At 39.6% G+C, this 72,089-nt stretch overlaps 2 protein-coding genes and 3 long non-coding RNA genes across 5 annotated transcripts; 2 read left to right on the top strand and 3 right to left on the bottom strand.

The window, feature by feature from the left end:
- Window positions 1–42,095: 42,095 nt before the first annotated feature.
- LOC141652173 (uncharacterized) lies at window positions 42,096–44,045 on the bottom strand. Its single transcript, XR_012547005.1, has 3 exons — window positions 43,498–44,045; window positions 42,794–42,851; window positions 42,096–42,223 (listed from the first exon to the last, which is right to left on the bottom strand). It is a non-coding gene; the product is annotated as an uncharacterized LOC141652173 (long non-coding RNA).
- A 4,068-nt stretch (window positions 44,046–48,113) lies between these two features.
- Window positions 48,114–49,725, bottom strand: LOC141652172 (uncharacterized). Its single transcript, XR_012547004.1, has 3 exons — window positions 49,516–49,725; window positions 48,811–48,868; window positions 48,114–48,241 (listed from the first exon to the last, which is right to left on the bottom strand). It is a non-coding gene; the product is annotated as an uncharacterized LOC141652172 (long non-coding RNA).
- Window positions 49,726–53,612: 3,887 nt separating this feature from the next.
- Window positions 53,613–54,609, top strand: LOC141651296 (uncharacterized). Its single transcript, XM_074459015.1, has 2 exons — window positions 53,613–54,267; window positions 54,354–54,609. Exons 1-2 carry the CDS (start codon window positions 53,708–53,710, stop codon window positions 54,607–54,609), a joined length of 816 nt encoding a protein of 271 aa, XP_074315116.1. The 5' UTR covers window positions 53,613–53,707.
- A 440-nt stretch (window positions 54,610–55,049) lies between these two features.
- Window positions 55,050–55,564, top strand: LOC141652171 (uncharacterized). Its single transcript, XR_012547003.1, has 3 exons — window positions 55,050–55,137; window positions 55,235–55,372; window positions 55,468–55,564. It is a non-coding gene; the product is annotated as an uncharacterized LOC141652171 (long non-coding RNA).
- Window positions 55,565–59,370: 3,806 nt separating this feature from the next.
- LOC141651295 (protein FAR1-RELATED SEQUENCE 5-like) lies at window positions 59,371–61,040 on the bottom strand. The gene is made up of 4 exons (XM_074459014.1): window positions 60,905–61,040; window positions 60,515–60,811; window positions 60,056–60,408; window positions 59,371–59,991 (listed from the first exon to the last, which is right to left on the bottom strand). The coding sequence occupies exons 1-4, from the start codon at window positions 61,038–61,040 to the stop codon at window positions 59,371–59,373; spliced, it is 1,407 nt and encodes a 468-aa protein (XP_074315115.1).
- Between the last annotated feature and the right edge of the window lie 11,049 nt (window positions 61,041–72,089).

Here is a 72,089-nt window from a genome sequence, read left to right as displayed (position 1 = left end):
AAATAAAAAAAAGGCCGCACGGTTTTCAACACAAAAAAAATGCCGTGACAAAAAAATTTTTGGCCGAGACCAAAAACAGCCACACGGTTCATCAATTTTATGCAAAAATTTATCGATTCAATTTCGTTTGATGAAAATCACATAGAAAAATTTACGTGGCCTCGCTCTGATACCACTTGAAGGGAAATATCCGTATAAAACCCTTTAATTGTAGGACTATAACGTAAAATTTGATATGCAAATTATTGTCATAAACGAAATAACAATAGAAACGATAAGGAATAAAGAAACAACCTCGGGTCCTTGAGAATTTGGCCTAAGATCAGAAATCAACAGAGATTTCCTCCTAATCGATACACCCAAGACCGTCTGAGATTATGCCCTTGTGCTAGAAGTGTATTCTCTAATTGCCTTGCAATATTGAGAGAATTTGTGTGAGTTTTTCTTAGATGTGAGATCTGAATTTTGAGAGAAAATGTTTCTCAAAACCCTAATTTTGTTTTGCAAATGAATTAGGTTACAAAAGGAGAGAAGGCTCCCCTTTTGTGGTTCGGCCAACCGTGAGGTCTCATGGGGAAGTGGGCTTCCACTTCCTCTTAATTTTAACTCGTGGTCCTAAAACTCGAAAAATGCTAAATGTATATGACGCTGTTTTATTATAAATCGTCATCGGTTATCGGTTATTAAAACATCAACTAATAACTCGGATTAGTTGAAATATTAATACATGTCCGACAAAGACAATATTGTATAATTAATTCAATATACATCAATTAAATATAATCGTTTATATTTAATTTACGAATTAATCATTTAATTCGCTTTTAGCCCATTTTATTTAATCCGTATTAAATAAAATATCTCAACATCGCATTTTGACTAATTACTAGTCAAATAACTCGGACTAACTGCTTAGTCAATTTTTGGCATCAACATGACTGTATTTTCATACCGTCACATCTCTCAAACGTATCCTATAGGTGTGACTTTTAGGGACCAGTTGATCACCGCCATCTGTATGACAATAACGTCAAACTTATCTAGCAAGCCAACCGTTATTGATAAACGTGGATCAACTGATTATAATACAAAAGTATACCCTTTGATCCTTTTAGAGATTTATAAGTCCTTGCACTAATTGTAAAGGACACCAGCCCCAACATTCCGCTCCTACTCCGCACATGTAACAGGTATCGTCTGAGGTAATACCTATATCTTTAAGCTTAGCATTAGTATTTAGAGCTTTATGGTGATAAAGGCAAGCTACCAAGCTATGCTTGGGTATCGTCAATTTATTCCAAACCATCCTTGACCATTGCACCTCCTGAAATTTCTCTCTGAGGAACTCATAACCTGTAGATATGGAATAATCCCCTTCTCCCTGTTCTGTCCAGTCTTTAAGGAGATCCCTAACCTGGCAAAGTCCCGTTATCTTGCAGGTAAAAGAACATTTTTCTTTTTCTTTCTTTCTTCTTTTTTTCGTTTTTTTTTTCGTTTTTTTTTTCGTTTTTTTTTGTTCTAATACCCGCTTTTGGTAGGTCTGGCTTATGGAGCGCCTTCGATTGATCGAGCCCCCGGTTCATGTTCCTTCTTATCATGCTCGTTCGATTGCAATGAGGACCAGGCTTTACATGGTGGACTTTACTCGAGTCTGCAATTATTGGGAGAACAAATTGAAGAGTGATGATGGCCCTTTGATTAGGTGGATTGTACCATGGTGGCACCTCAAATCTGTCACTGGAGTGTCTTCCTTGGATCCTACTCGATCTGTGCGCATTCCTGGCTTGGAATTCATGGTATGCATCTTCCCGGAAAGGCTGATGAGACAGGTTGGACTAAAGCAGACAATCCCGAAGCTTGACACCGTCCCGCAGACTGCCGTGGCGCTTACTACTGAGAGCCGAAGGGAGTGGGCCATTAAATGGGCTCAAAGAAATGTATGGTTCTTGAACTCTTCTGTTAGTGCCTTATGGGTGTCGGATTCCTATCTGCGATGGAGGAAAGCTACTACTCCGGAAGAGCGCGAGAGATTGAGGAAGCGCGAGCCTGTTGACTACAAGGTGCGCGAGGTGGAAAAGGAGAAAGAGAAGCATCTGACTGAGGGAGAGGAGGAAGCCGGGTTTCGAGTTGTTCATCCTTCGAAGAAACTAAAGACCTCTCTTGTCATGGACAAAGTGATTGACAAGAATGGGAAGGCTAGGCCTCGAGAAAGACCGTTGGTGATTAGGTCCGAAGTGGCGCAAGAGCGTCCGGCTCGAAGTCGTGACAAGAAATATGGCAAGAATGACAAGGGCAAAGGGAAGATGGAGGAATAGCCCAAGTCTTTATTATTATTTATTATTATTATTATTGTAATAAAAAGGTGGGGTTTTTAGAATCCTAGCCTATTTTATTTTTTTATGATTTTATTATGTGACGAAAAATGGATGAAATAAAAAAGGTTAATTGGTTATGAAGCCGTTGTGATTTTCTATTTATTATTCTTGTCGAATTCCAAATGCAATGCAAATGTCCTTCTATTTACATTTTGAAAATAATAGGTTGTATCCCGTGAAGGATTGCCTACGTATTCATTAAGAAAATGAAATCAAACCCTTGCGCGTAGTTCGAGTAAATGTAAAAGAATCATTGTTCTAAGCAAGAGCTTGTAATGAACTTTAGAAAATAATCATGAGCTTTTTGCTTACTCTAAAGGTGCAAATTTAGTTTATTCGATGGTATGAGGATGACAAATTTGTCAAAATGCAAGAGCAGAGTGACATTAGCTTATTTCAGCTTGGCCAGAGGTCGTTTATTTAGTGCCACAAGAGCGACACGTGAGGTTACGCGAGGCACGTTTTTTCTCTTATTCTAGGCATAATACCGCTTTAGTTGGTCAAGGTTTGTCGGGTTGGAAAATTCATTCCCATCTAGGTATGTAGTCCTAACCGCACCCCCTGGAAGTATGGACTTGACTAGAAATGGTCCGGCCCAATTAGGTTTGAATTTTCCCCGTGGATCGACAGGTAAAAGAGCTCTAACCGATTTGAGTACTAAGTCTCCTTCCTTGATGTTTCTTGGCTTAACCTTTTTGTTGAAAGCTCGTTTGATACGTGCTTGATATGTTTGGACATTGTGCAAGGCGCGTAGCCTATGTTCATCCAGGAGGATGAGTTCTTCATATCTATCCCTCTTCCAATCGGCTTCCGGGATTTGACTTTCGAGTAAGATACGCAAGGATGGTATTTCTAACTCGACTGGCTGTACAACCTCCATGCCGTAGGTCAAATAGAAAGGGGTGGCCCCAGTGGGCATCCTAACAGATGTGCGATATCCCCACAAAGCAAAGGGTATCTTGCTTGGCCAATCTCGATAGTTGTCAATCATTTTCTTGAGAATTGTAACAACGTTCTTGTTTGCTGCCTCTACCGCGCCATTAGTCTGTGGTCTATATGGCGAAGAGTGGTGATGCCTAATTTTGTACTTGGCTAGCAATTGCTCAGTCTCAGCTTGGAAATGTGATCTATTATCACTAATGATCTCATGTGGGCAACCGTATCGACAGATGATGTTGTTTTGTATAAACTTTGCAACGTTTTTAGCCGCGAGACTAGTGTAGGAAGCCGCTTCTACCCATTTGGTGAAATAGTCGATTGCCACTAGGATGAAACAATGACCTCCTATTCCGGCTGGGGTTATCTTCCTAATTATATCAATTCCCCAGGCAGAAAATGGCCAAGGAGATGTCATCGTATAGAGCAATGAAGGAGGGACATGTTGTACATTCCCGAAGATTTGGCAGTTGTGGCAATGTCTTACATATTTGATGCAATCGGATTCCATTGTGGTCCAATAGTACCCAAAACGTGTGATTTTCTTTGCCATCATGGGCCCACTCATGTGAGGAACACATTCTCCATCATGAACTTCTTCCATCACTTTCCGCACCTGTGAATGATCAAGGCAACGTAGGATTACACCAAGAGGTGTTCTTTTGTATAACTCTCCTTGCATGAGAACGTATTGGGAAGCTAGTAGGCGTATAGCGCGTTGTCCCTTTTTGTCCATATCTGGTGGATAGGTACCGTTGAGCTTGAAATTTAGGATTGCTTGGAACCATGGTTCCTGTGCGATTTCCTCTTCATCGGTGATTTGGTGGACGTAAGATGGCTCTGACCGTCGTTCGATGCATAAAGGCATTTACACCATGTCATCTGGCATATTAATCAAAGATGCGAGTTTTGCAAGAGCATCCGCAAATTGATTTTCTTCCCGAGGTAGGTGTAGATAGGTCACGTGATCAAAGAATTAGGCCACTTGGTCTATTCTGGCTTGATAAGGTGCTAAGCTTTCGCTTCGGATTTTCCAAGATCCCGTAACTTGATTGATGATCAGGGATGAATCCCCATGTACTCAGAGGTTTTTAATGCCTAAGCTCACTGCCGCTTGTAGTCCAATGAGACAAGCTTCGTATTCTGCAGCATTGTTTGTCACCTCGAAGTCGAGTTTGACAGAAATTGGTGTATGCTCGCCTTCATGAGAAATGAGCAACACTCCTATTCCAAATCCTCTTAAGTTTGATGCTCCATCAAAATAAAGGTCTCAGGAGTCTACATCGGTTTGGAGTATATCCTCGTCTTGAAATGACCAAGTATCTATTGTTTGTGCATCATTGATGGGATTTTCTGCGAAGAATTCGGCAACGGCGCGCCCTTTTATAACTTTCAGAGGCACGTATTTGAGGTCGAACTCTGAGAGCATCAAAGTCCATCTTGCTAGTCGTCCGTTGAGGACGGGTTTCTCGAAGAGGTATTTGACTGGATCCATTTTGGAGTATATTTTGACGGAGTAGCTAAGCATGTAATTTCGTAGCTTCTTCATTGCCCACACAAGAGCGAGGCATGTCTTTTCGAGTTGTGAGTATTTGCACTCGTACTCCAAGAACTTCTTACTAAGGTAGTAGATAGCCCTTTCCTCCTTTCCTACGGTTTGAGCTAGCATGGCACCCATGGCTGTTTCGGTTACTGTGAGATATAAACCAAGAGGTTGATCTCATTGAGGTGGCATGAGCACTGGTGGTTTAGCTAAAATCTCCTTGATTCGATCAAATGCCTTCTGACAGTCATCATCCCACATGGTGTGATCCGTTTTCTTGAGCTTCTTGAAGATAGGTTCACAAATCATGGTAAGTTTCGATATGAATTGACTTATATATTGCACTTTCCCCAGGAATCCTCTGACTTCTTTTTCTGTTTGAGGTTGTGGCATTTCGATCAGAGCCTTGATTTTGGAAGGGTCTAATTCTATACCTCGTTGGCTAACGACGTATCCCAAGAGTTTGCCGGATGTTACTCCGAATGCGCACTTCCGAGGATTGAGACTCATGTTGTATTTTCGTAGCCTTGAGAAAAATTTGCGAAGGTTCGCAATGTGCCCTTCTCTATCCTTGGACTTGACAATCATGTCGTCTACATATACCTCAACTTCTTTATGCATCATGTCATGTAGGAGTGTGGTTGCAGTGCGTTGGTATGTAGCTCCGTCGTTGATTAACCCGAACGGCATGACCGTATAACAATAGGTTCCCCATTGAGTGAAAAAGGCGGTCTTATGCATGTCTTCTATGGCCATCTTGATTTGTTTATAACCCGCATACCCATCCATGAAGGATAGTAACGCGTGGTCTGCGGTATTGTCCACCAATATGTCGATATGTGGTAGAGGGAAGTCATCTTTAGGACTTGCCTTGTTTAAGTCCCTAAAATCAACACAAACACGGATTCTCCCATCCTTTTTGGGTACAGGTACTATGTTAGCTACCCAGTCAGAGTACTCGGAAACTTTGATGAACCCGGCTTTGAATTGCTTATCGACTTGTTCCTTAATCTTGAGAGCCCATTCTGTTCTCATTCGACGAAGCTTCTGTTTCACAGGCTTGAAACCTGGCTTAATTGGGATTCTATGTTCGGCGATATCCCTGTCGATCCCGGGCATGTCTTTGTAGGACCAAGCGAAAACGTCTTTGAACTCGTTTAGGAGGTCTATGAAATCGGCCCTTTCGGTAGAGCTCAAGGTAGTCCCTATCCTAAGTTCTTGGGGTTCTAGTTCGGTTCCTACATTGATGGGTTCGGTGTTCTCTATTACTGGTCCCCCTTCCCCTTCTTGCAGTATTTCTTTGGCTACGTAGGGAGGTATCTCAATTGAGTCTGGGTCTTGGTCATCCTCAGTATCATCGTAAACAGAATTGCACTCAAGATAACACAAAGAGTAAGCAGAACCTGATTTATTCATATTAAAGTTTGAGAAAGTTGAAACAAAGAAGCCTTCTGATCCGTGGTCAATGGCGGTAAAGGGACAGTTGTTGGGACATTTCCCGAACTACTGTTACTATTTGAGACTAAGCTAGGAGAAACAAAGGGAATGAGGATGACGACAGGAGGAGACTCCTTAGCGACTTCTCTAGACTCCGACTCTGACTCCGACTCTGACTCTGACTTGAATTCATCGTCTTATGGTTCTCCTTTGAACATCTCTCCTTCTCCAGTGGTGAGCTTGAAGAGTCTTCCTTTATTGTTGGTCCACTTGATTGATTTTCTCCATCCTTTCTGCTGATTCGCGTTTGTTTATGTGATTAACGCAGTAGGGTTGAAGTGATCGTCTTGAAGTATCATGGTAATGATCTCATCCTGCGCGGCTCTAACAAATCGATCTTCTCCAAACAATAGACTAACAGCCTGTTCGTCTAAGCAAGGTGCTTGACGAGCTTTGACGGTAGGAACCGTTTCTGGAGGAATGAAGTAGCAATCGTGAAAGATCTCGATTCCGGCTAGCTTCCTTTCGAGATAGTGCCAAGGTTCGGGAAATTCGTGAAAGAGTTCTAGACTTCCTTCCTTAACAAAGTATCCATTTAAGGTAGGGAGATAGGGTCGCATTTGGACTCCTACGTACTTACGGTTTTGAACTTGAGCAAGCATCTCGAGAACTTCCTCTTTAGTGGGTTTGTACCCTAGTCCAAGTGGTATCCTTTTTGAGTTGCCTTCCTTGTAGGGTACGAAGGTGTTTCTTCGGATAGGGTTTAAAAGCATTCCAGGGAAGTATCCCTGGGATTTGAGTATGTGGTTGACCACCAAGTTGGAGTAGGGATCGTACTATAGGGGTGCCAATTCACTTTCTATGACACTTATGCTTTGGAAGCCCCCAAGCTCATATACTGGATCTGCAAGGACTTGATTATTCGACTTCTTTTCGATTATTGCCTTGATGGGTGACGAAGTGATGAAGGGTGGATGTTACCGCTTTGGAAGCGTGAATCCAAGGTCTTCATAGAAGTATGTTGAAGGAAGCTTCAATGTCCACTATTTGGAAGTTAACCTTTCGCTCAATTGGCCCTGTGGCTATGGTTAGGCTAACGAGTCCTACGACCTTTCGTCGTGTTCTATCATATGCACGAACACCTTGATTGGTAGGGGTCCAATCTAACTCTTTCATGCCTAATTTGTATGCCGTTTTGAGGGGTATGACGTTGACCGCGGAGCCATCATCAACCAAGGTCATTGGCACATTCTTCTTTAGACAAATGACGGTGATGTAAAGAGCCAAGTTGTGACTAGCGCCAAAGGGTGGCAAATCTTCGTCTGAGAAAGTAATAGGATTACTTAGCTTCGGTGATTCTTGGAAGACAAAGTTGACTACATCTTCGGGTGTGGAGTTATGTGCTACATTTAGTTTGACCAAAGCTTGTAATAAAGCTTGGCGATGTGGGAATGAGCTTGCTACTAGTTGCCTGACTGAAAGATCAGCCTTTGTCTTCTATAATTGCTTGAGCAAATGATTAGTGGAGTCATGTTCGTTATCATTTGGTGTGACAACGTTGGTTGGACCGTTTTGAGTAGTGCTTTGATATGGACGCCCCGAACGAGTTAGGTGGTCCACATCTTGGTCTTCACCATTTTGGACTATTTCCTTAACTAGGGAGTGTTCAATGAGATACTCGTCCTCATCGTCATCGGCCCATACTCCATTGATTGTAGCTAGTCCCCTCATTCTCATGATCTCGTCTTCTAGTCGTGTGATTTGGTCGACTAGCCTATCAACCACGACGACTATTTCTTGCATAGTGGCATTTTGAGAAAAGATTAATGGCGTATGTTCTTTGGGTGTCGCATTGGGGTCATGTAAAGTTGTCACCAAATTTTCTAATTCCCAAACTTACCTATCCACACTCCTTGCCCATGTGATGAAGTCGGCGATGGTAGGAGAAATGGTAGAGTAGAACCCTTCATTCTCGATCGCGTAGATCTCATCTTCAATTGGAGAAATGAGGTGTGAACAATCTAAGGTAGATTCTTCACTTGTGATCACTAGAATCCCAAGAGGGTTCTGAGTGTTGTTGGGTTTACCTCACGGCGGTATTGGTAGTCGACCATCCTCAATCATGTCTTGAAGCACATTTTTCAATTTGTAGCATTTTTCTATGTCATGCCTGATGCCCGTCGTTTCGGCAGCAGTATACTAGGTAGGTCTAAACCAAACACGTGAGACGGGAAAATAAGAAGTCCTCTCAGTCCATTCTCAACAGGTAGCATCTTTCGATCTCGCTACAGGTCCCTAATATCACTAATACTAACTTTCGTCCTGAAAAGTGACTAAAAGGGCTAAATTAACTCATCTTTCGATCTCATTAATCTAGTCGTCTCAATTAGGTAGGCTATTTCCCTTCCCTATCTTTCGATCTTTATTGGGTCGGTCAATTCCTAAGCATTCAACTAGTCGCGTTCACTCGATTCGTCAAACATAGCAATTAAATTAATTAAAACGAAGGTAAAACTCACGTGGCCAGTCGATCGACCAGGGAACCCAGTCGATCGACCATGGCGCGATTTCTGGTCTACTATTCTAATGCCGCCTACTTCTACAGATTCCCTACATCCTAGCACAGGGTATTTAGCTACTCATACTAGAAATAATGACAGCAATAAACTTAACGATTAAAACATTCGAATTCATACTTAAATTAATTAAATGAACATTTAACATAAAACAATAATTTGGTTTCGGGAGATCTAACCTAGCAATTCTATACTACGAATGAATGCAATAAACTGAATAATGGGACAAAGAATACCGTATAGAGGAATTGTAAAGAAAAGATCAAAACCGAATGCAAAACAGAAACTTTATTAATGAAAGAATAATAATCTTAAGAACCCTAATTATTAATGATAAACTAAAACTTAATGAAAACTGGATGATTGTATCAGAATGAGCAGGTTACGTTATATAGAAAAACCACGTAACACTTATTCCTAAACCTAATATACAATGGGCTTTGGAATTCTCGTTCTATTTCTTTAATTTGCGCATTAGCTCGTATTATGGTCAATCGACCATGTAAGGCAGTCGATCGACTGGTCTGTGCTGAACAGTGGCCTCTGATCTTCGTGCTCTGGTCGATCGACCATAAAGGTCAGTCGATCGACTGAAGTAGCTGGTACTTGGCTTCTAAATTCTTCATAAAGTTGTCTTTCAGGCCTCGATATGCGCACCAAGTTCATTTCTTGAGTAAATACTTCACGTTAAATGCAATGCAAAGTACTCGAGGACGGATTCGGCTCGATTTTCGCTCGATTCTTCACATTTCTGCAATAATGTACAAAAACACGAAAGTAGACGGAAATAGGGAGAATAGTAGCATAAACTACATAAATGAGCTCTGAAATGCGTGTAAAATGAGGTGTAAAACATCATATAAATGACACGCATCAAACTTCCCCAAACCAAACCCTTGCTTGTCCTCAAGCAAGAACTAGAATCGATCCTAAAACCTAATGGAACGAGTTCAATCTCATAGCGAAATACAAACCGAATAGCCTAAACCAATTTAATGCAACAAATCAACAATCAATTAGCAATATGAATCATGCAAACGAGTTATGTAGTCGTTAAAAAACTGCTGAACCGTCAACTATAGAGACTTATCAATTCGGACTCTCACGGGTCGCTCGAATCACACAATGAATACAGGTGAGTATATGTTAAAGATAGAAAGAAGTAATTTTGTAATGACTCTCACCTAACTACGACCTATAAGAACATGCCTGCAATTGAATATGAAAATGATCTCTACAACCGTACATATGCATTCCAACCAAACAAATGACCATGACACATGCCGAGGTAAATATGGATATGTGAGGTAATGGGTAAGAAGAGGCTAAGATAAATTTGGATAAAAACAGAGTTAAAAGCCAAGCTAGTAACTGAGGGAACCAAATTATAACAACAACCAACTTCTTGCTCAAAATTTCAATCGAAACGGTGCTAATAGCAAGCACAAATCTCACAATCTCCGATATAATCAATTCCCCAAATGATGATAATAAAGCATGGGAATAAAATCACCAACTAATCAAAACTCCAACCATGTGATTTTATTTTCTCTTTTCTCGGGCTTCGGTCGATCGACCAAGATGGACAGTCGATCGACCGCCCTCTACAGTACAACATGCATTTTTCTTTTTTTTTTCTTCTTTCTTTCCTTCCTTTTTCATCTTTCCAACAACATCTCAAAATGAGCATATGCCACCAAAAATGTAGTAACAATCCCAAAAACTAAACTACTAGTTTGACAAGGGCAGTCTAAATGTAGGATGTAGTTAACGGGACAAAAAGGCTATTTTTGGCAGTGTGAAGCTTATGGGAAAAATGAATAAAGGAAACCTCTTCCACATGTGTCAACAAACCACGAACCGAATGCATACAGGTATTAAGCAGATTAAGTTCATATTTATGCATATTGATGTAACATGTCTTATAAGGAGTACTACTCACAATCTAGATAAACCGGTCACAGATGACACCAGTTATAGGCTCTAAATCTCAGAAAATGATGTAGTTTGCCAAAATTCTAAATCAAGTCTCAAGTTCAGCAAGAATTAACGAAAACTCGTAGATTATGCATATGATTCTACTAATAACATGTCAATTAGCAAGGCTCAGGTAAAAACAGATGCAAATGCAATGTCATCATTGAAATACTACCGTTCCGACTCGACCTATATGCTAAAATAAACGTGCATTTTTGAAATTTTTGAAAATTTTCATATATTTTTTTTTTGAATTTTTCTGTATATATATGGAGAAATTAAAAAACAATGCAAGACAAAATGTAAACGTGAATGCAAGCAAATGAAATGCAACGCAAAACCCTTCCCCAAACCAAATTACACAATGTCCCCATTGTGCAAAATCATATAATGAAATAAAGGAAAACGGGAATTTGCGTTAAATTAACTAAACAAAACATGAAGTAAGAACTCGGAAACTCACAAGACTTTAAGCGCAGCAAAAGGAAACCTCCCCAAACCAGCGTGAGCTAGGAGGTTTCAGTAGCCAGCAGTGCTACCAATAAGTACCTGAAAAGAACAAACAAAAGTACCGCGCATAAAACCGAGAAAACAATTATTGAAACGCAACATTATGTGTAAATTAAAGAAACGGAAGAAAACAAAAATGAGTCGGAGAATAAAGTGGAGAAAAGACTCCCTCAACTCCGCAAATCGACCAAACTCAGCAGGGGAATGATCGAAAACAAGTACAACAGCGGACATGGTCGATCGACCACATAACCCAGTCGATCGACCAGGGTGAACAGGAACAGAAGCTCATGGAAGTCGCAGCTCAGCCGATCGACCACACAGGCCAGTCGATCGACTGGAAAACCTGCTGTAAGTTCTGATTTCTTCGAATTAGCTCAATAAATTGAGCTATCAAGGTCTATAAACCTGCAAATACACACAATAACGCGCCCAAAATTGCGCAAAACCCAAAGCAATAGGCTAAAGTATATAAAATCCTAAGCAAACTTATTAAAATGCGAAGTCTCGCGCACACGAAAAATGATAAATAGTCTTAAAAAGAAATAAAATGTTTGTGAAGTCTCAATCGACTAATAGTTGATCAAGAACGGCCACGGAATGGCCCACTTGCTCGGCTCCTGGCTACAAGAAGTAGCCTCTACAGTGCTCATCTTCTCAGCTGCACTCTTCTCAACTCCAACATCCGCAGAACTCAACGGATCAACAGCTTCAGCATCTCCCCAATCAATGACCTCATCCGGCTCATCAGAATCCAGATCGGACTTCCTCACTTTGACTGGCTCCTCATCAGGCTCCTCATCAGTGCTATAGCTAAAACATCCTAGACCGCCTCTTTGAACGATTGGCTCCTTCACAGCTGGAGCAACATGTGGCTCTTCCTTCCCCAAACCAGCTCCTACAATATCCAAAACAGAAGAATCTTCCTCCAATTTGCTCCCAATCCGGGGCGGAGGTGTTATAGCAGAAACAGGCATAGAGACAGGCATGTCAGATATCATAAAATAGGATTTCTTTTCAGAAACCGTATTACAAGTGACTGGCCACATGGGGTCTTTCTTCTTAGCTGTCTGGGCAAAGACAATGGAGTGCTTCCCCACTTTGAAGGTCAATGTCCCTGAACTAACATCAATAACTGCACCAGCAGTGTGCAGAAATGGTCTACCCAATATGATGGGAACGTGGGCATCCTCGGGCATATCTAGTACAACGAAGTCAACAGGGAAAAAGAACTTTCCTATTTGCACGGGAATGTCTTCTAAGACTCCTATAGGCTGGACCGTAGATCGGTCAGCCATCTGTACTGTCATGTTGGTGACTACAAACCTAGTCAATTTCAACTTCCTAGCAAGACTCAAGGGCATGACACTAATACTAGCTCCTAGGTCACACAAGGCCTTCTCAATAGAAAAGGTGTCAATACTACATGAGACTGAAAAGCTTCCTGGGTCCTCTAGCTTATGAGGTGCAATGTGGGTCAAATAAGAACATGACTCTGTGGACAGCGGGGGCCCACGGGGGCGCTTGAAAGGAAAAGAGAAACAAGCGTTTGCATTTTCGTAAGGAGTCGCCACCAATTTTTATGGGAAATTGGAACCATTCGAATACCTCGTGTCATGTCAAGACACAAAGTAGAGACATGAACACTAAGCAATCGTTACCCTTAGCATTCTATGTCTAGAATGACTCTCGTGGATGCCAATGAACACGGGTGTTCACAGATATCTGGAGTAAGGGGTGAGGGTACGTATTAGGAAGCTCTTTTGATCGAACACCTAATCCCGCCCGCCTCGATAGCGGCCTCTACTAATGATTAGGGAAGTTATTCGTACTTGATATATCGTCGGTTGTATGCATGCAATGCAACATCCAAGTTTCGATCCTAGCATGTGAGATTTAGACTAAGTCGGTGGACAGTTAATTAGCAAACAATTGGGTCGAAGTTGGGATCTATGTTCAATTACATGTGAAAAACATACAAATGACATAAGAAATAATGATAAATACAATAAAGAAAATTACAATAATGAAAAATTACAATAATTACAAAGGAATAGGCGATTTATGTCGAAAATACCTTTAAAACGGATAATTTGAGAAAAAGAATAAAAGAAAGAGTTACGAACAGAACAGAAGGCGATAGTACGAATAATAGTCAATTATACGTAGACTAATTAACTAAGTCAAAGCAGAAAACGGAGTTCAGGGACAGAATTCAACCCGGAACAGGCGCAGCAGAGTTTCGTCCTTTGGAATAGGCGCAGCAGATGCTGCGTCTGTTCCTGACCTGAATTCTGGCTGTGAAGCCGGAATTGCGCGTTGTTAATACTCGTTGGTGAATTTAATGGTCGATTAAAATTATTTACTCGGATGAAAGTGATTAGTAGGTTATTTACATATGAACGGGTCATAGAAACGATAAAACATGAATAATACGGAATTAAACAAATTAATATAAGATGGATTAATTACAGGAGTGAAAGATATTAACAAACTAAACAAATTAAATCAATTGATTAAGTTAAACGCGATGGATTAATGATGAATATGTGATAAATACGACAAAAGACAGATGAAACTATATCAAATACGAATTTCAGAAACCCAATATTGATGAATTGAATCTCTATAACCCGGAATTGAATTTAATGACGAAAACCCGCACATATTGGATTATAAGGGATTTAAGTCGGATTTGTGATGATTAAAACATATTAATAATGATGATTATAATATACATGTGAATTATATGCTATCATGATGAAGAAATGACAAACAAACGAAACAAATAAAAGTTTGACGAATAACAGAGGACGAACGAAGAAGAAAGGAAGCAGGAACTGCGGCAGCCTCACGAAGAGGCGCAATAGGTACTGCGCTCCTTCGAAGAGGCATAGCAGTTGCTGCGTCCTTTCTCGACGGTTATCTACTGGAAATCCGTAAAAAGAGGTTTTAAAGCATGGTTTTAGAAATCGGTTTTAATGATATTTTTGACATAAACCTTACAATGACGATTACAAGAAATAAATACAATAAATGAAAGAGAGATTACACCCTCAGACTTACATGTTGACGAAACGAGAAGAACTAAGATATCGATTAGTGATGCTCGACGCGAATGCAAAGAAAGTGCCCTCGTAAGAGGAAAACGATTAGATTAATTAAGTTGATTGATTGTGGAGTTGGTCAAATTGGTCGATCATGCAAACGAGGCTGGTACTCAGAAGGATCCGAGCTTACGTGGTCGAATGTTCAAGCACGTAGACGCCAAAAAGTAAGAACAAAGTCTAGAATGCAAAGGGAGAAGAGAAGGGCGGACACTCGCGTGAGAAATATGAGGAACGAAGGCTCCTATTTATACTAATCACGTGGAGGAATTAGGGTTTCGGAGACTCTTTGGAAGTGAATCTCGGAAAGATATGAAAAAGATACGAGAAATACGCAGAAAGGGCACAGGAAGAGGCGCGCGACCCACTGCGTCTCTTGGAAGAGGCGCAGCACCTGCTGCGTCTGTTCCCAAGGGGTTTCCTCCTGCGGTAGAAAGATTTCTGTGTTTGAGTTTTGGTAGGACGGAAATAATTCGGTTTTCCTTAATATCTTATGTGAATATTACGAGAAATTGTTTACCAAAAGATAAAATTTACGAAATATGGAATAGAAATATCCGGAACATTCTGACTCGGGATTTAACGGTTATCATAAAATGGAGACGGTTTTAGGCCCGGACTCCGAATGTACTCTAATTACTGTCAAAATGACCGTATCGGCACGTAGATGACAACTAAGAGGTAGACATTAATATTTGAGCAATCACTTGACGATAATCTTACGAATTGTCACAAATCGTTCCGCGTACCAAACATGCGGCCCAATCATCACCGGGTGGTTTGCGAGAGGTGCAGAAATGAGGTATCTAGAGAGCCCCCACTTTGACCGAGGCTTGGACAAGGCGAAAGTCAAAGTATAGCCATCAGGTCAATCGAAGATTACAACCTGACGACTATGGCGACACGAGGCGGCTCAAGGGGTCTGAACCAAGGACCTGTCGTCGGGAACATTTTAGAGTCTGTCGACTATCGGGGAGGGTCGTTTAAAGTCCATTAGACTACTTAAGGAGGCTCGCCAGCCATAAGTAGAGATCATACCTGAGACTTCTTCTCGAGATGATTCCGGGGTGCATAGGAGCTAAGGTTAAGACCTAAAAGATATATAAGAATTGTGCTAGGGTATGGGGCCCTAAAGGAAAGCATTGACGGGAAGGAGGCCAAATATAAATTCAACTTAAGGGTAACCAAAGCTTGGGTATAGGAACTCTATTGGTTTGGGAACTTCTGGAGAACGACACCTTTGTCGAACTTCGTGGGGAAACACGAAAAATTGTGAGTAGCAGGACACAGGCGGGAGCTGCTGAGAGAAAACTGCTTGGGTAGTCTTCGAGAAACAATTGCGAGTAGCAGGACACAGGCGGGAACTGCTGAGGGGTAATCTGGTTAGGTAGATGTTAATCCTCACGTCTTGAGAGGGACAGTACGTCCGCTTACTCTCGCTGGAGACATGATTGGGAATTATTCTTCTTGTCATGAGAGGGAAAGTGTATCCGCTTACTCTTGGTGGAGACATAATGAAGGTGTGTCGAATTCTGTGAAGGAATAAATGCTCATTGCGACAAGCAAAAGGTCTTGGAAGGAATAAATAACGTGCAACAGTCTACTGCTGGCTTGGAAATGCGGGCCGAAACGAAAGAAAATCGTCAAACGGACCAAAAGAATAAAATAGCATCGGGGAAGAGGCGCACCAAAGATGGGCCCACAAATAACGAATTCATAACGAATTTTTGAAAATCCGTATGGAGGGAACACAGGGAAGAGGCGCAGCAAGAGCTGCGTCTCTTTGAAGAGGCGCAGCGCCTGCTGCGTCTATTCCCCAAAGTGTTATTTCTGCGTAAAAACGCGATAATCAGAGGTTTATGTTCATTATTTCGAAACACAAATCACACAATTTCTCTCTCAAATCTTCACCATTTCCGCCAAGGTTTGATCCAAAAGCTTGCGGTAATCATGACTAATCGAGGTATGTGTCTCATTCTTGCATTAATCGTCTACATTTACTCAATTTTGAGCCGAAAAAATTAGGGTTTATGACCCATTTGATCGAAATTTTGGGCTTTTCCCCCAAACGCATTTGCCTTGTCAAATTGACATTAGAAATGGATAGTAGGTAATATTAGGAACATAAACACGTATTTGTCTCGGATTTTTGTTGAGTTTTGAGCCTTTGAGTGAAATTTGAGACGGTTTTACTGCTAAACCGTAAATTGCTTCGAAAATAGCCTTAGGATTGCCCATTTGCGATGAAACTTGATATTTGGGTTCCTTGAATGATGGGTAAACTTTCTACCATCTCGGAATTTTGGTTTGTGACGGCTTTTTCAGGACACTTTTCTAGGGCATAATCGCCGTTATAACGAAATGCTGCCGAAATTTCGACTCGAATCCGGAACTAGGCTTCAAATTAGGCTTGACTTGACCCAAATTACCACATGAGTGATCGGGTACGTGAGAATGCGGCCAAAAACAGCGAGAAAAGAGCGATTTCAGGGCTTCCGAAGGCTCGAAAATCCCTTAACCAAGGCTTGTCGTCACGTGACGCGGCCTAAATTTGCTTTAATGTTGCAGGTGATGAGGCTTCTACTTCTGGGAGAGCTCCCATGGAGATAGACGTTGCTACTGTCGAGGAGGCTTTAGAGCAGGCCTTCACCGCTGCGGTGATGGCTGCTGGGGACGGGGTTCACGAGGAGGAGGTTATTGAGGAGGAGGAGGCCCCGAGACGGGCCAACGTCGGACGAGGAGGTCGTTAGGCGAGAGGAGCTCTGCGTGGCCGAGACTTGGGAGAGCGAGCACCGCTGTGGGCTGCCGAGGGTCACCTGTCCTACAGGACGGTGAAGAGTTTGGTAAATAGGAATTCACTACTCATTACTCATCCTCTTTCATTCATTTGTTCAAATTCCTTTCAAATTTCATTCAAAACTAAAGATAGCTTTTGTTTCAAATCACCATAGGAGGCCGGGAACATCGGTCGTTCTCGGGGTACACGACAAATGGAGCATTACGAGCGGTACGTTTGTCGGCGGAGGAGGAGCGGGCCATGATCGAGCGTGGAGCGTTCGGTCCTTTGGTGCAGTCCGGAGGGACATCGCGAAGAGGAAGTCTGGGCTAACCTTAGCCTAGTCCGCGCTTTCTTGGACCGATTCTGGGATACGACTTCCACGTTCCACATGCCTTTCGGTGAGGTGGGAGTCACTCGGAGGACTACGGCATGATTTCTCGTCCAGCCGTGCGGGACCGAGGAGGTGGAGTGGCCAGAGACCGCCATGAGGGTGGACTCGGCCGAGGCGAGGAGATTGATCGGCCGAACTTGTCGCCGAAGGTCACATCTTAGGGTTTGATACCCAGTTCCTACGTTCGAGACTACTTTGCGGGAAAGACCCCGTGGCGGGTGACGATTGGCGGGAGGGAGACGGCTCCTCCTCCTCCTGTCTGGTGACAAGCGAGGGGGCTCGTTTGTGGCTCGTGGTTTCTCATCTTCGATTTACCTCGAAGACAAGGGCGAGAGGCTATCGACGGATCTTCTTCCCTTCCTTTCTGACCTGAGTTCCCTAGGGCGTTGGGACTGGGTCACTGCTGGTTTCGCGGTCCTCATCCGCTTCATGAGGGCCATGGTTCGTCCGGAGTTGATGGAGAAGGGGACTTCTCCTGGTGCTGTCGGACCTGGACTACTGCTGGAGGTATGAACCTTCCTTTAGACCAAAGTAAATTCCTTTCTTTATCAAATCACGAAAGATCGTCATTGATTATTTTGCTTTACAGGCGTGGGTGTACTCCTACTTCCCGAGCCTCACGCCCAAGAGGACGGAGCCGCTGGAGAAGGCCTATCCCGTGGTGAGGGATTGGGTGATGTGCCGGACGAAGAGCAAGCGTTCTTCTCACAACGTCTACCGGCGGGATGTGAACGCTCTTCAGCTAGACAGCGTGAGTATCTCACTTATATTCACAGCGTGATGTGCCCTTTTTTATCTTGTCACAGTGGGTGCCCAGACCTTGGGCAGAGTACGCTGGAGCGCCTCCTTTCGTGGCTGAGGTCCTTCGGCCTAGGAGCCCGAGCCGACTGCTGTTGAGGACGTCGATGGGTCCTGTGTGGTACTTGGGCGAGCGCTTGGCTCGTCAGTGTTTTCGGGACGTGTTGACGGTTCCCGTCGATCCTCCCAGGACGATGTTTAGGGAGCCTTCTGAGGCTGAGAGGGAGGCGGACTTGGCTGGTGCCAGTGGTGACGCCCTCCTTCTGCCTGGCGAGGACTACTCGGCGTTCCTCTACGGGAGGTTGGCGTACTGGCCGGTAGTGGTGAGCATCTTTTATTTTTCCTCTTGATTTGATTTTGAGATTTATGATGAAAGATCATCGATTAGTGAGAACCATTTGTCTTTGTAGGAGGTCGAGGCGGTGGGCATCGAGCCCCCAAAGTACCCCGAGACCCTCGAGTACACTGACGCGACCGGGAGGACGACGATCTCCGAGCTGCGTGACTTTGACGTAGCTGTGACGGATGCTGGCCTGGACGATTGGCAGCATCTGATTCGAAGGGTGAGCCTCTAACTTGTATAACTTTAGTGTAAGAACACATTTGATTGTGTTTGTTCAATTGTTGAGAATTTATTTTTGAAAATGCAGGTTGCGCCGTCTCGGTTTGTGGCGTTGTGGAGGGTGGCCAACCGGCTGCGAGCTACTGCCATCGAGGCACTTGTCGGCGGTCGAGGTCGTCAGGTATGAACCTTATGCCTATTTCATTTTTGATTTTTGATTTTCCGATTTTGCTTGAATCGATTGACATGAGCCAATTTATTGTTTACAAGGAGACAACTCGCTTGTTGAGGGAGCCCGAGGTTCGGGACGCCGATATCGCCGTTCTTGCGGCGAGAGTTGCAGAGTTGGAGGGCGCCCAACAGTAGTTTTGTGTAGCTTTTTGCCGTATTTTGTACATTTGGACACTGATTTTGAACATTTTTGGACTTTGTTTGGGCTCGAGCCCCCAGTTTGTTGTACATTTCCTTTGTTTGATGTATATACGATGGCCTGAGTGCCTTTGCTGCTGGGTTGTGTTGCTTGTGTCTGCAGATTAGTTTTGAACAGGTTTGGTAGATGACGGTTTACGCCGTCATGCTGCTGAAATTTACATAGAAAACACGCAAAGCATACATTTATATATACAAATGGCCTTAATTAGCGCGAAATGAGTGACTCAAAAGAATGCAAAAAAAATTTTGTCGGAAATGACCGGACGGTAGGGAGGGTTACCCCCTAAAAAAAGAAAAAAAAAAAAAAGAAATCTATAAGTTAGAAATGCAGAAATGAAATTAAGAAATTAAAAATTAATATATACATGTTGAAATTCGGTAAATTACGAATCATTTTCTAAAATAAATGAATTAAAAGAGAAATGTAAAATTAAAACGAAAATTATTCCCTAAAATGATGAATTAAAATGAAAATTACTTCCTAAAATGAAAATATACAAGTGTGATAAAATGGCAAAAATGTCGATGTCGCCTCGAAATGCGTGCCCGCGAAATTAGGAAACCTGAGACATGGTAATCTTCTCGTATTTACCAAAATAATAACCCGTAGGAATAGAAAATTATTCGTCATGGAATTAGGAAAGATCCAACGCGAAATCACGTGAAGGCGAGGAAGAGGCGCAAAGCATGAGTGCGTCCCTTTGAAGAGGCGCAGCAGTCTTTGCTTTGTTCCCAAGGTGTTCTGCTCTGACGGATTTTTGGAAACAGAAATTAGTATAAATAGAGACGTCGATGGAGCTTTTATTCATACAAATCTTCCGTCTCTTCTTCGTCTACTTGCATAAAATTCTCAAAATAAATTCTTTCGTCATGAATACTTTGGAGATCCGCTTGAAGGAATGGACCAACGAATTTTTGAATATGGATAAGCATGATATGGGTGCTTATAATTTTGGGTCTTTGTTGAGTTTAAAACTCATCAAGGTTGTTAAACCATTCTTGGATGCTTGCCTTGACTATTGGGACCCGAATTACCATGTTTTTGCATTCCCTGGAGGTGATATTTGCCCATTTCCTGAAGAAATTGCTGCTATTGGTGGGTGGGATCCCGAACATTTGCCTGCCATTGCTTCTACTTCGCAAGGGTACAAGAGCAAATTTAGAGACTTGCTTGGATTGACTAGACTTGAGGTGGATCGTCTAGTTACCTCGAAAGGCGTGAGAATGTTGGACTTCATAGATCGATTCGTCAACAGAGCCGACCCCACCGTTTCTCATGTTGCCAGGCGGAGGGCATTTGGCTTTTGCTTGTTGCATGTGTATGTCTTCCAAGGGCATGTTGATGAAGACTTGAGAGGTGATCCCCGTCTTCTGGGCCTTGTTGAGCAGATGGAGCTGCGCAGGAGCCCAACTTGCTTATGCTTAGGAGAGATTATTTTGGGCTTGGATAGTAGGAAATCCAACCGCGATCTACCGTATTTGGGAAGCCCCGTCCTTCTGCAGGTAAAAGACGTTTTTTTTTTTTTTTTTTGATGTCTAATACCCGCTTTTGGTAGGTTTGGCTTATGGAACGGCTCCGATTGATCGAGCCTCCAGTTCATGTGCTTTCCTATCATGCCCGCTCGATTGCGATGAGGACGAGGTTGTATATGGTGGACTTCACTCGGGTCCGTGATTACTGGAAGAACAAGCTGAAGAGCGACGATGGTCCGTTGATTAGGTGGGTCGTACCGTGGTGGCACCTCAAATCCGTCACTAGAGTGTCTTCTTTGGATCCCACTAGGTCCGTGCGCATTCCTGGATTGGAGTTATGGTGTGCATCTTCCCGGAAAGGCTGATGAGACAAGTTGGGCTGAAACAGACAATCCCGAGGCTTGACACCATCCCGCAGACTGCTATGGCGCTTACTACAGAGAGCCGAAGAGAGTGGGCCATTAAATGGGCCCAAAGAAACATGTGGTTCTTGAATTTCTCTGCCAATGTCTTGTGGGTGTCGGATTCTTATCTGAGATGGAGAAAGGCTACTACTCCGGAAGAGCGCGAAAGACTGAGGAAGCGTGAGCCCGTTGACTACAAGGTGCGCGAGGTAAAGAAAGAGAAAGAGAAGCACCTGACAGAGGGAGAAGAAGAAGCCGGGTTTCAAGTTGTTCATCCTTCGAAGAAACCAAAGACTACTCCTGTCGCGGAAATGGTGATTGGCAAGAATGGAAAAGCTAGGCCTCGAGAAAGACCGTTGGTGATTAGGTCTGAAGTGGCGCAAGAGCGTCCGGCTCGAGGTCGTGACAAGAAATATGATAAGAAGACAAGGGCAAGGGGAAGATGGAGGAATAGCCCGAGTCTTTATTTATTATTTGATTATTATTATTATTTGTTGTTGTAATAAAAAAAAGGTGGGGTTTTTAGAATCCTAGCCTATTCTATTTTTATTATGTAGCGTACTATTATTATTAGAAAATAAATAAAATAAAAAAAGGTTAAATGGTTATGAAACCGTTGTGATTTTCTATTTATTATTCTTGTCGAATTTCAAATGCAATGCAAATGTCCTTCTATTTACATTTTAGATATAATGGGTTGAATCCTGTGAAGGATTGCCTACTTATTCACTTAAAAAATGAAATCAAACCCTTGCGCGTAGTTCGAGTAAATGTAAAAGAATAATTGTTCTAAGCAAGAGCTTGTAATCAACTGAGAAAATAAGCATGAGCTTTTGCTTATTCTGAAGGTGCGAATTTAGTTTATTTGATGATACGAGGATGACAAATTTGTCAAAATGCAAGAGCACAGTGACATTAGCTTATTTCAGCTTGGCCAGGGGCCGTTTATTTAGTGCCACAAGAGCGACACGTGGGGTTACGCGAGGCGCGTTTTCGTTCCTATTCTAGGCATAGTATCGTTTTAGTTGGTCAAGGTTTGTTGGGTTTGAAAACTCATTCACGTCTAGGTCTGTGATTCTAACCGCACCCCCTGGGAGTATGGATTTGACTAGAAATGGTCCGGCCCAATTAGGTTTGAATTTTCCCCGTGGGTCAACAGGTAAAAGAGCTCTAACCGATTTGAGCACTAAGTCTCCCTCTTTGATGTTTCTTGGCCTAACCCTTTTGTTGAAAGCTCGTTTGATACGTGCTTGATATGTTTGGACATTATGCAAGGCGCGTAGCCTACGTTCATCCAGGAGGATGAGTTCTTCATATCTATCCCTCTTCCAATCGGCTTCCGGGATTTGACTTTCTAGTAAGATACGCAAGGATGGTATTTCTAGCTCGACTGGTTGTACAGCTTCCATGCCGTATGTCAAATAGAAAGGAGTAGCCCCGATGGGCGTCCCTAACGGATGTACGATACCCCCACAAAGCAAAGGGTATCTTGCTTGGCCAATCTCTATAGTTGTCAATCATTTTCTTGAGAATCGTGACAACATTCTTGTTTGCCGCCTCTACCGCGCCGTTAGTCTGTGGTCTATAGGGCGAAGAGTGGTGATGCTTAATCTTGTATTTGGCTAGCAATTGCTCGGTCTCAGCTTGGAAATGTGATCCGTTATCGCTAATGATTTCGTGTGGGCAACCATATCGACAGATGATGTTGTTTTGTATGAACTTTGCCACATTTTTAGCTGTAAGACTAGTGTAGGAAGCCGCTTCCACCCATTTGGTGAAATAGTCGATTGCTACTAGAATGAAACAAAGTGACCTCCTGTTCCTAAATGGGGTTATCTTCCCGATTATGTCAATTCCCCATGCAGAAAATGGCCAAGGGGATGTCATTGTATAGAGTAACGAAGGAGGGACATGTTGTACATTCCCGAAGATTTGGCAATTGTGGCAATGTCTTACGTATTTGATGTAATCGGATTACATTGTGGTCCAATAATACCCCAGACGTGTGATTTTCTTTGCCATCATAGGCTCACTCATGTGAGGACCGCATTCTCCGTCGTGGACTTCTTCCATCACCTTTCGTGCCTGTGAATGATCAAGGCAACGTAGGACTACACCAAGAAGTGTTCTTTTGTATAATTCTCCTTGCATGAGAACGTATTGGGAAGCTAGTAGGCGTATAGCACGTTGTCCCCTCTTGTCCATATCCGGTGGATAGGTACCATTAAGCTTAAAATTCAGGATTGCTTGGAACCAGGGTTCCTGCGTGATCTCTTCTTCATCGGTGATTTGGTGGACATGAGCCGGCTCTGACCATCGTTCGATGCACAAAGGCATTTCCATCATGTGATCCGGCATATTAATCAGAGATGCAAGTTTCGCAAGAGCGTCTGCAAATTGATTTTCTTCCCGAGGTAGGTGTAGGTAGGTTACGTGATCAAAGAATTGGGCGACTTGGTCTATTCTAGCCTGATAAGGTGCGAGGCTTTCGCTTCAGATTTTCCAAGATCCTGTAACTTGGTTGATGATCAGTGATGAATCCCCATGTACTCGGAGGTTTTTAATGCCTAAGCTCACTGCCGCTTGTAGTCCAATGAGACAAGCTTCGTATTCTGCAGCATTGTTTGTCACCTCGAAGTCGAGTTTGACAGCAATTGGTGTATGCTCGCCTTCAGGAGAAATGAGCAACACACCTATTCCGAATCCTCTTAAGTTCGATGCTCCATCAAAGTACAGGTCCCAATAGTCTACTTCAGTTTGGAGTATGTCCTCGTCTGGAAATGACCAAGTATCTATTGTTTGTGCGTCATTGATAGGATTTTCTGCGAAAAATTCGGCGACGGCACGACCTTTTATAACTTTCAGTGGCACGTATTTGTGGTCGAATTCTGAGAGCATCAGGGTCCATCTTGCTAGACGTCCGTTGAGGACGGGTTTCTCGAATAGGTATTTGACTGGATCCATTTTGGAGTATATTTTGACGGAGTAGCTAAGCATGTAATGGCGTAGCTTCTTCTTTGCCCACACAAGAGCGAGGCATGTCTTTTCGAGTTGTGAGTATTTGCATTCGTACTACAAGAACTTCTTACTAAGATAGTAGATAGCTCTTTCTTCACTTCCTACGATTTGAGCCAAAGATGGCACCCATGGCCGTTTCTTGATTCTTGTGAGATATAAACCAAGAGGCTGATCTTGTTGTGGTGGCATGAGCACTGGTGGTTTAGCCAATATCTCCTTGATCCGGTCAAATGCCTTTTGACAATCATCATCCCACATGTGTGGTCTTTTTTCTTGAGTTTCTTGAAGATAGGCTCACAAATCATCGTAAGTTTCGATATGAATCGACTTATATATTGTACTTTTCCCAGGAATCCTCTGACTTCTTTTTCTGTTTGAGGTTGTGGCATTCGATCAGAGCTTTGATTTTGGAAGGATCTATTTCTATACCTCGTTGGCTAGCAACGTATCCCAGGAGTTTGCCAGATGTTACCCCGAAGGTGCATTTATGAGGATTGAGCCTCATGTTGTATTTTCGTAGCCTTGCGAAGAACTTGCGAAGGTTCGCAATGTGTCCCTCTCTTTCCTTGGATTTGACAATCATGTCATCTACGTATACCTCAACTTCTTTGTGCATCATGTCATGTAGGAGTGTAGTTGCGGTGCGTTGATATGTAGCTCCGGCGTTGATCAATCCAAACGGCATTACCGTATAACAATAGGTTCCCCATTGGGTGACAAAGGCGGTCTTATGCATATCTTCCATGGCCATTTTGATTTGATTATAACCCGCATACCCATCCATGAAGGATAGTAACGCGTGGTCAGCGGTATTGTCCACCAATATGTCGATGTGAGGTAGAGGGAAGTCATCTTTTGGACTTGCTTTGTTTAAGTCCCTAAAGTCAACACAAACACGAATTCTCCCATCCTTTTTGGGTACGGGTACTATGTTAGCTACCCAGTCAGAATACTCGGAAACTTTGATGAACCTGGCTTTGAATTGTTTGTCAACTTCTTCCTTAATCTTTAGAGCCCATTCTGTTCTCATTCGTCGAAGCTTCTTTTCTGAGTTTAAAACCTGGCTTAATCGGAATCCTATGTTCGGCGATATCCCTGTCGATCCCTGGCATGTCTTTGTAGGACCAAGCGAAAACGTCTTTGAATTCATTTAGGAAGTCTATGAAATCGGCCCTTTCGGTAGAGCTCAAGGTAGTCCCTATCCTAAGTTCTTGGGGTTCTAGTTCTGTTCCTACATTGATGGGGTGTCCTCTATTACTGGCCCCCCTTCCCCTTCCTGTAGTATTTATTTGGCAACATAGGGAGGTATTTCGATCGAGTCTGGGTCTTGGTCATCCTCAGTATCATCGTAAACAGAATTGCACTCAAGATAACACAAAGAGTAAGCAGAACCTGATTTATTCATATTAAAATTTGAGTAAAGTAGAAACAAAGAAGCCAACTGATCCATGGTCAGTGGCGGCAAAGGGATAGTGGTTGGGGCATTTCCCGAACTACTGTGACTACTCGAGGCTAAGCTAGGAGAAACAAAGGGAATGGGGATGACGACAGGAGTAGACTCTCTAATGACTTCTCTAGACTCCGACTCTGACTCCGACTCCGACTCGAACTCATCGTCTTCTGGTTCTCCTTTGAATATCTCTCCTTCTCCAGTGGTGAGCTTGAAGAGTCTTCCTTAATTATTGGTCCATTTGATTGATTTTCTCCATCCTTTATGCTGTCTTGCGTTGGTTTCTGTGATTAACGCGGTGGGGTTGAAGCGATCGTCTTGAAGTATCATGGTAATGATCTCATCCTGCGCGGCCCTAACGAATCAATCTTCTCCAAACAATAGGCTAACAGCTTGTTCGTCTAAGCAAGGTGCTTGACGGGTTTTGACGGTAGGAACCATTTCTGGAGGGATAAAGTAGCAATCGTGAAAGATCTCGATTCCGGCTAGCTTCCTCTGGAGATAATGCCAAGGTTCGGGAAATCCGTGAAAGAGTTCTAGACTTCCTTCTTTGAACAAAGTACCCATTTAAAGTAGGGAGATAGGGTCGCATTTGGACTCCTACGTGCTTACGGTTTTGGACTTGGGCAAGCATTTCGAGAACCTCCTCTTTTGTGGGTTTGTACCCTAGTCCAAGTGGTATCCTCTTTGAGTTGCCTTCCTTGTATGGTGCGAAGGTGTTTATTCGAGTAGGGTTTAAAGGCATTCCGGGGAAATATCCCTGGGCTTTGAGTATGTGGTTGACCACCAAGTTGGAGTAGGGATCATAGTATAAGGGTGCCAACTCGCTTTCTATGACGCTCACGCTTTGGAAGCCCCCAAGTTCATATACGGGATCTGCAAGGACTTGATTGTTCGACTGTTTTTCGATTATTGCCTTGATGGATGACGAAGTGATCGTCACTACTTTGCCATTTAGTGGGATTTTGATCTTTTGATGAAGGGTGGATGTTACCGCTTTGGAAGCGTGAATCCACGGCCTTCCCAGAAGTATGTTGAAGGAAGCTTCGATGTCCACTATTTGGAAGTTAACCTTTCGTTCGATTGGCCCTGTGGCTATGGTTTGGTTAACAAGTCCTACCACCTTTCGTCGTGTACCGTCATACGCACGCACACCTTGATTGGTAGGGGTCCAATCCGACTCTTTCATGCCTAGCTTGTATGCCGTTTTGAGGGGTATGACGTTGACTGCAGAGCCATCGTCCACCAAGGTCATTGGCACATTCTTCTTTAGACAAATAACAGTAATGTATAGAGCAAGGTTGTGACTAGCGCCAAAAGGTGGCAAATCTTCGTCCGAGAAAGTAATAGGATTACTTAGCTTCGGTGAGTCTTGGAAGACCAAGTTGACTACATCTTCAGGAGTGGAGTTATATGCTACATTTAGTTTGGCCAAAGCTTGTAGTAAAGCTTGGCGATGTGGGAATGAGCTTGCTACTAATTGCCAGACTGAAAGATCAGCCTTTGTCTTCTGTAATTGCTTGAGCAAATGATCAGTGGAGTCATCTTCGTTGTCACTTGGTGTGATGACGTTGGTTAGACCATTTTGAGTAGTGCTTTGATATGGACGACCCGAACGAGTTAGGTGGTCCACATCTTGGTCTTCACCATTTTGGACTATTTCTTTGACTAGGGAGTTTTCAGTGAGATACTCGTCCTCGTCATCGTCGGCCCAAACTCCATTGATTGCAGTTAGCTCTCTCATTCTCATGATATCACCTTCTAGTCGTATGATTTGGTCAACTAGTTTATCAACCACGGTGATTACTTCTTGCATAGTAGTATTTTGAGAGAAGATTAGTGGCACATGTTCTTCGGGTGTTGTGTTGGGATCATGTAGAGTTGTCACCATGTTTTCTAATTTCTAAACTTGTCTATCTACACTCCTTGCCCATGTGATGAAGTCGGAAATGGTAGGGGAGATAGAAGAGTAGAGCCCTTCATTCTCGATTGCATAAATTTCATTTTCGCATGGAGAAATGAGGTGTGAGCAATCTAAGGTAGATTCATCACTTGTGATCGCTAGAACTCCAAGAGGATTCTCAGTGTTGTTGGGCTTACCTCCCGGTGGTATTGGTAGTCGACCATCTTCAATCATGTCTTGAAGCACGTTTTTCAACTTGTAGCATTTTTCTGTGTCGTGCCCCTTGCCCCTATGGAATTCGCAGTACGAATTCTCGTCCCAGAATTTGGACTTCCTTTCTGGTTCGGGAGTAGGTCCGATGGGTTGGAGTTTACCTTGCTTCATTAAACTTTTTAGAGCGTTGGAGTAAGTGTCCCCAAGATTTGTGAATTTCCTTGGTGGGATACTTTTCTTGGATGGCTCGAGAAGATTAACTTCATCGGTCTTGCTAGTAGAGCCATATGAACGACTTGTGGAACCTTGATATCCTCGACCTACCGTTTTGGACAAGAGTCCTTTACGGATGTCATCTTCAATCCTTGTCCCTAGTACGGTTAAGTCCTTGAAAGTTTTGATGTTTTGGTATCTCAAATGATTGGCATAGATGGGTTTGAGATTATCCACAAACTTCTCCACAAGGGTAGCTTCATCCGGGTTCAACTAGTTGGGTGCTAGTCTTCCTCCACCTACTTAGGAAGTCGGTAAATCCTTCTTTGTCATTTTGGGTAAGAACCTCTAGAGTACGCATGTTTACTTGGATCTCGGCATTATCCGCATATTGTTTAGAGAACTCGATTGCGGCATCCTCCCAAGTAGCGACCTTCTTGTGATCTAAGGAGTAGAACCATTGCTTTGGGATATTGTCAAGAGATGAAGGAAAGATCCTTAAGAACATCTCGGGTTTGATGCCTTTGATAGACATGTAATCCTTGAAGGCACGTATGTGGTTCAAAGGGTTCTCGTGTCCCTTGAATTTAGGGATATCCGTCATATTGAAGTTAGTTGGCAATTTGGAATTGACGGCCTCATACTTGCGATTATTCTCCCTATAAATGTCATCCCCCTTAAGGTACATCAATTGCTCCTCTAAGTATTGGAGTCTTTTCTCAGCTACAGTCATCCCCATGAGAGGATTTTCATCCTTGGATTCATTATCAGAGTCACCTATTACTTCACTTTCATGAGGAGGCAACCTTCCCTCTACGGCATAGATACGGCCCTCAATGAGTTCAAGGCGGTCATAGACTTGGTCTTGGGTGACTTGCATTTGGGCTAGTGCGGCTAGGATTCGATCATTACCATCTTGAAGTTGGTGGAGATTTGTTTCGCTGGATCCAGGCATCTTGAAAACTGGATAAGAGATCAGCGACGAATCAAAACACGATCGACCATTCTAACACACTTGCTAAAAGAAAGAAATGTTTTGACTCGTGAAGTGGGTGTGTGCCACTTGTGTTGAGTGAGCTTTGAAGAAAGACAAGGTTTTTGAAAATGTGTGTCCTAGTCAACTGTAGTGTAGTTGTAGGAGTGGACTCGAAGTGAGGTTTTGAAATGGGCTTGTGGCCCGAATTTTGACACGACAAACGGACAGAGTTTTGACCGGATTTTGCGCTAATTAAAAGCCTATTTCGAAATTTTGTTTGAAAATGGGTTTTGATTTTTGGAAAAAATCGTCATGGTTTTGTGTAGAAGTGGTGATCACGTAAGGTACAAACATTTATACAAGCATTATAACGGGATGCTGAGTGCATTTAAAAGGGTTTTGGTTTAAAGGGTGGGTTGCCATACCGAACCATCAAACCCGAAGTCTGTGGAGAGGCTCGTACCGAACAAGAGTAAGGCCGATTCCTAGTCCATTTCCTCAAGTAGTGAAGGCCCTTGATACAAACAAGAGTAAGCATCATGGTATAGATGACGTCAATCGCTATCCATCCTTAGGCCCAAATAAGAATTAGGACCGTTTAGACGGGACAATTGGTCGAATGGGTTGGGTTGGGCCTAGGAAGGCCGAATAAGACGGTGTAGGAAGACTGAGTTATGAAAACCGACAATTGTCTTGTACAAACTATTCCCTAACCTTGTTCAAGTTTCACCCTTGCTACACGTAAGTGTATTATCCCCAGCGGAGTCGCCAAACTGTGGACAGCGGGGGCCCACGGGGGCGCTTGGGAGGAAAAGAGAAACAAGCGTTTGCATTTTCGTATGGAGTCGCCACCAATTTTTATGGGAAATTGGAGTCGTTCGAATACCTCGTGTCATGTCAAGACACAAAGTAGAGACATGAACACTAAGCAATCGTTACCCTTAGCATTCTATGTCTAGAATGACTCTCGTGGATGTCAATGAACACGGGTGTTCACAGATATCTGGAGTAAGGGGTGAGGGTACGTATTAGGAAGCTCTTTTGATCGAACACCTAATCCCGCCCGCCTCGATAGCGGCCTCTACTAATGATTAGGGAAGTTATTCGTACTTGATATATCATCGGTTGTATGCATGCAATGCAACATCCAAGTTTTGATCCTAGCATGTGAGATTTAGACTAAGTCGGTGGACAGTTAATTAGCAAACAATTGGGTCGAAGTTGGGATTTATGTTCAATTACATGTGAAAAACATACAAATGACATTAGAAATAATGATAAATACAATAAAGAAAATTACAATAATGAAAAATTAAAATAATTACAAAGGAATAGGCGATTTATGTCGAAAATACCTTTAAAACGGATAATTTCAGAAAAAGAATAAAAGAAAGAGTTACGAATGCGAAACGAGAAGCGATAGTACGAATAATAGTCAATTATACGTAGACTAATTAACTAAGTCAAAGCGAAAACGGAGTTCGTGACGAAATTCAGCTGAACAGCGCATCGTAGCTGCGTCCTTTGGAATAGGCGCAGCAGATCTCTGCGTCTGTTCGACCTGAATTCTCGCCGGAGCCGGAATTGCGCGTTGTTAATACTCGTTGGTGAATTTAATGGTCGATTAAAATTATTTACTCGGATGAAAGTGATTAGTAGGTTATTTACATATGAACGGGTCATAGAAACGATAAAACATGAATAAGACGGAATTAAACGAATTAATATAAGATGGATTAATTACAGGAGTGAAAGATATTAACAAACTAAACAAATTAAATCAATTGATTAAGTTAAACGCGATGGATTAATGCCGAATATGTGATAAATACGACAAAAGACAGATGAAACTATATCAAAGACGAATTTCAGAAACCCAATATTGATGAATTGAATCTCTATAACCCGGAATTGAATTTAATGACGAAAACCCGCAAATATTGGATTATAAGGGATTTAAGTCGGATTTGTGATGATTAAAACATATTAATGATGATGATTATAATATACATGTGAATTATATGCTATCATGATGAAGAAATGACAAACAAACGAAACAAATAAAAGTTTGACGAATAACGAGAGGGATTTAACGAAGAAGAAAGGAAGCGAATCTGCGGCGGCCTCACGAAGAGGCGCAACAGTGCTAACGCTCCTTCGAAGAGGCGCGGCGATTCTTTGCGTCCTTTCTCGACGGTTATCTACTGGAAATCCGTAAAAAGAGGTTTTAAAGCATGGTTTTAGAAATCGGTTTTAATGATATTTTCGACATAAACCTTACAATGACGATTACAAGAAATAAATACAATAAATGAAAGAGAGATTACACCCTCAGACTTACATGTTGACGAAACGAGAAGGACTAAGATATCGATTAGTGATGCTCGACGCGAATGCAAAGAAAGTGCCCTCGTAAGAGGAAAACGATTAGATTAATTAAGTTGATTGATTGTGGAGTTGGTCAAATTGGTCGGTCATGCAAACGAGGCTGGTACTCAGAAGGATCCGAGCTTACGTGGTCGAATGTTCAAGCACGTAGACGCCAAAAAGTAAGAACAAAGTCTAGAATGCAAAGGGAGAAGAGAAGGGCGGACACTCGCGTGAGAAATATGAGGAACGAAGGCTCCTATTTATACTAATCACGTGGAGGAATTAGGGTTTCGGAGACTCTTTGGAAGTGAATCTCGGAAAGATATGAAAAAGATACGAAAATACGCAGAAAGGGCACTGGGAAGAGGCGCGCGCCTACTGCGTCTCTTGGAAGAGGCGCGACACTGACTGCGTCTGTTCCCAAGGGGTTTCCTCCTGCGGAAGAAAGATTTCTGTGTTTGAGTTATGGTAGGACGGAAATAATTCGGTTTTCCTTAATATCTTATGTGAATATTACGAGAAATTGTTTACCAAAAGATAAAATTTACGAAATATGGAATAGAAATATCCGGAACATTCCAGAACATTCTGACTCGGGATTTAACGGTTATCATAAAATGGAGACGGTTTTAGGCCCGGACTCCGAATGTACTCTAATTACTGTCAAAACGACCGTATCGGCACGTATATGACAACTAAGAGGTAGACATTAATATTTGAGCAATCACTTGACGATAATCTTACGAATTGTCACAAATCGTTCCGCGTACCAAACATGCGGCCCAATCATCACCGGGTGGTTTGCGAGAGGTGCAGAAATGAGGTATCTACAGACTCCTCAGTTAGTGCGACAGAATGCACAGTTTCAAGTGACTTCTTCTTAGACAAAAGTTGCTTCATAAATTTCATGTAAGCAGGCACTTGATTAACTAACTCAAGAAAATGAACTTGTACGTTTAAGCTACGAATAACATTTTCAAATTTGTTAAATGATACATGTTCCTTCGTCGGCACCAATATTTTTGGATAGGGGGCTGAAAGAAGTAACTTAGCCCTCTCCTCTAGGTTTCTCATGCCGGCATCGGTGGACTTAGGCTGAAAATCCACTACCTTCTCTTTGTTGTAGCTTGACCCCTCTTCAGACCGTCTCAAAAATGATCAATTAATCGTCATCGGGTCATACTTTGGAACCGGGACTGACCCATCAGCATTTGGGTCTTCCCTCAATATTTTCGGAGTAGTCGTACCCCGAAACAAGTGGTCCCTCAAGTTATTTGGCATTGGAAGACGAAAAGACTCAACATCAGCAGCGTTGTCAGTCGATCGACCATGCATGTCAGTCGATCGACTGACTTCTAAAGGAATAGAAGCTGTTTCACTTCGCGGAGTGGTCGATCGACTGGGTATGTCAGTCGATCGACTGACATACCTGGTAGACGTCTTTTTCTTGCCATTGTTCGTCACTGCCTTCTTCTTACTTGGTTCCGCCTCATCTCTTTCAGTAGCTTCCTCGACCATAACGGGCCCCTCAAGGGTGGACCCACTCCTCAAGGTGATGGCATTAAGGGTCTCCTTTTGATCCGTCTGCGACGGTAAATGTCCCGGAGCTCGAGTTGCACTCTTGCTAGCCAATTGAGCAATTTGGCTCTCTAACATCTTCATCCCGGCCTCTCTAGCTTGAGACTCTTTCAGCAACAAATTTTTCAATTCGGCAAATTCGGAACCTTGGGACTGCTGCTGCTGTTGGGGAACATACGGAGGCTTTTGATATGGCTGCTGCTGCTTATGAGGGGGCACATAACTCTGCTGCTGCTGCTGCTGTGGAGGTGGAGTCGGATTTAGGACATTTTGGCTACTCCACCTCAAATTCGGATGGACATTCGGCTCAAAGTAAGTGTTTGTCTGCCTATAATGTTGAAAGGCAGCACAAGACTCATAGAAAATACTGCAGTTGTCTGAAACATGTCCTTCTCCTCCACATCTTTTGCAGACAAAAGGACCATCTGAAACAGCATTCACATGATAGATCCCTCCTTTTGAAGCTCCTCCCAACTCGTACTTATCAAATCTCGCCGTAAGAGCCTCTAATGCAGCTACAGAAGGGGATTCAGCACTTCTCTTTTGATTTCCCCTGGAATTTCCATACTCAGCCTTATGGGTGGCCAAATCATCAATAATTTTCCACCCCTTAGTCTCTCCAACATTCTCCTGGAATCTACCATTTCCTGCCGCATCCAGGATAGCCCTCTGATCGTCATAGAGCCCATTATAAAATTGATTGCATAGGCTCCATTTCTCAAACCCATGGTGCGGAATAGTTCGCACCAGCTTCTTGAAACGGACCCACGCCTCATGAAAGTTCTCATCAGGACCCTGTTTAAAGCTCGTGATCTGAGCTCTAATGGGATTTGTCTTCGAGGCAGAGAAATATTTCTTGTAGAATGCCAGGGCCAGCAAATTCCAATCAGTGATCCCGTTAGCAGCTCGATCCAGGTCTCGGTACCACTCCCTTGCAGCATCACGAAGAGAGAATATAAACATAGTTTCCTTCACCTGGTCCTGGGTCACACCGGTTGGTGGGGGTATGGAATAGAAGTAATCAATGAATGTCTCCATGTGCTTAGCTGCATCTTCATTTACAGCTCCCCCGAATTGGTTTCTCTCAACCAAGTTGATATAGGACGGTTTCGGCTCGAATTTTCTATCCGTCCCTGGTAATGCGAATCCCTTATAGAGATTCTCACCGTCGGCTCGAGTGATCAAGCTATACTCGCTTCTTCAGCCATGTCTGGAGATGTGACGGTCTCAGCTGAAGAAGTAGAAATAGGTGACGAAGGTGGATCCTCCTCAAAAAGCTCGTTCTCGTAGTAACTAGACAGAGTACTCAGCTCTTCCTCTGTCGGCAATACTCTAGATGATCGTCTCAACTCACGCAACGTCTTCTCAATCTCAGGATTGAACGGTAGTAGTTCACCACCCTGTGACCTGCGCATAAGAAAAAACTACAAATAGAATATAAGAATAGTTTAAGGAACAGATGTCCCTTAAACTAAGAGAAAGACTAAAAATAGAAACAACTAAAAATTTAAAACAATTGCTTCCTCGGCAACGGCGCCAAAATTTGATGTCCGTCGTTGTGTGCACCAAAAATAATATTTATAGTCCAAACTACTACTATAGCTAGTGGCAGTCAGGGTCGAACCACAAAGAGGTGATGCAATTATTAGTTGTCTGATTTTAGTCTAAAGATAACAGTGTGTGGGGGGTTGATTTGAGTTGTTCTATAGCTAAAGCAATAAAAGAAAAGTAAACTAAGTAAACGGATGAAATCAAATAATAAAAGGGGTGCTAAGATGGTCGGTTCACTATAGTTTCGGCGGCAGTATACTAGGTAGGTCTAAACCAACCACGTGAGACGGGAAAATAAGAAGTCCTCTCGGTCCATTCTCAACAGGTAGCATCTTTCGATCTCGCTACAGGTCCCTAATATCATTAATACTAACTTTCGTCCTGAAAAGTGACTAAAAGGGCTAAATTAACTCATCTTTCGATCTCATTAATCTAGTCGTCTCAATTAGGTAGGCTATTTCCCTTCCCTATCTTTCGATCTTTATTGGGTCGGTCAATTCCTAAGCATTCAACTAGTCGCGTGCACTCGATTCGTCAAACATAGCAATTAAATTAATTAAAACGAAGGTAAAACTCACGTGGCCAGTCGATCGACCAGGGAACCCAGTCGATCGACCATGGCGCGATTTCTGGTCTACTATTCTAATGCCGCCTACTTCTACAGATTCCCTACATCCTAGCACAGGGTATTTAGCTACTCATACTAGAAATAATGACAACAATAAATTTAACGATTAAAACATTCGAATTCATACTTAAATTAATTAAATGAACAATTAACATAAAACAATAATTTGGTTTCGGGAGATCTAACCTAGCAATTCTATACTACGAATGAAAGCAATAAACTGAATAATGGGACAGAAGAATACCGTATAGAGGAATTGTAAAGGAAAGATCAAAACCGAATGCAAAACAGAAACTTTATTGATGAAAAAATAATAATCTTAAGAACCCTAATTATTAATGATAAACTAAAACTTAATGAAAACTGGATGATTGTATCAGAATGAGCAGGTTACGTTATATAGAAAAATCACGTAACACTTATTCCTAAACCTAATATACAATGGGCTTTGGAATTTTCGTTCTATTTCTTTAATTTGCGCATCAGCTCGTATTATGGTCGATCGACCATGCAAGGCAGTCGATCGACTGGTCTGTGCTGAACAGTGGCCTCTGATCTTCGTGCTCTGGTCGATCGACCATAAAGGTCAGCCGATCGACTGAAGTAGCTGGTACTTGGCTTCTAAATTCTTCATAAAGTTATCTTTCAGGCCTCGATATACGCACCAAGTTCATTTCTTGAGTAAATACTTCATGTTAAATGCAATGCAAAGTACTCGAGGACGGATTCGGCTCGATTTCCGCTCGATTCTTCACATTTCTGCAATAATGTACAAAAACACGAAAGTAGACGGAAATAGGGAGAATAGTAGCATAAACTACATAAATGAGCTCTGAAATGCGTGTAAAATGAGGTGTAAAACATCATATAAATGACACGCATCAATGCCCCTTATCCCTATGGTATTCACAGTACGAGTTCTCGTCCCAGAATTTGGATTTCTTTTCGGGTTCGGGAGTAGGTCCTATGGGTTGGAGTTTGCCTTGTTTCATTAACCTCTTTAGAGCATTGGAGTAAGTGTCCCCAAGATTTGTGAATTTCCTTGGTGGGGTACTCTTCTTGGATGGCTCAAGAAGGTTAACTTCATCGGTCTTGCTAGTGGAGCCGTAAGAACGACTTGTTGAGCCTTGATATCCTCGACCTACCATTTTGGACAAGAGCCCTTTACGGATGTCATCTTCAATCCTTGTTCCTAGTACGGTTAAGTCCTTGAAAGTTTTGATGTTTTGGTACCTCAAATGATTGGCATAGATGGGTTTGAGACTATCCACGAACTTCTCCACAAGGGTATCCTCATCCGGGCGTTCAACTAGTTGGGTACTAGTCTTCCTCCACCTACTTGGGAAGTCGGTGAATCCTTCTTTGTCATTTTGGGTAAGAACCTCTAAAGTGCGCATGTTAACTTGGATCTCAGCATTATCCGCATATTGCTTAGAAAACTCGATTGCGGCATCTTCCCAAGTGGCGATTTTCTTGTGTTCTAAAAAGTAGAACCATTGCTTTGGGATGGTGTCAAGAGATGAAGGAAGGATCCTTAAGAACATCTCGGGTTTGATGCCTTTGATAGACATGTAATCCTTGAAGGCACGGATGTGGTTCAAAGGGTTTTCATGCCCCTTGAATTTAGGTATATCCGTCATGTTGAAGTTGGTTGGCAATTTGGAATTGACGGCCTCATACTTGCGATTATTCTCCCTATAAATGTCATCCCCTTTAAGATACATCAATTGCTCCTCCAAGTATTGGAGCCTTTTCTTAGCTGCAGTCACACCCATGGGAGGGCTGTCGTCCCTGAAGTAATTCACGAAGTCATCAACGACTTCACTTTCTCGAGGAGGAATCCTCATTTCTACGACGTAGATCCGGCCCTCGATGGTGTCAAGGCGATCATACACTTGGTCTTGGGTAACTTGGATTTGAGCTAGCGCGGCTAGGATTCGATCATTACCATCTTGAAGTTGATTGAAGTTCACGTCACTTATTTCAGGCATCTTGAAAAATGGATAAGAGATCAACGACGAATCAAAACACGATCGACCATCCTAACACACTTACTAAGAGAAGAAATGTTTTGACTTGTGAAGTGGGTGTGTGCCACTTGTGTTGAGTGAGTTTTGAAGAAAAGACAAAGTTTGAAAATGTGTATCCTAGTCAACTATAGTGTAGTTGTAGGAGTGGACTCGAAGTGAGGTTTTGAAATGGGCTTGGGCCCGAATTTTGACTCGACAAACGGACAGAGTTTCGACTCGGTTTTGCGCTATTTATGGGCCTTTTCGAAATTTTCATTTAAAAAAGGGATATTGATTTTTACAAAAATCGTCATGGTTTCGTTTAGAAATGATGATCATGTAAAGTACAAACATTTGTACAAGCATTATAACGGGATGCTGAGTGCATTTAAAAGGGTTTTGGTTTAAGGGGCGGGTTGCCATACCGAACAATCAAATCCAAAGTCTGTGGAGAGGCTCGTACCAAACAAGAGTAAGGCCGATTCCTAGTCCATTTCCTCAAGTAGTGAAGGTCCTTGATACAAACAAGAGTAAGCATCATGGTATGGATGACGTCAATCGCTATCCATTCTTGGGCCCAAATAAGAATTAGGACCGTTTAGACGGGACGATTGGTCAAATGGGTTGGGTTGGGCCTAGGAAGGCCGAATAAAACGGTCTAGGAAGACCGAGTTATGAAAACTGACAATTGTCTTGTACAAACTATTCCCTAACCTTGTTCAAGTTTCACCCTTTTGGCTACACGTAAGTGTATTATCCCTAGTGGAGTCGCCAAACTATGGACATGGGGCCACGGGGGCGCTTGGGAAACAAGCGTTTGCATTTGTGAAGTCGCCACCAATTTTTATGGGAAATTGGAACCGTTCGAATACCTCGTGTCATGTCAAGACAAAAAGTAGTGACATGAACACCAAGCAATCGTTACCCTTAGCATTCTATGTCTAGAATGACTCTCTTGGATGCCAATGAACACGGATGTTCACAGAGATCTGGAGTAAGGGGTGAGGGTACGTATTAGGAAGCTCTTTTGATCGAACACCTAATCCCGCCCGCCTCGATAGCGGCCTCTCCTAATGATTAGGGAAATCGTCTATACTTGATGTATCGTCGATTATATGCATTCAATGCAACATCCAAGTTTTAATCCTAGCATGTGAGAATTAGACTAAGTCGGTGGACAATTAATTAGCAAACAATTTAGTCAAAGTAGGAATTTATGTTCAATTACATGTGAAAACATACAAATGATACAAAATACAACGATAAATACAATAAAGAAAAATAACAATAATAAAAATTACAATAATTACAATGAGTTTAGCGATTTATGGTTAAAATACCTTTAAAACGGATAATTTGGGAAAAAGAATGAATAAAGGAATTAACGAACAGAAACAGTAGACGATAATACGGTTAATAGTTAATTACACGTAGATTAATTAAACTAGGTCAAGGCAGAACAGAAGTTCATAGACAGAAATCAACCTGGAACAGGCGCAGCAGGACTGCGCCCTTTGGAAGAGGCGCAGCAGTTGCTGCGTCTGTTCCAAGGGTGAGTTCTGGCTGTGAAGCCGAAACTGCAAATCGTTAACATTAATTGGTGATTTTAAGGATTAATTAATATATTTACTCGGATGAAAGTGATTTTGTTCATTAATTACATATGAACGAGTCATAAAAGCAACGAAACATGGAAAAGACGAAGTAAACGAATTAATTACATGGATGAACGATTGATTAGTGAACTAATTAGGTTAGACACAACGAATTAATGACAAACTAATGACAAATATGCGATGAATATGACAATAGACAGATGAAAATATATCAAAAGTCGAATTCCAGAAACTCAATATGAACGAATTGAACTTCTACAACCCGCATTGATTTTAATGACGAAAACCCGCAAATATGAGATTATAAGGGATTCAAGTCGGATTTAATGACGAATTATATACTAATGAATGATAAATAATATACATGTGAGAAGATTATGTTATTGTAACAAAGAATTAAAGAAAACAAACGAAAACAAATAAAGAAGACGAATTACAGAGGACGAAGGAAGAAGAAAGGAAGCAGGAACTGCGGCAGCCTCACGAAGAGGCGCAGCAAACACTGCGCTCCTTCGAAGAGGCGCAGTAGTTGCTGCGTCCTTTCTCGACGGTTATCTTCTGGTAATCCGTAAAAAGGGTTTTAAACGAGGTTTTATAAATCGGTTTTAAGAGATGTTTTCGACATAAATCTTATATTAGTGATACAAAAAGTAAATAACAATAATAAAAGAGAGATTGACACCCTCAGACTTACATGTTTGACGAAAACAGATGAACTAAGTTTACGATTAGTGATGCTCGACTCGAATGTAACGAAAGTGCCCTCGTAAGAGGAAAACGATTAAGATTAGTTAAGTTGATTAATTGTGGAGTTGGTCAAATTGGTCGGTCATGCAAACGAGGCTGGTACTCAGAAGGATTCGAGCTTACGTGGTCGAATGTTCAAGCACGTAGACGCCAAAAAGTAAGAACGTGGTCTAGGATGCAAAGGGAGAAGAGAAGGGCGAACACTCGTGTGAGAAATATGTGAGACCGAAGGTCTCTATTTATACTAATCACGTGAAGGAATAGGGTTTTCTGAGAGACTTTGGAAGTGAATCTCGGAAAGATATGAAAAAGATACGAAAAATACGCAGAAAAGGACCTGGGAAGAGGCGCAGCAGTCACTGCGTCTCTTGGAAGAGGCGCAGCACCTGCTGCGTCTGTTCCCAGGTGGTTTCCTCCTGCGGAAGAAAGATTTCCGTGTTTAAATTGTGGAATGACAGGATAATTTGGTTTTCCTTAATATTTTGTATGAATATTACGGGAAATTGTTTACCAAAGATTAAAAGATTGTGAAATATTATAAAATATGGAATAGAAATATCCGGAACATTCCAGAACATTCTGACTCGGGATTTAACGGTTATCAGAAAATGAAGACGGTTTTAGGCCCGGACTCCAAATGTACTCTAATTACTGTCAAAACGACCGTATCGGCGCGTAGATGACAACTAAGAGGTAGACATCAGTGTTTGAGCAATCACTTGACGATAAACTTACGAACTGTCACAAATCGTTCCGCGTATCAAACATGCGGCCCAATCATCACCGGATGGTTTGCGGGAGGTGCAGAAATGAGGTATCTTCATTGATACGTAAGTTACTAGATGCTATGATATGGAGAATGTCGGCTTATGAGGGATATGTGTTGGATAGGGAGGACATGTGTTATATGTGGTTGTGAGGAATAGTGGAAAAAGAAAGGGAAGATTGTTGAGCTAATCGAGGCAAGGAGCATGTTTTGTGAGATATGGGGATTGATATAGTCACGTGTTGAGTTATATAAAAGTAAGTGTATATGGGCCAGGGTGATGTAAGTGTAAAGAAACGTGAGAATGAAAGATTGAAAGGAAGGATGTGAATAGTGACAACTTGAGAGGTGTAAGGATTTATGGAGGGAGATGGTTAGGATTGTGTTGGTTAAGAATATATATATAATGAAAGGTTGTTGTAGAGGGATAGAGAAGAAGGGAACTTAGATGGAGTTATGTCGCGACATGGATTTATAGATAGTGACTGAGTTTGGGAATTTGGATTATCAAGAGGTGAGCACGATGTGTAATTCTTTGGGCAATTAATGGTATGAGGTAAATTGTTGGTTTTCTAGGGATACGAAAGGGAGATACAACTAATTAAAGGGTAACAGTTAGTTGTGGGGACTTGATGGTTACAAGTGTGAGTGAGTAGTATGATGGGAGAGGATTCGTGATAAGAAAGAAGGAGAAGATATTGATATGAATTAATGGAATTTGAGTTGTGGAGCAACAAGAAGGTAATCGGATTACTAAAGAGTTAGGTAGAAGAAGGAAGGAGATGAATTATTAATTGGTATTATTGGATGGAAGTAAGTTGGGAGAACGTTGACCAAAGTTATGGGGCATGAAAGTAAGGAATCATGAAGATACACGATAACATCATGAGAGGGTGTGAGTTAATAGTTATATAGGAGTTCAGGACGACATGTTAGCCGTGAGTTTCGAGGTATTAAAGGAGTAAGAACTGGCAGAGTGTTTGCACAATATGAGATTTTGGTGGAGAGTTAGGCGACGATGCAATAAAGGATAGAATTGGAAGTAATGTTGAGGTAAATTTTGTTGATTGATTTGATGTTCGTTATTTGGGATGATAACCTAAGAGAGGAAAGGGATTGTTATATTAAGAAGTGATAGTAAGAGAGTAGTTTCATGGAAGATGGTAGTGTCGTAGTGTTGTCACTAGTGGTTATGGATGATGTTAAATAGGGAAGATAGCCATTCTAAAGAGGTTGATTTTTTAGTAGAGGCCGGGTTGATATGTATGGTTGTGAGGGGGTATGGAATGTGGTTATAGGAGGCAGGTGCTAGTAGTTGAGTATTAATGGTATGGTTACATTTGTCAGGAAGTGGTAGTTATGCGAATGGGAGAATGTAATAGGAGGGGCATACGAGTTAAGCACGGGTGAGAGGTAACCTTTATCAGGTGGTAACTTACGTGATCAACATTGGGTAGTTAGATTCGATTATGGGTCCATGATATGTATAAATGTTTGTGTGAGGTTCTGACCTCATGAGTCATGATATGGATAATATTCATAAGGTTAGTATCTGTGATTCCATGTAATATGTTGCGTTGTGATCTAGTAAAGAGGTTTTAAGTGTAACACCCCGGTTTATGAAGGAGCCTTTAGCAAGACATTCCCTAATAAACCGGACTGTTACCATCTCGGTTTCCCGAGGTAGTGAATAACAATTAAACTCCAAAGCAATTTATATAATTATTTTTAACTTAATTATTACAAAACCTCTTTAACGTCAAAATACAAAGAACTAACATAAATAAAAGTGATAGTCTTCTAAATGATGATCTAGCTACTAAGTCTTCCGATCCAGTGTCTCACGCCCATCAAGCTCCCGTTCTATCTCTTAAACCTGTCAAGTCTGCTCCCCATTAAAAGGTTCATCACAGGTGTTCACGAATACACAGGGTCAACCACGAGGTTGAGTAGGGAAAACAATGAAACAACAAAAATATGATATGCATGCTCCTCCGTCACCTCCATCTCCATCTCAACTCATATTTCATAACTCATAACTCATATCTCATAACTCATAACCCGACAACCCACCATACCGATCCCCCTAGACTATATATATCGACCGTAGCCGATCCGCGACTCGCACCGAGGACACCAGGGCAAGTCCTGCAGAACCCGCCTGGGCCTTATCACAACATCATCATCACCACACCACATCACCTCAACATCCTCCATCTCCAATGCATATGAATGCTCAACAGTAAACAATGCAATACAATATGTATATCAATGAATGAAATCATGCCAGCTACCAAATGTTGTGATAACACACTCAACACGAACAGTTCAGTCAACCATATCATAGCGTAATCAACAACCACGAATCAAGTCACGTTCACAATTTGGTCATATGAAACACAAACAAGTCAACACAATTCAACAACACGATAAGAAGTCAAGTGTATTTCCCTACCTTTTCGCAATCCAAGCTCACACAAGCAATCAATTATGAACCTTCACATATCCATCACCTACATAACATAATTATATATAATTACCACCTACTCAATCAAATAATCATGCACATAACCTAGACTCATCATAACTTAATAGGAATATCAACTTAAAGAACAAACACGTTTTTTTCCTGATTTTCCAGCACATGACAGACTCGGAATAAAATACATAACTAATTCCAGAAAAATCAAATTGATACAAGGCCAATTGAATTGGAACCCCATGAGTCTTAGCTACAATTTATATCTAACGTGTTTTTCCCAAATTCCATACTTATCAAGGGTTTCCAGACTGATTTCCAAAAACTGACAGAAACCGTCGCATAAAAAGTATTGATTCATAAAACGAGTTTAAAACATTATTTTTCAGAAATTCCAAATCCTATTATCATCTAGACTATACAAAGATTATGTATGAAGAAGCCTCATAACTGAATCGACATAAAAATTAAGGTTTCAAATCATTTTCCACAACCAAATCAGATTCGCGGACTTTTCAGCGACATGTTCATAAATAAATCACCTAGGACAAACCACAAAGAATTTGACTATGAGATTTTATATGCATAAACTAGACATCAAATAAACAGGACTCTCTTTTCAAACTTTTCGAAAAAGACGACTTTAAAACAGTATAAACAATGGAATGAAATCGACTTACAAACAGGGAATCGAATTAGGTTGGAATCGATGAGCAATCTTCAATCAAATGAAAGGATCGTGTGTGTGTGTGTGTTGGTGTGCGTCGAAAAGAGGGAGGCAGGTGAGATGAGGGTTGTGTAGTGTTAGGGTAAAAATTAGGTTAAGAATTAGGTTAAAACATGATGTTGGGTGTTGGGTTAAACATGTTATTGGGTAAACTCCAATGGGTCGAGGGTAAATGGGTTAGCTCACATCTCGAATTCCATGTAAACCCGTCTCAATTAACTTACAAAACAACTCGATCTTACGATACAACGCGAGTCAAGTAAAATAACTTAACGTAATTATCGACTAAACAATTACTCGACTTAAATAGTAATATAAAATACGGAGTATTACAGTCTTCCCCCCTTAAAATGAACTTCGTCCCGAAGTTCGCTCATCTATCACACCTCCAACATCACCGTGGATACCAAAACAGATTCCCCAGTATAAGAACTCATGAACTTAGGTCCATAAAACAAAATGTTAAAACAAAATGTTACATTCTACCCTCCTAAAAAGAAAGTTACGTCCCGGAACTTACTTCATGCAAACATATCACCACGAATCATTCCATCATCCTACTGCCGTTGTTCACCTCAACCTATTAGAGCACCATACCAGTAGTTTAACTACATGCTTCTCTTACACATCAACCAACTAACAGAAGTAAGAACGCAACATAGAGAACTCATTTGCATGCGTACCACACAACGAAACATCAACTTAATCAAACCACAAAGAACACAACATAGAGAACTCATTTGCATGGGTACCACACAACGAAACATCAACTTAATCAAACCACAATCTATAAACAAGTGCAACATAACATTAAGATTTTATAATCCTACCCAACTAAAAACATGGTTACGTCCTCGTAACCTCTTTTCAACTTTCATATACGTATGCAACAAAATCACTGTCAACAACATATAACAGAAAAGAACACATGATAAGAGACTGTACATTAACATTAAAGTCGAAAACAAGGTTTTATTATGGAATTAACTGATTGTCAACAAGTAACACTTATTACTTAGCTCATGCTTAACTTAAAAACACAACATCAAACTAAAAGAACAGCAAGGACGGAGCCAAAGGTTTGCACGGTTTCATAACAGGCCGATCATGGTGTTACTAGCTCTAACCTAATAGTCCTTAGGTCACGCTTACTCTGATTCTGGTGACTTCTATGTCATTCCCTTCCTGGTTCACCTCTTCCCCAAGGTCTGGTTTGGGTGGTTCAGTCGTACTTTCGGCATCAGGTACATTAGCATAAAATTCGTATCTCAGGTCGCCTGATATAAAGTCAAAGGTATGCTCGGGCGGGTAACTGGCCCCGCCGCAGTAATTGGGGTCACGGCATAACCTCATGCAATGGGTGGACAACTCTCTCATATAGAAGTGTTTGCTGTCCTTTAGTATGCCAGAGTCAGGGATAGTATCGATAAGGGTATACGCTCTTAACTGAGTATTAGTTAAGTACTCAGGGTGTCCATTATGGCCATACTTGTCCATGGCAGCACAAAGTTTCTCACAATGCTCATTGAAGTCAGCATCAAGTGACATGTAACAGTCTCGCGGGTGTACATTGTAGGGATCCATCCTACAAAGTGGGAAGTTAAAGAAATTAAGACACAAGGATGCTACCGTAGAAGGGTGTTAAGATAGAGGATACATTCACGAGGTTTAAGTGTGCGAAAGTTATATAACAAGTTTTCGAGTAGTCATTGTAATACCAGGGTTTTGGCCAACTCAAGATTATCACAGTTCGCATTATCTACCAGAGAACAACAACCTTAGAAAGATCAACCACGAGGATACACGTATATCAGCATACAATCTAACATTGACCCCACCAAATTCCTTTCCCAAGTCAAAACTATTACTAATTCCGAACAATTGAGCCATATGCGCATTCATTCTGCCCTACTACTAAACAATCACCAGGAGTATTAGAACATGCGGTGCATATGCACTACTTAAACACTTTGAAACCATAGAAAACATAACACATAATCAAAACCAATTGACCCATCAGACACGCAACATGAGTTAGTCAGTTTGTATGATATAAATTCTAGAAACATATTTCCCAATAAAAATTACAACATATGATCCATGACAACACTACACTACTTCCATATCGCCCATGTGTTTAACATTTTAGCAACCATATCGTTCAGTTGTGTCCAGCAACTCAGTATAATTCATTTTCAGCAAAACGAAAGATATCGCATAAACAACTTAAACATGTACATATACCATCATATAACTTGTAAAACATTATATATGACAAAATATTAGCAAGGTGAAAAAGTTCTCTGGTTTGCACGGTTTGAACAAATAGGCAACTCGCGGCTCAATTAAACATAACTATAACGACTATCATTTAAACATACGCATAACATGTGAATCATCAAAGGGTTATCTCATTATAATTGGTCAACATAGCTGACATAAGAAAAAAAAATTCCGTCAAAATAATCACCTTAGCATTTCATGACAATACAACTATGAACATATCCAATAAGGAACAACAACACTATTTTATTATCATATCATAGGTCTAGGTTCAACTGAAATAATTTAATGCGATGAAGGTAATAAGTATAACTATAGGCACACAACTCACATGAAAGACATTAGAACTCAGATGACATTCTACATGTGTGAACATTTAGACATACTCATTACTTTCATCCATGTGTAAACATTTAAACATAATTATTATAAATATTCATGCGAGTGTATTAGAACAATCAAGTTAACATTTAACGCCACCAAATTTACCAAGATATGATAATATAGTTTTATATTTATGTATATCCGACCACTATACACATATGATGAACACACCAGAGATATTACAACACGCCAAACATATATAAAATATGCAAACAACTGGACTCGTATAAAATATTCCACCCTCGATTAAGAATCAATTTAAGCTATTCAATTTCACTCATACTATCATGTCAACAATGTTATCAACTAAACTTTAATTCTATCACTTGTTAAGATACATAACTACTGAACATGCGTGCTACTATCATCATATAAAAACATTATAAGGTCACATTAATAAGGCTCATGAAATAACCAAACAATTGTATGAGAACTCAACATAGAACGCACATTTTACAAGTCACGATTCACGTTGTAACTTCCAAAGACCACGAACAAATAACCGTTCGATTAGAATTTGATTCATATTACTTTTATAACATACGGAGAGTTAAAAGCACAGGGGAAAAAGAATTAGGTCTAAAGCACAAGAATTCAATTTTTTAAAGGATTTTACAACTCAGTTGGTCCAAACAAGTATGTGACAGCAATTGGTCCGAAACTTGGGTCAGTTTGCAAAACTTACCATTTAATATAGAGATATCAAGAATTTTCGTGACTTATCAATTTGAAAACATATACGAATCTTCTGATCGATGGAGTTGGAATTATGCAAAAATTATTAATACAATTTAAATGAGGATTTTTACAAAATCGTTGGTCAAAACATCACTGCACAGGAACTTCCTGACCACAGCCCACTAAAATATTTATTACTCCTAATCCGTATATCCTATAAGCATTAAACCAACGCCAAATGAACATTAACTCACGAGGCTATCTCTCATAAAATTTTCATCCATAGGCAATAGACAGAAAAGAAATGGCAGTAAGATCAATTCGAGAGTAAAATCAAACAAACGTGTTTCAGCGCTAGGTCACTCATTTACTATGTTCCAAGCTCTTACAACCACACTATCGATACTAACCCATCCTAACTTAAATCTCACACTGTGTACCTTCGTAACATCTCCCCCATAGAATCCCTTCGCATCTCGATCTACTCCTTACATCTAAATCACGATTGCTATGACTAGAAACATGCAATTCAATAGTGTTTCTGATTACTATCACAATACTATACTAGCATGGCTTCGGGATCACATAACCGCATATCACTAGACATAATAGTACTATCAACACATCATTCAACATCCATCCAGATAAATATCATCAAGTCGCAATTATTTTCACGCTCGCGATTACCACAATCCAACACTTCATTGATTATCAACCTGAACACAAAAATTTATTTCTCATCTCCACAACATCATATGATCACGTCATCATTCATACAAAATACTTACCGTAACGTTATCCTGCAGACTGGTTAGAATATATGGGTCTCAAGGTATACATCAACTCGATTATATCCAAGGTTTTTCTTCTAACTACCCCATTCACTCAATTTATCTCGGGTTACCTGGTTCAAAACTGAGAGGGCAAAAGAGCACGCATTAAGGGCGCCTTCTTAACCGCACTGTGAGCTCCTAACAGTTTATTCCCAGGGGTTCATTTTATTTAGACACATCCTACGTTCATTGGGTTCATTGGTTTAGGCCTGAGGATCGTTCGCTCTGATACCACTTTGGAACACCCCGGTTTATGAAGGAGCCTTTAGCAAGACATTCCCTAATAAACCGGACTGTTACCATCTCGGTTTCCCGAGGTAGTGAATAACAATTAAACTCCAAGGCAATTTAAATAATTATTTTTAACTTAATTATTACAAAACCTCTTTAACGTCAAAATACAAAGAACTAACATAAATAAAAGTGATAGTCTTCTAAATGATGATCTAGCTACTAAGTCTTCCGATCCAGTGTCTCACGCCCATCAAGCTCCCGTTCTATCTCTTAAACCTGTCAAGTCTGCTCCCCATTAAAAGGTTCATCACAAAAGTTCACGAATACACAGGGTCAACCACGAGGTTGAGTAGGGAAAACAATGAAACAACAAAAATATGATATGCATGCTCCTCCGTCACCTCCATCTCCATCTCAACTCATATTTCATAACTCATAACTCATATCTCATAACTCATAACCCGGACAACCCACCATACCGATCCCCAGACTATATATATCGACCGTAGCCGATCCGCCACTCGCACAGAGGACACCAGGGCAAGTCCCGCAGAACCCGCCCGGGCCTTATCACAACATCATCATCACCACAACACATCACCTCAACATCCTCCATCTCCAATGCATATGAATGCTCAACAGTAAACAATGCAATACAATATGTATATCAATGAATGAAATCATGCCAACTACCAAATGTTGTGATAACACACTCAACACGAACAGTTCGATCAACCATATCATAGCGTAATCAACAACCACGAATCAAGTCACGTTCACAATTTGGTCATATGAAACACAAACAAGTCAACCCAATTCAACAACACGATAAGAAGTCAAGTGTATTTCCCTACCTTTTCGCAATCCAAGCTCACACAAGCAATCAATTATGAACCTTCACATATCCATCACCTACATAACATAATTATATATAATTACCACCTACTCAATCAAATAATCATGCACATAACCTAGACTCATCATAACTTAATAGGAATATCAACTTAAAGAACAAACACGTTTTTTTTCCTGATTTTCCAGCACATGACAGACTCGGAATAAAATACATAACTAATTCCAGAAAAATCAAATTGATACAAGGCCAATTGAATTGGAACCCCATGAGTCTTAGCTACAATTTATATCTAACGTGTTTTTCCCAAATTCCATACTTATCAAGGGTTTCCAGACTGATTTCCAAAAACTGACAGAAACCGTCGCATAAAAAGTATTGATTCATAAAACGAGTTTAAAACATTATTTTTCAGAAATTCCAAATCCTATTATCATCTAGACTATACAAAGATTATGTATGAAGAAGCCTCATAACTGAATCGACATAAAAATTAAGGTTTCAAATCATTTTCCACAACCAAATCAGATTCGCGGACTTTTCAGCGACATGTTCATAAATAAATCACCTAGGACAAACCACAAAGAATTTGACTATGAGATTTTATATGCATAAACTAGACATCAAATAAACAGGACTCTCTTTTCAAACTTTTCGAAAAAGACGACTTTAAAACAGTATAAACAATGGAATGAAATCGACTTACAAACAGGGAATCGAATTAGGTTGGAATCGATGAGCAATCTTCAATCAAATGAAAGGATCGTGTGTGTGTGTGTGTTGGTGTGCGTCGAAAAGAGGGAGGCAGGTGAGATGAGGGTTGTGTAGTGTTAGGGTAAAAATTAGGTTAAGAATTAGGTTAAAACATGATGTTGGGTGTTGGGTTAAACATGTTATTGGGTAAACTCCAATGGGTCGAGGGTAAATGGGTTAGCTCACATCTCGAATTCCATGTAAACCCGTCTCAATTAACTTACAAAACAACTCGATCTTACGATACAACGCGAGTCAAGTAAAATAACTTAACGTAATTATCGACTAAACAATTACTCGACTTAAATAGTAATATAAAATACGGAGTATTACATTAAGAAAGTCTTCTGGTCAAGGAAGTTGTACTGAGTCAGTGTTATGGGATTGTATAAGTTATGATGACGATCGATGTGGTTGTTGTGCCTCGGGTGGCAATCCGGGCACGGTAATTCGTGTTGTGATACGAGTATTTTCGCGCTGCGGTGCGGCTGTTGGTGGCGGTGTTGCGATGCCGTCATCGGTTGTGGTGGAGTAGGCGGAATACTGATGAGACGAACTTTCGAAAGTATATATTAGTTATGTTGATTGTTGTTTTGTTTACTTCTATACCCTGTGAGGTTCGGCTTGGACATATAGACTGTTGTTTTGTTTACCGATGTTCTTACCAATGTCGGCTTGGGAGTGGGGATAGAGAAGATATTAAAGAGAGTTGGGTATGTTTCCATTGTTGTCATGGTATTGTAATATTCTGTTAATGGGACACAGTTGTGAGAGGTTGTTAGAATACTTTTGATCTTGTTTTAGATCAGCCATTGGTGGACATAGTTGTGGCAAAAGAATTGTGGAACATATATGGTATTGAACTTGAAACTACAGGTGGTTTATAACCTTTTTATTGGGACAGTGAGTACGGAGTATTGGGACTTAGTATCATATTAAGTTATGGGTGACTTTTGTGGTAATAAAAGAAATGAACTTGAGAAGCTAATGTGGGTGTGTGTAAAAATTGTGAATCGTGAGTTATGATCGTGGAGATGACTGTATATGTATATATATGTATATGTATATGTATATATATGTATATGTATATATATGTATATGTATATATATATATATATATATATATATATATATATATATGTATATATATGTATATATATATGTATATATATATGTATATATATGTATATATATATGTATATATATATGTATATATATGTATATATATATGTATATATATGTATATATATATATATATATGTATATATATATATATATATATATATATATATATATATATATATATATATATATATATATATATATATATATATATATATAGAGAGAGAAATAAGATCAAATGAGTTAGGGTACTTTTGGTGAGTTACCCCTCTAAATCTGGACCATTCATCTAACATAAGATATGTGGCTGAGATTTAATCTTACATCTCATATATAAAGTAAATTTTTGACACTTGAACTTCTTTTTCCCACTTTTTTCATTCAGTTTCACTCTCTCTCTATCTTTCTCTCTCTCTCTCTCTCTCATATTTTCGTTATTCAGTTTCTGCATTCCTCGTCAGTTTCGTTCGTGGTTCTCGTCAATTGGACTTCAGTTATTGTGCTCAATTTGTTCGTCTTTCTACTCCATTTTCGGTTTCTCTCAACAGGTAATCAATGAACTCAATTGAACTTCAGTTATTGTGCTCAATTTCCGCTGATTTTCTACTCGATTTTCGGTTCCTCTTCTTGTTTTCTACTTGATTTTCTTTTGTTTTCTGTGTTTATTCTTCATTTTGTTTAGTATATAGTTTAATTTTGTTTTGTTTTTGTTGTTAAATTAATTTTTTCAATTTTTCCGCATAATTTAGGGTTTCGTAATTCATTTTTTCATTTTTTGTATCTTTTCTTCAGGTTTTTCTTTTTTGTCTTGAATTCCTGTACATTCTAATGAACATAATGTGTGTTTGTTTGGAATTATTTGTGTTATTGTAATATATTGATGTTGTTATTGTAATGTATTTGTGCTAGTTATTGTAATTTAGAAAATCTGTTATTGTAATGAGTATTATTTTAGATATTGATCTTTGGTTAGTGTTTAAAAGTCAGCTTTTAGTCAAGTCCAGTTATTTTGATATGAAAAGTTTGTTATTGTAATATATTGATGTTGTTATTGTAATGTATTGTGGTAGTTATTGTAATATAGTAATTTAGTTATTCTATACGTAGTATTATTTAGTTATCATTTTAGTCAAGTCCAGTTATTGTATTCTCAGATGCGATTATTGTATTATTAAAATTCAGTTATTGTATTAGTTGTTGTCATATTTTTTGTGTTTATTCTGATAATTTTGTATTCTGTTGCTCGGTGATACAAACAAATGGGTCCTAAACGTAGCGGGAGCCCAAGATGGTAATAAAGATGATTTGAAACGCTCAAAAGTAAATTTTCCAAAAAAGAAGCTCGATGAAGGTTCCTGAACTTCAAAATTGAACATGTGAGTATATGTGTGCTGCCCCCTTGTTATGAGTTTCTCTTTATTTGATGTGTTACTCTTTTTAATTTTTGCTTGATTTTCCATTTTCAAAGTGCTTCAAACATTAAAGTGAGTCATCGTCCTAATGGTTTGGTTAATCTGGTAAAACAACTTGGTCCAAATCAAAGGTCATTGAGATCGGATTTGGCGGTTTGCTTGATTTTAAAGTGACCAAGATACCATTGGGTGTTATACCATTGTTTGTAAAACACTTTAATGCTACGCTCATATTTTTAAAGCAAGAGATGTCAAATTTCTTCTGTCAAAAGATGATGTGTGTGATGTTTTTGGATTGCCAAATGGTGGTGATAAGGTTGAGGTTGTTTATACTGGACATAGTGTATTGTCTTCACAAGAAACGTTGAAAGTTGAGTTCCGGAAGAAGTTTAACGTAGAAGGGACAAATTATGTTACTATCCCTGCTGTTTATACTGCAATTATCGATTTGGGGGATGATGGGGAGATGAATTTAGGAGGTCATTTGTGCTTTATGCTATGTCCATTGTCCTTGCTCCCCCTTCAAATTATGGAATTGACTTTACAATTCTTAAAGCGGTGCAAGATGTTTCACGTATCCACCATTTGGATTGGTGTGGGTATGTGTTTGATAAATTAGTCGCAGGTGTTGAGCAGTGTAGAACTGGGTTCTCTACTTTGCGTGGTTGCATACTTGTTGTTATGGTGGCATACTTCCATCGTTTGTCTTTTAAGGAAAAAACAATGTCTTCTGAGACTCCTCTTATCAAGCACTGGGATGAGAAGTATTTTGTTAGTAGGTGTATTTCAGAGTTCAAGTCTGGTTCGCTAGGTAATGGGAATATGTCAATGGTGTGTATCCTGTCTCCGCAAACGCTTAAGAGAAGCAAAAGTCACCGAGGTGTGTGCGATCGTTGATAAACTTTGAACACAGGAAAAAGTATCTGAACTGTCTGACTGTTTTGATACTGATGATGTTATTCGAGCAAAGGCCGCTGATGTAAGTTCCAATCATTCTTTCAATCATTTTTGTGTAGTTACTGTAAAGGTGTAGTGTAGTTATTTTAAAGTTTTGTAGCAGTTATTTTTCCAATTATTGTAAATTATTGTAAAGACTTAGGACAATTATTGTAAAGACTTAGTACAATTATTGTAAAGACTTAGGACAATTATTGTAAAGACTTAGGACAATTATTGTAAAGACTTAGTATAATTATTGTAAAGACTTATTATAATTATTGTAAAGACTTAGGACAATTATTGTAAAGACTTAGTACAATTATTGTAAAGACTTAGGACAATTATTGTAAAGACTTAGGACAATTATTGTAAAGATTTAGTATAATTATTGTAAAGAGTTATTATAATTATTGTAAAGACTTAGTATAATTATTCATTTTTTTTTCTTTTTCTTAGGTTTCCCAAGCACATCTTTTGATGATGAAGAGGGATGTTGAGATATTTCTCCATTTGTACACGCAACGGAAGGAAGCGATGGGGAAGGAGTGTGGTTCTTCAACAGTTGAAGAATCTTCGACAGCCACTTCAGTTTCTTCGACTCCTGCTTTCATTAGTGACGATGATTCTTTGTTCACTAAATATTTCAATTTTATTTGTGAAAAAGCTGAGGAAATGAAACAGGCGGGAAGTAAACTGCCGTTGTATGAAAGTTTTTGTAAGGAGCATGAAAAGGGGAAGCATGAAAAGGGGGAGCATGAAAAGGGAAAAGATGAAAGGAATGGGGGTTTTGCGTTTGATCCCGAAAAATATAAGGTGGTTTATTCTCGGGAGAAAGGTAAAAATAAGGTCCCTGATGTAGCGGTTGAGAAACCGAATGAGGAGGTGCCAACTGATGACGGCATTGATAATATTGATGTTGAGAATGAAGCTGTGGACTTGAGTAGTGTGGATGACGTTGTTAACAAAGTTGTCAACGAGGGTGTTGTTGGGGATAGAATCCAAGATAATTCTGTTATAAGTGCTTACCTGCTGCATTCAGACGTTATGCCTGAGCATACGTTTTTTGGGATTTGTGGTATAGGGTGTGATTTAGATTGTGAATCACCCAATCCTGATGCAGTTGTAGTTTCTGTTTTTTTGTGCAAGTACAAGGAGCTTTTTGCTCCTATTTTAATGCGGAGGAAGACTGTACTTGATTACTGTTTTCTGCACGATCATGACCTACGAATTGGGTAAGCATTATATGTTTTTTGTTCCCTCTCTTTTTTTTTCTTTTTTTGCTAATATATCTACTATATAATTTGTTTTCATGTGGCAGGGAGGATTTGGTTGTGTTTTCATTTCATCACATGTTAACTCGAGATGACATTATTTCATTGTCTGCTAAGACTATGATCACATCGAACGTGATTGATTGCTGGTCATTCTTACTTAATGACATGCTGGTCAAGGTTGGGAAAGGGTTATCCCCCACAAGAAGTTTTTTTTGTACAAGTCATTCGGTATGTGAAATTTTTTTTATATATTTCTGTTTCAGTAAATTTACAATGGTTATGACAGTTATTCTATTGTAGTTACTTGATTATTGTAAAGTATATTAGCTGTTATTTTATTCAGCTAAAACAGTTTTTCATATTCTTCAATTTTCCTATTCTTCAATTTTGTTTATTGTTTCTGTGATTATTCTAATACTGTATTTCAGTTATTGTATTATACAAGTTCAATTATTCTGTCTTTTTTACAAGTTACAATAACTGAGTTTTCATAATACAATAACATTGTTATTGTAATACAATAATCGATTATTGTATTACAATAACAATGTTATTGTATTATGAAAACTCAGTTATTGTATTATGAAAGCTGTTTTTGTTGTGATAGTTATTGTAAAGCAGAATAGTAGTTATTGTATTCAGTTAACCAAGTTTTTTCATTGTGATATTTCATTTTCTCTTATCGTGTGGTAATATTTTTCATAGGCTTCTTTGTTTAAGCTTATCAAAGTCATTGATGAGAAAGATTTATACAGAAAGGAAATTTCTAATGTTTGGGACACTGTCATTGAGAACAGCGAAGGTTCTCTTGACATTGGTGCCGATTTGGTAATTTTTCCAATTCTTTCTGTTCTTTCTTTCTTCTGTTGATTATTTTATTGTTGAGAACAGCAAAGGTTTATGTACGCCTGTTTTATCATGCCAGGTTTTTATTCCTGTTCATTTTGGAGATCATTTTTTCTGTGTTGTTGTTAACTTTGTGGGGAAGACTGTGGACTATCTTGACAATCGTGTATATGATGATTTTGAAGATAGTATCTGGGTGTTGGCTACCAACTCTATTGTATGTACCTTATTATAAGTTTTTGTTTTCATCTACTTCTTTTAGTTATTTTTCTTGTTCTTTAGTGATGATTTTTGATTTAAAAATGTAACCAGGTTGAAATATTTGGTAGTTATCTTGTCGAGAAAGGTTTTGAAAGAGGCAGTGAGGTCCGCAATTTCAAATTTGTAAATGTGGCTTTTGGGTGGAAATCGGAAGGGTCCTTAATTTGGATTGTGGTGTTTTTGTCATGATTCATATGATGTTTTATGCTGGGAAGTTGTTCAAATCTGAGTTGCATGACCCATTGAAAAGGATCATATATAGAGCTGAGATAGCTGCCATCTTGGTTTTAGCCAATATCAACAAAATTAGGAAAGAATTGTTGGATTTGGTTGATGATTTTACAAAGACAAAGGCACCTTTGCTGCCTGTTTTGCTTGAGAAGCGTAGGCTAGCTGAGTTGGAAGCGGCAAGGGCTGAAGCTGATGCTTTGGAAGCTCTTAGGGTTATGGCAGAGGAACCTGATGATGGTGTAGGTACTCCGGGGCCTAGGAAAAAGAGTATGCCTGGTACACCTATGAGCGCTGGGATGATTAGATCAGGCCGAGGTAGTAGACCGAACTCTGATGGTCTTGGTCCGCTCAATAAACTGTGGCAAGGCAGATACAAATCTTGTTGTTGTTTCAAAAGTTATGAGGGCTAACAGCAGATATACACGCGCTATGCCAAGCAAGAAGAAACAAGTTGTTGATTATTGTTTCTTGGATGATTACAATCTTGCAGATGAGTATGTTCATTTTTCTCCAAACTCAATGAGAAACAAGTTTGTGTGATTATTCTAATAATTGTATTCTACAAGTTCAATTATTCTATGTTTTTTTACAATTACAATAACTGAGTTTTCATAAAACAATAACTATGTTAATGTAGTACAATAATCGATTATTGTATTACATTAACATAGTTATTGTTTTATGAAAAACTCGTTTATTGTTGCTGGTAGTTATTTTTTAAATATTGTTTTTAAAATTTACTAAGCTTTTTTTTTTTTAACTCCTTTGCAGTGAACTTCTGTTTTCTCATGGGCAATGCTATCTTGGATAGGTCGATATTCTTTCTACGAAGCCCGATGATTACACCGAGTTGCGCGTAATAGCCGCCCTGGTCGCTTGTCTTGAATTTCATGGAGGTTAAGGAGAAAGAAGCGCCAGTGATGATGTTCCTTGGGACACAACATATGGTATGATCTGTTTTTCATTGTTCAGTTACTGTAGAATGTTTAATCATTTATCTTCAATTTTATTAACGCTTTATGGTATTTATAGGAAATCTTTGAAGAGATGCTAGAGCAAGCAATGATAGTGATGATGTAATCGACGACCCGAGAAAGACAAGGTTGTGCAGTCTTGGTCCCATTTTTTAGGTGAAAATGTTGTAAACTCTGAGATCGATGTGGACCTTGTCTTCATCCCGTTGTCTTTAGAGAAGTACTACTTTTGTGTTTGTGTGAACTTTATGAACGAGACGGTTGATGTGCTGGACCATACGTCGCATAAAGATTGGGAAAAATCCGATTTTTACAGACTTGCAAAGATTGCAGTACGTTTTTCTAACTCCTGATCATATACAAATGCTATTTTCAATCGTAATTATTGTATTGTCACAACAAAGTTATTGTATTGTTTTAAACTTGTTATTGTATAGTCGTGCTTTCTAATTCTTTCTTTTTTTGTACATGTTTGTAGGTTAATTGTTTTTCCGACTTTTTGGAGACAAGGAAAACAAAGAAAAGAAGGAGTTGTCATTAACACATTTACATTCGTGAATGTTGATTTTGAATGGAAAGCGACTATCAGGGGTGATAAGGAATCGGGATTTTACACAATGTTTCACATGCTCACATATGAAGGGAAGCACGAGCAAGGATTGTATGCGGTTAACAAGAAATGTGAGAGGATTCCTATATGGCTTGAGATGGTTGCTATTTTGTTGATGTCAGATGTCAACGAGTCAAGAGCATCTCTTTTGGAACAAGTGGGAACTTTCAAAGTGAGTATATCGGAAGTAGAGAAAGAACTTATAAAATTCAAAGATCGGGGAAGAAAAGGGTTAAAACAACAAATTTCTTCGGTCCTTCTCGTGAAACACATAAAAGAACAATTGATTGATTATAGATGGATTTAGCAAACAATTCTAGATGGATTTGTTCGATAATCTAATGTTTAGATAGTCATATTGATTGTTTGAACAAATTTGATGTAGTGTCATTGGTTGATCGAACAAGTTAGTGTTTTTGTAATGCCTTTAAGTCATTATTGTAATATCTCTAGACAGTTATTCAAATGATCAAATGCAATTATTCTATCAGCCTTCATGTAGCTGATTATTGTAAAGCGTTTGCCCAATTATTTTAAAGCATACCTCTGATTATTTTAAAGCTCTCATGTATCTGATTATTGTAAATCTCTTCCCAAATTATTTTAAAGCATATCCTTGATTATTGTAACAAATTGGCAAGTGCAAAGCATTATCAATCACTGTAAAGCATTATCAAATTAATATATTTATGGAAATATATAAAGCATAATTGTGATTATTGTATAGTTTTCACATGATTATTGTAATAGCGCAAGGTATTATTAAATGAACAAAATCAGAACAATTGCAAAAAAATTCAACATCAATTAATGTAAAGCATAACTTTGATTATTGTAAAAGTCTAACACACTTATTGTAAAGTATACCCCGATTACTTGTAAAAAGTCTAACACAATTATTTTGCAATCTTGCGGTTATTTGTAAAGCATAATATGGATTATTTTAAAACGTAATCTTGATTATTTTAAAGCGTAATGCATTTTTCATTTTTCATTCTTCTTCTTCATCTTCATCCTCCATTTCGTTTTCCTCTTCATCTTCTTCCTCCAAAGCATGCTCAACAAACGGATTTGGACAGTTTCTCTTGTCATGGTGTCCCATTTGTTTGCGCTTATTACATAGCCTCTTCGGTTTGCTCGCCTTCTCAATTGCCTTATCCTTGTTTGATTTCATTCTCATGCCGCTTCCTTTGTTTTTTGCAATCTTGGGTGGAAGAACAGTAATATTTGATTTTGCTGAACAACCTAAGAGCATTTCCAGTTCTTGATCCTTTGTCAAGCTCTCTTTGGTTGGATTTATTTTCTCTCGGAATTGTAAAAGCATCAAACTTAGCTCCTTGATTTGATTATCGTGCATCGAGTTAAGAACACTTATTGTTGCATAAAACTCTGACCATACCCTTGATAATTCCAATTTTCTCAAATCAAAGGGATCGTAGTCTTGCAATAACTTTCCATCCAATCCATACAAAGGCTTTCTATATGATTTCTTCGTCCATCTAGTTTCGATGTCTTTGCTCCCGTATGCTTTGCAGTCCTTTTCCCGATATAATCCATATAATGTGTTTACAAAGGATTCCTTTCCTCTCAAACATCTTGCACGTACATGTTGTTTCCTTTGATTCGTTATTGTGAGCAACCCGCATGCACAAAGTGTAGTTATTTTAAAAGGCAATCATAGTTATTATATAGTTCAACATGAATTATTTTATGCGGACTAGCAATTAACACCAAGGTAGAAGTCCTTCAGTTTTTTATGTTTAATATAATGTTACAAAGTAGTTTTCACATGATTATTAATTTATTCAAATGATCAAATGCAATTATTTTAAAGCTTTTTATGTAGCTGATTATTGTAAAGCGTTTGCCCAATTATTGTAAAGCATACCTCTGATTATTTTAAAGCTCTCATGTATCTGATTATTGTAAAGCTCTTCCCCAATTATTTTAAAGCATATCCTTGATTATTGTAACAAATTGGCAAGTGTAAAGCATTATCAATTATCAAAGCATTATCAAATTAATATATTTATGGAAAAAAATCAGAACAATTGCAAATAAACTCTACATCAATTATTGTAAAGCATAATTGTGATTATTGTATAGTTTTCACATGATTATTGTAATGGTAAAAGACGGTTATTGTATTCTTTTATCACAGTTATTGTATGTTAAAGTAAAAAGACAGTTATGTTTATAAAATTGAATAACTTGAAATACTCTATGCTTCCTGTAGGCATCTTCAACATTTATAATGTGCATGTTTCCTTGCTCAGAAAATCCAACAACGGCACACGAACAGGGAGCCATTTGCACTTGCTCTTGGAACTCATAGAAAACAGTATGTGTGTAGATTTTAGAGGCATGTTTTTCAATCATTGTCTTAGAAGAAACCTGTGGCAATGTGCTGTCACTTGCAGCATCAAGAAATCTGTGATTATAGCGTTGTTGTTCCATTGCACTCTGAAAACGCAACCAAAATTCTACAAGTGTGCCGTCTATGCTCTCAAATCTTTTGAAATAACTGTTTTGACTCTCTGATCTTTGTGTAGTCTTCAAAAGGCAGCCTAAAGGCAAATCCCTAAAGTAAGCAGGTATCCATTTGTGCCTTTTGCCATACATGTATGTCAACCAAGTATTATCATTCAACTCAAAGTCATTAATCACTTGAGTCCATTTTTCTTCAAACTCAATGGGTTCCAAGTCAGTATCCCAAACAACTCCGCATATCCGTTGTCTCCTTACAAATCTGTGACTCAACTTTATCGGTAAGTTTTTTCATTATATGCCACATGCAGTAGCGATGTCTTGCTTGCTTGAATACAGAACGCACCCCGAGTTTAATTGTCGGATCTTGATCAGTAAGAATGCACTGAGATTCCTTGTTGCCCATACAATCAAGGAACTTCTTAAGCACCCAAATGAATGACCCATCGTTCTCATGATCGACAAGTGCAGCAGCAAAAGTCACTGATTTTTTGTGGTTGTCAACACCAGTGAATGGGGTGAAGACCATGCGGTACTTGTTAGTACCGTAAGTAGGATCAAAGGTGATGGTGTCCCCAAACAAGGAATAATTCATTCTTGCTTGTGCATCTGCCCAAAAGAGTTTAGCCAAACAATTATCCTCATCAACTTGGTAAGCATAGTAAAAGCCATCTTGCGATTGAGAAAGCGCTTTAAATAATCGAGAATCATGTCAAGATCATTCTCACCTATATAACATTTAATATTTCTTTTGAAGTTCTTGAAATCATTGAGAGATGCACCAATGTTTGCATACCCATTTGATTGTTCCGCTTAATTCTAAAAGTCTTGGTAGCCCCGATGTTGAGTTTACAATTGTTAACAATTGTCTGCTTCATGTAAAGGTTAAGTGTTCTTACGTTTTTCTGGAATTCCCGTTCTTTGAGTGAGCAGAGCTTGTGATTATGACCTTCATAAAACGTATCAATAGCATACCCTATTAGCTCCTTAAGGTCATTGAATACAGCACAAAACCGTGTTTTTGCCTTGCAACCAAATCTTGTTATTTTTGTTTTCTTTGGCTCTACAGACCTTTTCCTCTTTTTTTTCTCTTCTGTGTTTTCAAATTCAACAACAGGTTTGAGTTTTTTGCGATCCTCTTTGAATCCATGTCTGTTGCAGACCATTGATTTTTTGTCTATCAAACCATCACGGAATCTTGTTTGTGTGTACTTCCTTGGTATGAAACCACAAGCCACAGCATATAAATTGTAAAACTCTATTGCCTCCTCCAGCTTTACAAACATTAATCCCAGAGCAGGTTTGAAACCATTTTCTACCATCCTATTCCACTCCTCACCGCCATCCGGGAGTATATCTCAATCCCAGATTATGGATAGTATTTTCTCCTGTTTCGAGCATTAAATAAAAAGGTGTAGAAAAAGTTGTTGCATTGGTAGTATTAATTTCAATGCCTGGAAACATTAAAACAGGAGAACTGTTATGGTATTATTAATTTCAATATCTTAGATTCTATACAAAACAAAACAATACAACCTCTGCAGCAGCAGTTATTTTAACGTTATATTTCAGTTATTGTATTATACAAATACAATTATTCTATCGAGAGAGGGAGTGTTTTAATGAAATTGGTAGCCTAGTCCACTACAATACACACACAGTTATTTTAATGTAGTATTAAAGTTATTTCATTATTAAAGAGTAGTTATTGTAAGGATTTTTTGGTCAGATCCTATAAAGTAGTATTTATTATGAAAAAAACAATCTCTGTTACAGCAATTATTTTAACGTTATAATGCGATTTATTGTATTATACAAATGCAATTATTCTATCGAGAGAGGGAGGGTTTTAGTGAAATTGGTAGCCTAGTCTACCACAACGCACACACGCTTATTTTAATGTAGTATTAAAGTTATTTCATTATTAAAGAATAGTTATTGTAAGGATTTTTTTGTCGATCCTATAAAATAGTATTTATTATGAAAAACACAATCAGTAAATGTTAATTATTTTAACGTTATAATGCGCTTATTGTATTATACAAATGCAATTATTCTATCGAGGGGGAAGGGTTTTAGTGAGATTGGTAGCCTAGTCCACCACAATGCACACACACTTATTTTAATGTAATATCAAAGTTATTTCATTATTAAAGAGTAGTTATTGTAAGGATTTTTTTGTCGGTTCCTATAAAGTAGTATTTATTAGGAAAAAACAATCTACATGCAAATTATTTTAACGTTATAATGCGATTATTGTATTATACAAATGCAATTATTCTATCGGTTCCTATAAAGTAGTATTAATGCGTTATTTTAATGTAATAACAAAGTTATTTTAATACTCAGTAAGGCGCTTATTGTATTATTGTAATCCAATTATTCAAATACTAGATATTGAATGATATCATGAATGAAAACCTACATGCAATTACGCTTAAACTTTACATGCAATTACAAGTATGAAAACAATATGAAAACAACTTACATGCAATCAGTAATTTGAACAAAAAAATTATCAACGTAACAACAACAGTTTTTATATCAGCATTATGTCACAAATTTATACTTGAATTCATCGTTGTTTGATTATCAAGATTATTATCAATCATAGTAAGCGTTTGATCGTTCAATTCGAAAGATCGTTGAAGTGAATTTTATTAGAAAAACACGTAAATTAAGGCAGAATTTGTTATTTGATTCAATTACTGAAATTATTCGATTATTAAATCAGAAATAGGGAAGAAATATCAATACCTTCAGTCGAATTTGAAGAATTAGGGTTTTCGGAGAATTGTGGATAAAATTTCGAAAAATTGATGAACAAATTGATAGTTTTAATTGAAAGAATCAAAATAATGAACGAATTGTTGATCAAATTTGAAGAACTGATGAATTTCTTGATCAAATTTGTTGATCAAAATTTGAAGAACTGATGAAAAAAATTCGCTTGATTTTTTGATGAAACAGAGTGTTTATCAAGAGAGAGAAAAGGGGAGAAAGAGAGAGAAAGCGCCGCGATTATGACGGCTAAATTTTTGATAATTGGGTTTTGTCAACTCATTTGCTTATATATGCGGGGGAAACTCACGAAAAGTGGCAAACTCACCGGATCTTGCCTCTATATATATATATATATATATATATATATATATATATATATATATATATATATATATATATATATATATATATATATATATATATATATATATATATATATATATATATATATATAAGTATGTCATTTTGCGGTTATGTTGAAGATTTGGGGTAGTGGATATGCTGAGGATTTTATGGTATAGGTTATATGGAGTGCAGAATGAATTGAGGTATGGGGACTATTAGAGAAAGAGAGCTCTGGATATAGAAATGGTTGTAGGTGTTGAGGTTATAGTGGGTTATCGTTGACATGCGGTGGTAATGAGGATTATGGGGGGTATAGCAAAGGACCTAGTATTAGTAAGTTACGAGGACGTAACATTTATCTTAAGAGGAGTAGGATGCGACAAGAGAGTTTGATGGTCATACAGGTTGCAATTGGAAGTTTGAGTGTTGGTGTAGAATAAGGATGGATTTGTGTGATGGTCGATTTTATTACAGGTAATGGCAGTGCTTGTAGTAGTATGATGTTAGGAGTGTGAGTAAACTTTGATAGTGTTAATGGATTGGGTGATGATGTTTATGTGTATGAGTAAACTTCGAGGACGAAGTTCGTTTTAAGGGTGGTAGAATGTAACATTCCGTCTTAGTGTTGATCTTGTTTGGTGGATTGTCTTGGTATTGAGTTTGCTAGTGAGCGTTATGGAAGTAAGACAGAGTTGGCAACACTTATGTTGTGGGTATTCGATAGTACTATGGAGTTAGTATTGAGAGACTATGCTGTAGTTAAGATGATATCGTGAGCCATGTTGTGGAAGTAAGCGTGGTTGGTGGAGTTAGTGTTAGGTGTCCATGTTTTATAGGCTGAGTTGGAACTTCGGGGACGAAGTTCTTTTTAAGGAGGGAAGACTGTAATACTATGGTTTTCTAAGTCTGTTACTCGGTCGAATATGGTTTACTCAGCCGAGTATTGCGTCGTGTGTTTTTGGTCAGGCTACTGTCCAGGAATACTCGGCCGAGTATGGTAATACTCGACCGAGTAGGGGATACTCGGCCGAATATACTCTATACTCGACCGAGTACCCGGTCTGTTACGGGTTATTTCCTCGGTTTTGATTAAAATGATTAGAGATTATATATAAGTCATTGTCAGTTTCTAAGATCATTTCCTCCTAAACCTAAACTATGTTTCATTCTCCTCTAATCATCTTCATCAATTCCAAGGCAAAGGTCGTCAATTGTGGGTTCTAGCATCTTATTCCCTGTCGATCGCCATAGTAAGTGTCTTATCCTTGTCGATATATTTTTGTTCTTATAAGTTAGCAAACCCTAGGTTGGGTTAATTTTAGGGTTTAGGGTTTTGGTCATCATATGTGTTGTTGATTGTTGATTATCGTTGTTGTAGGTGATGATGTGTTACTCGTTGTGCATTTTTATGATTGGCCGCGGCATAACAGCTTATGAGAAGGTAGGGTTTCCCTACTCGGTTTACTGTTTAATTAATTTGAGATTATGTGGTAATTGTTGTACGATTGATATTGTGATTATCTGCTATAGTTGGATTGGTGTTGGTGTTGTGATGGTTGTTGGTGATGTTCGCGAGGCGCGTCCTCGGCTGAGTGGAGTCACTTGCGGGAGTGGTTTCACGCCCTAGTTTCTCCCTCTTTGGAACCCGCCACAGGATAGGATGTGCACATTAATGAATAGGGTTATCGCTCGTTGATGAGCGGGGATTTGGTGGGCAAGGCTGCGGTCCCCCACTGGCAGGGCTACACACTTTAGTGTGTAGTCAGTTACATGATGTGATTGGGAGTTGGAGGTGGATGGTAAACAACTGGTTATCTTTTCGTACTTGTCTTATTTTGATTATGCAGTAAACTGACCCCGTTAATTGTTTTAAAAACTGTAGTAATCCATTCGGGGACGGTGACCAGTTATTGAGCAGGTATAAGATGGTTTGCGCGAGGGACAACTAGGATGGAGTCATCACGTGTCACTAGAGTCTTCCGCTATGTCTTGAACTTATATTTCTTTCAGTTGGTTCGAAATTTGGAACAGATGTATGTCACTTTACAGTTTTGGGTTTTGGATATGTAATCACTTAAACTTATTTATCTAAAGTATGTTTCTTTATGGTCAATTTGATATACATTGCATCGGGTAACCGAGATGGTGACGGTCTCTCATATTAGGGTGGTCCTGGTAAGGCACCTTGGTATGTGGGGGTGTCATATTGAGTCTTGGGACGCCCGTCTTGATCTTCAGGACGCTCGGGCCAAGCTTGGAACGGCCGTCTCATGGATCAGTTTGTCTTCTTCTTCAATTGGCTGCCTCATGATCCGTGGGGATCGTTGAGGAGCATTGGGGGTCATTCATCATTGCCCAAATACATGTTTTACTGACTTAGGCCTTTAGTATTGGTCTCCTGTTTGTTGCTTAGTCATTAGATGCGATCCATTTAGCTCCGTTTTGCTCCATAAAAGCAAGGTTAGCATTCTTCTCCTACCAAGGACACAAAACCTCAAAGAATATACAAAGTAGGAAGCTAAAGATAAGAAACGGCCCTAATGCATGCAAGAAAGCATAAGAATGAGGCTAGTTAGGGGACTAAATGTGTGTAAATATGAGTCACATCAAATATCCTCAAACCGAACCTTTGCTCGTCCCGAGTAAAGAGGTGACTAAAACTATGACCTTTATTTATAACCTAGCCGATGTGAGATAATTAACGGGTCTCACTCCGCCCCTTCAACTCACAATAAGACATCTATGAGGTAAGATGCCTTCTTGCAAGGCAAGGTGGGGCTTGCCAAAATGGCGATACATCCAAATATTTAAGCACACATGAACAAGTAAAAGGATGCATCTACAAAAAGAATAGTCACTTTCCTCATCTAAGTTGCGAAAATCTTCTACAAGGGAAGCAATTCAAGGGCACACACTCCATCATAAATATTAGTTCTCCTAGTTACTAAGTCCAAGAGTATACAAACAAGTCACCTCCAAGTTGTGTTAAACTAGGCTACTTTTGTCCACAATTGCTAAATGCTTTTGTCAAGGGCGATCGGATGGGGGTGGAATGATGATTCTTATGACGTTAGTGGCATATGACATGACAAATCTCGGATTCTCTACAAGTGTAAAGGCCAAGGATCATCCCAAGCTCAACAAGGTGGCATAACAAAAATGATTTTTGGGAATGGAGTGCTCAAGTCAATCAAAACAAAACTAGTGGATTTGACTAACTTTCAAAGTTTGACCTCAATTCAACTTCCGCATTTCACATTTCAAAACTTTGAGATGGGGTTTGTCCCTCATTTGCTAGTGTCCTTTGCTTTCGCCAATCGTTTATTAGGCAACCGGTTAACCTCTAGATAATAGCTCTTGGGGTGATAGTCACTTTGTCTTTGGGCGGCCGAATTCACAACCGTATGGGGGACCAATTCTATGGATCCCGCACCAAAGCACATTGAAGTGGTACTCCTCCATCAAATTTCTCGGCAATATCAACAATTCAAAACATTTTTAGGTCTCTTTGGCAATTAAAAACGATTCCACATCACAAAACTTTTGAAATGAGCACTTCAAACTTATTAATGAAAAGTATTTTTGGGTTGCCAAACCACCAAGTCAACCAAGGTCCCCTAGATAAGTGGATCAATTCCATATCACATCATAAGGTTGGATAGGTGACACACATGCAAACCCTTGACTAGGCCTTAGACCATGGGACAAAAGATACTAGTATGACACATCTTAGGGTGTCTTGAGAGTATTCTAGCAAACAAAGTCTCAAGGAGAAAAATTATCTACAAGGGCCTTATATGCACTTGTCAAGTTTCCCAAATAGGCATTTTCACAAAATTTTCTAATATGCAACTATATGCCATGATGCAACTAACATATATACAACTTTAACACATATGCTACTATCAACTAATATGCCATGTAAACTAAATGCAAACTCTTAACAGCACATTGGTTCATACCGCATCAATCAAAATATAGCCACATTGTCATTAACATATAAAAAGAAGGAAGGAGATTTGGAAAGATCATACCATGCGGTCTTCTATATCCTTCATGCCTCGAATGTGGTGTAGTCGTCCCAATGTGATAAGAGTGATATACACATAAACAAATATATATATAATTCTATACTACAAAAGAAAGGACATGTTTTTGGATTTTTAAAATTTAAAATTTTTATTATTTTTTTGAAATAAGTGTTAGATATTAGAATTTTTCATCCCCACACTAGTATGGATATTGTCCTCAATGGACAAGACGATAGAAAATTATGCAAATGCATGAAACTAAATGAAATGCATGAATTCTACACTAAATGCATACTACATGGAAAATATTTACATATGATAAGTATTTACATATGATGCAAACTAAACTATGCTATATGATGCTTACTTTCGATTAGTCGGAGAGTTAATTTAAATTAACTCGGGTTGCCTATGAATGAACTTCCCCAAACCAAACAAAACACTATTTCTAGTGCAAACAATAGGGAAGTTTATTCACAAGGCATGCAATGCAATGCATGAAAAGTAAGTTGTCATTTTGGATTCTTTATGGTGGGAGCAAAAAAGATAGTCACCTCAATGTTACCGAGGTGTGAGTCCTTTGGTGGTGCTAGGACTCAACAACTCTTATCCGTCAAACAGTCCAAAATGACTCTTTAAATGCTCTAAACTAAATGTTATACAAGTTATTTCAACATGAGATAAAAACAAAGTGAAAATAGGGGTAGGAGACTCACAATGGTTGGTTGAGATGCTAATGTAAGCCATCAACCGCCTAGTTGGTCGTCCTCCTTCATGCTTTGTTCAACCATCAACTCTCACTCATATCATCATCATCATCATCATCAGCAGCAGCAGCAGCAGCATCATCATCTCCCTCCATGGACCCGGAGCCATCATCATCATCCTCTTCTTCTTCTTCACTTGAACTTTTCTCTTCATCATCATGGCTAGATTCACTACCTTCCCCATCCTCATCATCAACATCCTCCTCACTCCTAGTCACCCGGGCATCCCTTTCTTCATCTTGAGAAGCTTGAGGAAAGAACACTTTCCTATCCACCAAATCCGGCAAAGAACTCTTAGGATCAAGGAGTCCTTACCTAGCAAGATGGTAAAGGGGTGTATATTGGGCGTAATACGCATTAACCCGATATTTGTAGGCTTCTCTATGGATAAGCTTCAATAGTTTCGTCATATAATCATCGCCCTCCACAACATTAGGATCATTTGTTGTGAATTCTTGGTAGGCAAAGGGATAGGGTGGTGTAACAATGGAGGAGGACTCTTCAAATGGATTTTGTTGTTGGTTGATGATGTTCTTGGCATGCTTTGAGACGGGGAGAAGGTAGTGACTTCGACGAGTAGAAATTCGGTATATTTTCCCGGGCAATATAAACGAATTGGCATCCTTGATCATCCATTCATATCCTTGGGCGGAGTTGTCATGCTTTACCCAATGGAACTTGTGAATCAAAGTACTCATGTCAAGGAGGTTGACACCTTTATCTGGTTTGTAGATGTTGTCTTCATTGAATTTCGGGTTGAAGTGCTTGTCAATCTTGTTATCAAGCCTCCATTCACAATGAAATCTGCCTTTTCTTTTCCTTACTTGAAGTCCAACCATCTCTCAATCAACAATTGAAGGATATTATATTCATTCTTTGATTTCCCATGGGTATTCATTTTGGAATCCAAGTAGGTGAGGTCGAGTTCGGTCATGTGGGTAGCTTTGTTTCTAGCAATCAAGGTGTTATAAATGGATCTATGCCAATACCGTATACCCGGATGATGGATATACAAGGTATTGCATTCTCTAAATGTATTCAACTCCCTTCCGGCAATTTCCTTCCAAAGAGGCTTGGCATCAAAGTTGTGGGGTTTCTTGTGGAAACTCCAAAGGTCACCAATTCCGAATACCTTTCCGAAATCATCCTTAATCATCTTCCTACTTTGATTTTCAAGCCGAAATTCAACATATTTTCGGGTCTCAATCTTATACTCACTCAAAGAACTAATGAATTCCAAGGTTAAGGAGTGGTAAGTCAATTCATTCATTTCAAATAGGGTAGACAACCCCATGGACCCGAAAAATGCCTTGGTTTGGTCAAGCACTCCCAATTTCTCCAAAGTATCTTGGCATACAAACTTAGTGGCAATAACTTTGTTCTTAGCAAGGGATTCAAATGCAATTCTATGCTCATTATAAATAAAAGTTACCTTCGGATAATCCTTAAGTTTCTCAATCTCCAGTAAAGTAGTAGTAACTTCCTCAATGGCCTCAATGACTTCCCTTGCTTGCTCCCTAGCTTGTTGCACTACCACTAAAGTATTTGATGCTAGAACTTTTTGCCTCTTTGATAAAGTTTGGGATTTTGATGCTTTGGTGTTGCCCTTGGTTCTTACCATGATGATTCTCTTTGCAATTTGATGTCAACAAACCTTGAATATGCTTGAATGCTTCTTTCTTCTTCCAACTTCCATCAATTTGGGGTTTTTCGATTTTGCCTAAACCCTAGAAATTTTTGATTGATTTTGATGTTTAATGGTCTTTTTGTTGACAAAGGATTGATTAGAATTGATTTTGAGCAAGTTTGCAACTGATTTTGATGAATTTGGTTGAGTATGTTGTGATTTTGGATGAGGGGGTTGATGGTTGTAGTGAGGGAATGTGTTTTTATTTGTGTTTGAAGAAATAGAAATGAAGAATGAAGGTTGAAAAATCCCGTGTTAATGTCTAATAGTAGGTAGGGGCGCTCGACCTCTTTTGGGGACGAGCGGAATTTCGAACAGATTTTCCGATTAAGCTTTGGGGACGCTCGATCTGAGCTCCGCTTGAGCGTGCTGAGTGCTGGGATGCCCGTCCTGATGCTAGCTCGAGCGGATTCTGCTGCAGTTCATTTTTTTTTTTTTGCTTTGCTCCAGCTCCCACGAGCTCAGGTCTGGCCGTGGGGATCCCTTTCCTGCAACTTGGCTTCTTCATTTCTTATTCTTCCATCATGGGGTTGTACTACAAAGGCTCGATTAGCCTAGACAATTGCTTCCCCACACTTGATCATCAAACACTACACATTGCAAACACATTAAAATGTCTCCCTCACTTGCTCTCATGTCACAAAAATTCTACAACAAAGCATATAAAATGCGATGCAAAAATAGAGTAATGTATAAGTTAAATGAAATAAAAGTTAAGAGGTTAGAATATTTACAAATGGTGGTTTAAGGAGGACTCCACCAAACTCTCCTTCTTTTGAGAGGTGTCAAGGGGGTAAAGCAAGGGCGTTATTGATGTTGTTCAACGCCTTGTAGAAGTAATCAAAGGCTTGTTCATTGTCATAATAAAGGACTTGCATAGACCTTGGCACATTGTTGTCTTCATTCATGTAGTAGCCCGAATCAATGTTATGACAAGGATCTATAAAGCCTTGGTCTAGGGTCATAGCATTTCCAAAGTAAGGGTTAACAAATCCGTCAAATTCGTCATCCCATAGACCACATACTTCCCTTGCTTCTATCCCTATGTTGGGAGGATCATGAGTTGGCAAGAGCAACTCTTCTTCCTTGTTGTCATGGCCAATGAGGCCTCCATTGATACTTGTCATGGGTGAGCTTTGCAAGCTCTCATTCTTGTTGTGAAAAATTCCATGCTCTCCGAATAAAGCCACTTCAACATTATCCACATCTTTCTTCCAATTGGGTGGTGTTTCTTTGGCCTTCTCTTTAGGATTCCCATATTTCTCTTGACCTTTGAATGGGGATTCCACTTTCTTCTTGTCACCTTCCCGGCTATAGTGATCAACCATAAAGCGTGGCTCAAGCAATTTGGGAGCTCTCATAGTCTTATCAAGATTAAAGGTAATTGTTTCATCACCAACTTCAAGTGTGAGCATCCCGTGCTTTACATCAATCACCGCTCCAGCGCTGTGTAGAAATGGTCTTCCTAGAATGATTGGAATATTGGAATCTTCCTCCATATCAACAATAACAAAGTCCACCGGTATGAAAAACTTTCCAATTCTCACGGGTACATCTTCCCATACTCCAAGTGGTTTCTTTGTTGTTCGGTCCGCCATTTTTAGAGTCATGTTAGTGCATTTGAGTTCTCCCACTCCTAGCCTTTTACATACAGAATATGGCATGACACTCACACTTGCACCTAGATCACATAGTGCCTTGTTGATTGGGGTGTAACCAATGGTACATGGAATGGAGAAACTTCCCGGATCTTTGAGCTTAGGTGGGGAATTTCCTTGAAGTATTGCACTACTTATCTTTGTGAAAGCGATGGTCTCTAACTTCCTTATGGACTTCTTCTTGGTAAGGATATCTTTCATGTATTTTGCATAGGCCGGAACATGGTTGATTAATTCCGTGAATGGGATGAAAACTTCTAAGTTCTTCACAATCTCCATGAACTTTCCAAGTTGCTCATCAATTTTGGGCTTGGCTTGGCGACTTGAAAACGGGAGTCTAATCACAATAGGTTCTCTTTCAACCTCTTTGGCCTTCTCTCAATTTCTCTTCTTCAATGAATCATTGGTAGTTGGTTCCACCACTTTAGAATTTCTCCTCAATGGTTCCATCACATCTCTTTGCTTGACACTTTCCTCAATAACATCCTCTTCAATTGGAACCTTAGGTCCTTCAACGTGTACCACTCCTCAAGTGAATGGCATTGATGGTCTCATGTCTTGTAGGAGGATTACCTTGAGGAGGTAATTGTCCTTTTTTGCCTTTGGGAACTTGAAGAGGCCAATTGGGACAATTGTTTTTCCAACATCTTGGTATGAGCAAGGATATTGTTGATGGTGGTGTCTTTGGCTTGGCTATCTCTTTGCATTTGAGCAAAGAAATCTTATTGGCTCTTTTGCATTTGAAGGACCGCTTTTTGAACATCAAAAGCTTGGTCATTGGATTGATTGTAAGAGGATTGGTTTTGGTTGAAATAGGGTCTTTGAGTAGGATTTCTCATTGGAGGTGGGGTGTATGTTGGTTGAGGATTTTGGACATTTTGGCTTTTGTATGAGAATTTTGGGTGAAATTTGGTGTTTTCATTGTAATAGTTGGAGTAAGGGGTGCCATTATTGTATGCTTGGAAAGCATTCACTTGCTCATTTGTGCCCCTAAACTCTTGTTGATCATGTCCCAAAGTTCCACAATTCTCACACACTCCATTTGGAATAGAAGATGTTGCCACCATGGCATTGACATGTTGATGTTGCTTGGATGACT

The sequence above is a fragment of the Silene latifolia genome, chromosome 4, assembly GCF_048544455.1.
Source record: "Silene latifolia isolate original U9 population chromosome 4, ASM4854445v1, whole genome shotgun sequence".
Taxonomy (NCBI): domain Eukaryota; kingdom Viridiplantae; phylum Streptophyta; class Magnoliopsida; order Caryophyllales; family Caryophyllaceae; genus Silene; species Silene latifolia.
The sequence above is the reverse complement of the archived record's forward strand: the minus strand, read 5'-3'. Positions and strand labels throughout refer to the sequence as shown.

What these genes read in the sequence shown, in the direction of transcription:
- LOC141651296 (XM_074459015.1), top strand. Translation starts at nt 53,708, where the DNA reads ATGAAACAGGCGGGAAGTAAACTGCCGTTGTATGAAAGTTTTTGTAAG. An exon ending in GATCATGACCTACGAATTGG is followed by an intron (nt 54,268 to 54,353) that starts GTAAGCATTATA and finishes TTCATGTGGCAG; the next exon opens with GGAGGATTTGGTTGTGTTTT.
- LOC141651295 (XM_074459014.1), bottom strand. Translation starts at nt 61,040, where the DNA reads ATGGTAGAAAATGGTTTCAAACCTGCTCTGGGATTAATGTTTGTAAAG. An exon ending in TAAGCGGAACAATCAAATGG is followed by an intron (nt 60,409 to 60,514) that starts GTATGCAAACAT and finishes GATTATTTAAAG; the next exon opens with CGCTTTCTCAATCGCAAGAT. An exon ending in TTAAACTCGGGGTGCGTTCT is followed by an intron (nt 59,992 to 60,055) that starts GTATTCAAGCAA and finishes TTACCGATAAAG; the next exon opens with TTGAGTCACAGATTTGTAAG.